This window comes from Sphaeramia orbicularis, chromosome 4 (assembly GCF_902148855.1).
Source record: "Sphaeramia orbicularis chromosome 4, fSphaOr1.1, whole genome shotgun sequence".
In the NCBI taxonomy this organism is placed as follows: Eukaryota; Metazoa; Chordata; class Actinopteri; order Kurtiformes; family Apogonidae; genus Sphaeramia; species Sphaeramia orbicularis.
In genome coordinates, this window is record NC_043960.1 from 53,990,958 (window position 1) to 54,063,046 (window position 72,089).

The 72,089-nt window shown below is 38.4% G+C and overlaps 1 long non-coding RNA gene across 1 annotated transcript; it reads left to right on the top strand.

Moving 5' to 3' along the window:
- The first annotated feature begins 28,368 nt into the window (after positions 1 to 28,368).
- Positions 28,369 to 35,394, top strand: LOC115418074 (uncharacterized). The gene is made up of 3 exons (XR_003935248.1): positions 28,369 to 28,380; positions 30,039 to 30,041; positions 35,283 to 35,394. It is a non-coding gene; the product is annotated as an uncharacterized LOC115418074 (long non-coding RNA).
- Positions 35,395 to 72,089: the final 36,695 nt, after the last annotated feature.

Genomic DNA, 72,089 nt, shown 5'->3' on the forward strand with positions numbered 1-72,089 from the left:
ACAGAAACACGATGAGAATCAGAAAAGTGCTATGTATTTAGGCTATACTTGAGCAGACTCATCTGTATGTGTATAGATATTCTGGTTCTGCATCTGTAACACTAAGTTTCCTTCTGCTGCCAAATCACAGCTGAGTTAAAAAATAGCGCCCGTGTGGATCATACAGAGTGGATAAATTGCTGCTACTTCTGGTTTACAAGAGAACATCAGTCATTGTTGCCCTGGATACATAACCTAGATGAAACCGTACATACACACTCAGACACATACAGAAAAAACAGAAACGCACCTGCAATTTGGTTTTTTGGAGGGGGGGCTGTACTAAAATAAGTTTGTTGTGACCACAAATGACATGAACCGAACACTGATTTGGTAAAAGCAAGAAAGATGAAGCCCAGTCTTTGATGTATCTCAAACCCTATGTCGTATTACAAATGGGGTTTTTCATTGTGTGTGTCAGGGTCTCATATGGTCAGGTGACACAGCAGTGGAATGTATGAGTCTTTAGGTAATCTATCATTATGCTCTGGCTTTCTATTGATTTCCTTTGGATTCATGTTTCCTTGAATACCTCTGCTACAAAGTCCATTCATATTATTGGACTACAGTCTGAGAAAAGGCCACTCTACAATTATCTATTAGACATGCGGTTGTCTGTGTAAGTTCTCATTTGTCCAGGTCATCGTTCATCCTTAGTACTTTTTCACAGTTCAACTGGACTGGTTTTGTTCTTGAAAACTTTTCGGCTGTCATCCACAGGCTTCATCAGTTCTATTTGCTGGTGGAGCAGAGCAGACTTATAAAGTCCTGTGGGGGGGGGGGGTCTGTGTAGGCGGTTTTTCCCATACATTAATGACCTTAAGTGTCAGGGTCAAAGAGAAGTGAGCCTGAGTTTCAGGGTCGTTAGTGGGTATTACATCTGAGTTTCCGGGGTGTTTAGAAGGGGTAGATCGTCGTCCAAGTCCCTGTGGTGGGGGGTGACTGAACTGGAATCTCAGGTGAGTCCAGGTGTGAAAGGTTGTTCATTTGCTCAGAACTTCTAAAATGATGTTGTAAGTTTTTACCAGTGGGTCTCAGACCACCACTTCTGTTCAGGGAAGGTTTTTCCACTTTTACGAAGATGGCATCTTTGTCTCCTCTTTCAAACCACTTGTCTTCTTTGGCCAATATTCTGACATTGCTGTCTTCAAAGGGCTGTCCTTTTTCCTCCAAGTGAAGACAGACAGCAGAGTGCTGGCCTGAGGTCCAAGTTCTCCTGTGTTGAGCCAGGCTTTTATGGAGTTGTTGCTTGGTTTCTCCAAAGTATAGGTCAGCACTAAACCATCTCCATCCAACCTCACCAATGACAAAAAAGGGCTTTGGGTTCTCTAAAGAAGGATCAGAATATTACCACCCAGACAGCAGACAGAGGGACATGCACTGTAGCTCTTAATACAATGGACTACAACGACCAGCTGACTCAGTGATACCACCAACTATGAGACAGTGACGCCAGACTCCACAAGCAGCTATAAGAAGAAACTCATAGAATGCCTGCAAAAGCTGGAGAACCAACAAGCAATTGATAGACCACAGAAAAGTCCATGAGACCTACCTGTCCACCATAGCCTTAGCCGTTTGGTGCCCCTGCACAACCTGAAGCACCACTGTTCCACTGAAGGAAAAAGCACCCAGATCATGGTGGCCACGCCCCCTCCACTGGGCCACTGCCTAGAAAACATCTCCAGTGGGACCTCCTTGTAATGCCAGTAACGGTGGAAGCATCAAGACCGTCAAGGTTCCTTTTGTTCTCATCAGAGAATCAAACTGTCTTCCGCCTTTCACTGTCCCATGTTTGATGTCTCTGTCCACGTCCAAACTGACAGTTCCGTGGTTTAGTTGAAGGAGACGAGGCCATTGCAGATGTTTTTGGTTCTTAAAGCCCATCTGATGGTTCTTGGGCTGCAGCCGGCACCAGTACCCGCCTTCATTTGGGTCCAGGATCGTCTTGTGTCTTGACTGACAGCCAATAGGATCATCTGGCTCAGCATCGGTGACATTTTTTTTTGGTCTACCACTTGACTTTTTTGTTCCATAACCCACAGGATCTTTTAAGGAATTCCAAATGACTGTGTTAGTGCGTCCACCTTCAGCAGCGATGGAGCGTTCCCAGAGGCCTTGTTTCTGCAGCTCAACAATCCGAACACATTCAAACAGACAAAGCTTTGGATCCTTTTCCATCAGGAGGTCATGACAGTGGGAATACCTGAAACTAAAGCACATTGAATCCATATTTCTGCACAGATTTGGTCTTTTAAAGGCTGTGCTCTTAAACTTTTGATGAGCTGATCGAAAGACTATTTCAGTTCAGTTGTTGTTTTCAATAAATTACTGACACTTTTTTTTTCTTTTTTCTTTGGTCTCACTCCCATTTCTTCTTTTTGCATTTTCAAACTCTACTTAGAACCTTCTTATGATCCAACAGTGAAAAATGTAAATTCATGCAATTTTTCAACGGGTTTTAAAATTTTGATCAGGTGTGTACTGTTCAGTACAGTGAGGAGTGCATGGACCTGAACATAGGAGAAACCCAGCAACCCCTCCATAAAAGCATGGCTCAACACAGGAAAGCCTGCACCTCAGGCCAACACTCTGAAGGCCGTCTCAACTAGGAGGAAAAAGGAAACTCCTTTGAAGGCAGCAGTGTCAGAAACCGTCTTTGTAATAGTGGAAAAACCTTCCCTAAACAGAGGTGGCAGTCTGGGACACCACTACCAGCAAACACAACTGATGAAGTCTCCTGGTTCAGAAACGAAATGTTTTCGAGAGGAAAACCAATCCAGCTGAACCTTCAAAAAACTACTGGGGATATTAGACATATATTCAAATAGGTTTTTGCAGAGAGTAAAGAATAAGTTAAAAAGTCAAAAGCGGTCACAGTGGCAGTTCATGTTTTGATGGATTTATCTGGTGGCTGTAGATGTGTGTGTGTGTGTGTGTGTGTGTGTGTGTGTGTGTGTGTGTGTGTGTGTGTGTGTGTGTGTGTGTGTGTGTGTGTGTGGTGGGGTGGGGGTGGGGGGTTGCAGTCCGTGATTGTCGGGGACTGGGGGATAGTGATCCATGATTCTTGGACTGGAGATGCTTTACTACTCCTGTAACTCTCCAGGCCCACTCCAGTGCTGTATGGGCCCCCCAGGAATGCTGGGTCCCATGAATCTGTCATGTTTACCCCCTTAACGGTGGCCCCTTAAACAGGCTGCAGGTGCCAATGTTAGGACTGTGGGAGTAAATGCAGTGTTCCTGTTTTTAAGTTCATTTCCCATCATGCATTGTGGCACTGCACTTCCATGATTGTAAGGCTGTTGTATTCCAAAATGACTAGTATCTCCGAAAATATTGGTCCGATCAAGTTACTGAGATATTTAAAGTGGAGACGGGACTATTCCTCAACTGTAGGAACCAAATTAGCCAGTTCAAAACATCTACATTTGTCCGAATCATGCCGATACACACACACACGCACACACACACACACACACACAGATGCTCTGAGTCCTTCCAGTTTTATGATATAAATAATAAAGATAATTATCTTCTTATCCATGAAAAATGATTGCTTCTGTTATCTATAGATCATAAGATGCCATATTTTCCTGAGTCAATTGGCTTGATATCTAAAACAAAAAAATATCCTGTTCTTCTCAAAATAACATTTCCTGAGCACACTGTCGCTCCATAGTCTTCGCTCTGCCACTTGGTCATGAGTCTTTGGTATCTGTGTTGATCTCCCACAGAAAACCCTGTGGAGTCGCTTTTCGTCGTGCAGGCTACCAGATAAGAATCAGTGAAAGGCCTTAAATTGATAATCAATGAGACTGTCCATGTGCTGTTAGGTTTGTGTCCTGTTTCATGTTGTTTATTTTTGCATTTTTCCTCTTCATCTTTCTTTTTCTAATCCTTCTTGCAACAGTTTTCTCCTAACCCTGACTCCAATCCTAACCACTTTCTTAAACTTGAGGTCTTTACACATCAGGGGCATTTTTTAGTCTAATTAATCCAAACTCAGAGTGCTAGAGAATAACTCAATAACTTGCATGTGTTTTACATAGGTCGACTGGTCCTGTAAATTATTGTATGTTGTAACTTTGTGTTGTGCTGCCTCTTGGCCAGGACTCCCTTGGAAAAGAGGTTCTTAATCTCAATGGGATTTTCTTCCTGGTTAACTAAAGGTTATTCATTCATTCATTCATTTTCTGAACCCGCTTTATCCTCACTAGGGTCACGGGGGTGACTTGGAGCCTATCCCAGCTGCATAGGTTAAATAAAAAAATTTTTTAAAAATTCATATGTCATAGTTAGGGATGGGGATCGATAAGTTAACAATACTGATTCCATTATCGATTTTGCTTATCAATCCGATTCCTTATCAGTTCTCTTATCGATTCTCATTGAATGAGGGAATAAAAGAGTACAAACGGGCGTGTTTGCATTAACTGTCTTTTATATTTCCATCTGCACAGAAAATATAATCTATACAGTATGGACAAATAATAAGAACAACAGATGACACCGGGCCCAGTTCAGGGGGGGTTAAACTGAAAGTTAAGATGCTTAAATAATTCTTCTACGTCTCCCGTTGTCGTGCACCTCATTTCCTTTTCCCTACCTTCGGAAACTTTTATTTGTTGCAGCAGAACCGGGCTCGGATGACAGCCTGGTGTTTGCTTTGCCGCTAGATTCTCAAGCGTCGCTAAGTATCGTATCAAATATCTGACATTCCTGCAAATGAATCACATGCTGTGGACAAACGTTTGAACATATTGGAGGGATTTCCCCCTTTGAACAAATGGAAGCTTTGACAGTGTTCCAGTGGACTTGGTGTCGTCTTTTTGGAGCATTTCTGCCTCGATGCCATGTTGGCTACATTCTGACCAAAACAATGCAGCCTGAGTGTGACGTCATCAGGCATGCGCAACGAAGGCGGAATCAATAAGCAGAATCGTTAAGCAGTCAGGCAAACGATTAAGGAATCGAGCTACTGGGAACTGGTTCTCAAAAAGAACCGGTTCTCGATTCCCATCCCTAGTCATAGTCATATGTTTTTTTGAATTGCTGTTTATGGTCAAGGTCATATTTATTTAATTGGCACATTTAAAACGACAGAAAGTGCCCAAATTGTTGTACAAATAGGTAGATACAAATGTAAAATATGCTAAAACTAGTAAAATGAGAATAAAGATTTACTAAAACTGATAGAAAACAAAAACACAGTAATTCACTGTAAACTTCTGTACATTTACAGAATTTCAACAGCATTAACCTGTTACATTTAAATACAGTAGTGAACTGTTCATATAAAACACAAACTGTTAATTTGCATTCCTTTTTCTGTTTTTTCTGTTTTTTTTTTTTTTTACATAACTGTGATGTTGTCCCTAAAATACAGCGCTTTCCTGTTAATTTACCACTATGCATGTATTTTGAAAGGGGCAACTTTACCTGAGCTGCACATGTGCAGTGGAATCCTTTCATTTCTTCATTCATTGATATCATAAAGATTATCTGGTGACTTAACCCTCCGGTATCTGCATGCACCTTTTAGGCACACTTTGCACTTCATTTTAAAAAACTTCATATTATTTTTCACAATTTAAATAAGGTTAGAATTCAAAAGTTGTTCATTTTTGCATGATCTTTAAAATTCTGGCCACCAACTAAAATTTGCACATTGTAAACAAAAGAAAATTGCAAGACTAGCATCTGTCTCCCAAGTGTGCCTAAAACGCACTATTTCTTCTATTTGATATGTATGATTAGGGCTGACCTTGATTTACAAAAATAAACTCAAATTAGAGCAGAAAAATAAATCAATACATAATATTTAATAGTTTGATTCATAGGTGTGTGTTTTACACATACTTAGTGACAGATGCTAGTATTTTTGAACATTTGACCTAGCGCCAAAAATAATAATGCAAATTAACCAGTGTTGGAGTTAATCATTGACATATGCCAGGATGAAAAAAATCTAATAATATGTGATCCACTTTTTATGTAGTATATTGAAAAAAATAATATTTTTTTTTCGTTTTTTGCCTCCAAAAATGATTTGTTTACCTTACAAACACAGCATTTAAAGGGATAAAAAATGCGACAATTACTAAGTATTTGGTATTTCTATTTACGGCTCAAGTTGATGAAATAGAAAAAGTGTAAAAGAATTAAAAACGAACTGTATGATTTTTTTTTTTTTTTTTACATTATTCCACAAGTGTGCAAAAAAGGCACACTTGGTGCTTAGTAAGGGCCTTGCTGGATGGGATACCGGAGGGTTAATTTATAGATTGGCAGAAATACTATGACTTATGTTACTTGCTTTACTGGATATGTGCTCATCATGACTGAAGAATACATCACCAAGCAAGATGTTTATAGATGATTACTTATTACCTCCGCCAAGGAGGTTATGTTTTTGCCAGGGTTTGTTTGTTTGTTTGTTTGTCTGTCTGTTTGTTTGTTTGTCTGTCCCTTAGTGTGCAACATAACTCAAAAAGTTATGGACAGATTTGGATGAAATTTTCAGGGTTTGTTGGAAATGGGATAAGGAAGAAATGATTAAATTTTGGTGGTGATCAGGGGTGGGGGGGCCCACAGGGGGGGCCACTGATCAGCCTTGGCGGAGGTCTGCGCTCTCCGAGTGCTTCTAGTTAACTGTACAACATAAGAACATTTGAAGGAAATTTGCTTTGTTGGAACCTGCGGTCTAAGCTCATTGCAGGTGTGGCTTTTTTTTCTCAAACTCAGTGTGTTTATTTTTCTCAAACTTGTGTAAAATGCATTACCTTTGAGTCTGCTTGATAGCATGTTGCCAACACAGGACCACAGAGAAGAGGATGTGGGTGAATCAGCTGAACTACTGAGTGTGTCATGCATATCTGCAATCTGTTTGTTCAGCTGTTTTGTCTGTTAACACTGACAGACAAACAGTATAACTAATCTGACTTTAAGTATAAACTAGTTAGGCTAATATGTTTTAATTAAGTGGTAATTAGCAATTCAAATTCCAGCAAGGTTAGTTTCAGGGTAATTATTGGATCAAAAATTAAGTTTAATTAAATTTAATTAAGAAATTTGCTTCTTTGTAACCTACTCCGTCTTTAAATATCTGTTACTGTTTTTCATGTCACTATTTGTGAAAGTAACTTTATCAGTAGAAATATTCATAATTAGCTGTGTTAATTAAAAATTTTCAAGACAACTGTTGGATCAGAAATGATGTCCTGCAGAAGATAGTCTTTGCTGAAACTTACTATGCTTCTCTGACATTACAGGCGCTGTTTGTTTTTTTTTTGTTTGTTTTTTTAATCTCCAGTACCTAGAGGGGCCAACATGCACACTCAAATTCATACAAGTTTTAGATACTTAAAGTAAAACATTTTTATGTCTTTTAGTCGGCATACTGTTGCACAGATATAAATACTGCCTGTTATTATGTTAATCAGAGAGAGTATCTTGAATTTATTTTTACAGTGTCTGATGAAACTATATAGTTTTTCTGGCGTTTCATTGGGATCAATCCAGAGCTCTATGAAGACAGTCACGACCCACTTTGATGTCGCCACTCCAGTGATCACGTGGTTCATGTCAGCCTGAATTGTTCCAAATGAACTGAGCACCGTCATGTTATTCTACAGGACAAACTGCAGTGAGCATGATAAATATCCAAATACACCACACATAACCGTTGTGTTATTACTGTATGTACTGTTGTGTGTGTTTATACTTTTGAGTAGTGGGGTTGACCACTGAAAGGACTGACTTTATTACTTTGAAAACTTAAATTTTGGGGGGAAAGGTTGGTGTTAGCTTGGATAGGCTACTTATGTTAATGGTGCGAACTTTACAAGTTCATTCATTCTGCAACTGTACTGTACTTGTAAGGAGGCAGACAATTTACCATTGTTAAGTTTCACTATTAAAGGACTGAGGTCCAATCAGAAAACAGTGGTTAGCTGTGAACACTGTGTGTCTGCTGAGCTCTGCTCTGATAACACACACAATAAGGCATTACCCAGTGGATAGCATAGCGGCTAACTTAGCATGCTTGATAATATGAAAGATGACGATATCTTATTAACTTAGCACTGGAATTGTTAGATCAGCTGCAGAAGAAATTAATGTGTTCCGACGCCATTACATTCAATGTAGGAACTACTGGCCCCTCCAAAGTAGGTCCATATTTCGTCCACCATTTTTTACAACAGGACTTTACGGAAGTGTTACTACTCTGATATATATTGAAGACCAGGGGTGTAAAATCGGGTTCACGCAGCTGCCTGGCAGTGGTAGTGCAACCATATGATATCATATGGTTGCAACAAACATGACGCGGAAACTGCTGGAGCTTCGCTTCCCACAATGCATGTCACAACAAAATTCCGAAGATGCCGAAGTTACCTACCAGCTGTATTTGTAAACAACTGGTTTGTATATGGTGGAGTACACTAAGAAACTGTTCACCGTGAGGCAAGAGACTCAGGTGAGTAATCACAGAGAGACTTACGGATTCGTGATACCTAGGTTATGACTGGGGTTTTACAGATTTGATAAAAATTGGTGACAAAAGTCTCCCGCAGCTTTAAGGCAGCAAAATTCCCACCCAGCAACATCACCAAGGAGGAGAGAAGAGCCCTACACACTTTAGCAAAACAGGACGATATCTTCCTCCTACCAGCTGATAAAGGACACACCACAGCAGGAATGGATAAGGACCGTTATAATGAAAAACTGAACGACAACAACACACGAAATATTAAAAAAGGACCCGACAGAAAACATGAAGAAAACACTCAGAGGATTACTGAAGCCACTGTTGGACGGAAACACGATAACTCAGCAGTCATACAGACACTTGGTACCAGAGCTGCACAATACATCATTTGAGCATCATCATTGCAGTGTACATGTGCACAATAGTCACATCGCTGGTCTTGCAATGTTGGAGGCAAATTAACTCAACGTGTTCTTGTCTAATTTCAAGGCGTGCAGCAATCCACCAATCACATTCATTCTTAATCAGTTTGCTGAAGCAGACCACGGCCCTGCACATGTAATGAGTGGCTGGTAAAAACGCAGCGTTTCCACTGGTAAGGTTTTGCGGTGGCGTAGCACCATGCCCTGCCCCCTCAAATGAAAGTTTGCGAAGCTTCAGGAGGTAGGAAAGTTATAAATGAGCATTAAGTCTCACTTTCACTTGCCACCGTGGGCAGCACCGCCCTGTACCCCCATAGTATTATAAGTGCCCCCCCACACACACACACACACCAACCAAACCCCCCCACCCCCAAGGCCAATTCCACACCACATCAACAGATCAATTCCACAGGAAACACTGCAACACTGAAATATTTGAAACAAACAAAAGAAAATCACCAGAAACAAAGACTTGGTGCCAAATAGAAGAGCAACATCAGTTATCTAGAATTACTTTGGCTACAAGAAGGATGATATTGAAACATGTGTTCTGTGTCGATAGTGCCTTGCACCTGTTGCCACAACAAGAGGAAACACAAGTAATTTGTTTGACCGTTTACGTTGACACCACACAGATATTATATCCTCCTGAGTATTTTTTTTTCCATATCGCAATATATATTGCAGGGTTTAAAAAACTGCAATGTCAGTTTTTTCCAGTATCATGCAGCCCTAGTTGGTACCGACAGCCATCATCCCACTTCGGATATATGGCACACCCAAAATACACAAAACAGATACACCGCTCCGCCCCATTGTAGACAATATAGGCTAAGTAACATACAACCTGTCAAAGTCACTGGTAGAAATCATCAAACCACTAATTGGACAAAACAAAACAACACAGCAAAAACTCCAAGCAACTACCACAGGAACTCAGACACATTAATGTGCAGCCAGACAAAATTCTCATATTATATGATGTAGTATCACTTCATAAAAACCCCAGTTAAAGTCACACACTAAACATAGTAGAAAACAGACTCAAAAAGGACAAATCACTACATGAAAGAACCAAACTTACAATAGATGACATCATGCAACTGTTGAGATTTGTGGCTACATCAGCATAGTTTTAATACTGAACAACAATCTACAAACAGAAAGGAAGCGTCGACATGGGAGACCCGCTATCGGCCATTATGAGTGGATCTGGAGCAGAGGGCAATAACCACAGCACCAAAGGACTGTCAAATCACACTCAGGAAAAGTATGTAGATGACATGCCAGAAAAAATAAAAACAGAACACACCAAACAGCTCTCAGACCACCTTATCACCATGGACAGTACTGGAAACATGCATGAGGAGGAGAAAGACGACACTATAGCATAACAGGACTTGGAAATATCCCATAAAGAAGACAGCAGCATATGCATTAAAATACACCACAAACTAACTCGCACAGATCAATATCTACTTTGGACATCTGAACATCCTACAGCACACAAACTGTCAGCAGCAAGGACGGTTTACAACAGGGTCAGCATGATCACAAACACTCAGGACAGAGAGGAAGAGGAGGAGCACACACAAAACACACTCACTAAATGTCAAAATCCACAGTGGGCAATAGAAAAGGGGAAAAAGAGGGCACAATGCACACAAAAAACAACAAAAAGAAAGAAAAAGTCACAGGACACAAATGTAACCCAGGTAAATTTCTACTCTGGTCCATATCTGTCCTCCTCTCGGTCCCTGCATTGTCTAAAATATCGTGAGACTTTACGTAGATCTCATGAAATTTTATGCTGGTATCGTGAGATTTGGTGCGCTATACTTAACAAATATGGCTGCTGCGGCAAAACCAAGCAGGTGTGGGACCCAGAAGTTAGAGCTGCTGCAGGTAGGCGTTTAGCCCTTTGTTTGTATCATTTGTTGCTTTAAACCAGGGGTGTCAAACTCATTTTAGTTCAGGGGCCACTTTCAGCCCAGTTTGATCTCCAGTGGGTCGGACTAGTAAAATAATAACAGGGAAAAACGTAAAAATTCTGTTATGATCAGGTTTACATCTACAAAGTTCCCGTAAAAATCTGAATAACATGAACAACTTGAATTGTCTTAAGAAAAAAAGTGCAATTTTAACAATATTCTGCCTCGGTTTATCAGTTTATCATTTACACATGTGCAGTACAATCGCACAAAACATTTCGTAACAGGCAGAATATTGGTAAAATTGTATTTACTTTTCTTAAGACATTTCTGTTTGTTCATATTTGTTCAGGTTATTCCCATTTTTTAAAAAAGTATAGTTTGGTAATGTAAACATTTTCATGTAATTTTACTTTTTTACACCTAAAAAACAAAGAGAGAATTTGGGGTTGTCATTATTTATAGGTTAATATGATAATATTTTCCTGGTTCTGACCCACTTCAAATCTAATTGGACTGTATGTGTCTGTATGTGGAACCTGAAGTAAAATGATTTTGACACCACTGATTGTTGATATCTTCAGTGTCATTTTTGCATTTCACAAATTTCATCCTGCAGGCCAGATTGGACCCTTTGGCGGGCCGGATTTGGCCCCCGGGCCGCATGTTTGACACCTGTGCTTTAAACGGTCCGGTGATAATTGTTATGCCTACCAACCTTTTTTTTTTTTTTTTTTGGAACTTACATTTTATTAATTTTAAAAGAACAACAACAAAATGAAAACACTACATGAATAAGTCTGGGTAGCACAGTCTTATCAGTTATTTTGCTTATACAGTATACAATAATGTCCATTTTTTCCACTTTTTGTTCATTTGTGGTTCTTGTAGTCTCAATCTGTGTTAGTTTTTCCATTAGAAATATGAAAGATTGTATTTAACCATTGATCCTTTGATGGCACGTTCATCTTCCCCCAATTCCTTGTTATACATTTTTTTTGCAGCTATCAACATCACCTTTAACAAATACTCATCGTATTCACGTATAGTGCCATCACCAAAGTTGTACAAATAAAGAATTTCAGGTTTCTTTGGAATTGTGTACCCTAATACTTGACATAGGACATTGTAGATCATTTCCCAGTATTCCAAAAGTTTTAAACATTTCCAAAAAACAGGAGAATGGTCCACATCCATCTCCCCACATTCTCTCCAACTTTCCTGATGCCTCTGGAACTGTTTACTTTTAAACTTGGGTGTAATAAAAAATCTTATAAGGTTTTTCCAGGCAAATTCCCTCCATGTCTAAGAGCTAGTAGTTGTATGATGGAATTTCCACGTTTAGCCAATCTATATCATCAATTTCTATGTCAAATTCTCTTTCCCATTTTACTTTTTCATAGTAAGTTGTTTGCTTATCGAGATTTATTAAGGCTTTATATAATGCTGAGATTATCCTAATATTACTATCTTTATATGCTTTAGTCATGATTTGAACCACATCGCTCTCTTCCATGGAGGGTCCCACCTGTATTTCCCCTTTATAATAGTCTCTCATTTGAAAATAACAGAAAAAATCCTGTTTTTCAAATTGATATTTTTGTGCCAAAGTTTGGAAACTCTCCAGCCTCCCATTATTTTCCAAAACACACCAAGCTGTAACTCCTTTAGTTGTCTAATATTTATAGTGTAGGTTTTCCAATAAAACCTTCCACTTGGAGCTTATGGCTGACTCGTGTTAAAAGACTGTGTCCTCCACAAAAGTTCGTCTTCTTCGTTTATTAAACAAAAATACAAGAAAACAAAAAGCACATGAACACAAAGTTCCACTATTTACGTTATACTGTCCAAAACACAGCAAAATACATACAAAACGTCCACAACCATCAGAACACGTTCCGAACACGGTCAGAATAACCGTGAGCTCTCCTCGGCCCTAATGCCGTATACCCTCCAGACCTGTCGCACACCCCAAGCTCCGCCCATTAGCATACACAACAACCAAAACACCTTTTTTAAATAAAATTAAATTATAAAATCACTAATCAGTAATTAATAACAGAACTGAAATTAGCAAATGGCACCTATATATAGTTTTGGTCAATTTTGGATGGCATAAATTTACTATCATATGCTATCCATTTTAGTTTTGTTGCATGCCTTTGGACTTTATAAGCAGTATTCCAAACTAAATATAGAGGGAATGCACATACGTCACTTCCCCCTGGGCCACGCCCCTCTCAGTCAGACTGAGTGGCAAAAACAAACCAGCTCAACATGATGGAGTATAGCAGTAACTACAGCGAGACCGGGAAAAATGTGGAATATAACATGAAATTAAAGACAACCGGACTGGACATGGATCCATACAACTACCAAACAAGTGGTCTACGAACACTGATATGTGGACGGAAATCACCTATCCTGACATTCATACAGGGTGGGGAAGCAAAATTTACAATATTTTGAGGCAGGGATTGAAAGACAGTGTATGACCAATTAGTTTATTGAAAGTCATGAGACTTTATTTGCCACAAGAAAATTGACATAATAGAAAATGTTTTTATTCTATGTGTCCTCCTTCTTTCTCAATAACTGCCTTCACATGCTTCCTGAAACTTGCGCAAGTGTTCCTCAAATATTGGGGTGACAACTTCTCCCATTCTTCTTTAATAGTATCTTCCAGACTTTCACGTAATAGTTTTGCTCATAGTCATTCTCTTCTTTCCATTATAAACAGTCTTTATGGACACTCCAACTATTTTTGAAATCTCCTTTGGTGTGACGAGTGCATTCAGCAAATCACACACACTTTGACGTTTGCTTTCCTGATTACTCATATGGGCAAAAGTTTCCCCACCCTGTATGTACCTGATTTCAACGCTGGAAAAATCCCCAATGCAAAGGCTGAAAGCATACAAAAGACAAAGAGTTGTTGACATCCTCGTCATCGTTAATTAGAGGATTCCAGCTGGTGAGTGCTTTCAATTCAACATACTATTGTTTTGGAGGTTTTGTCAGTGCAGATGTATTTTCTTGGCGGTGATTTCCAAGGTAAAGGCCCAGCAGTAGTGCTCACAGTTCACTACTGATTTACTGGAGTTGAACCCTTAGTATTGACCCGAGTGAGTGGATGATCTACTGGTACTGTGGAGATTTAAGGAGAGTTCACATCAAATACTGGATCCAACACAGATACACAGCTTTGTGCTAGAGTAACCCCTTATTTGGAAAACTAGGTTAGCCTCAGTTTAAGCTAGTTTATAAATTATGTAGAGCACAAGGTTCAGAATCACACAACTGAAGACAAAAACGTTTCAGTTCTGAAATATAGAACTAAATGACAGATGCTAATATTAAGAGCTTTACTAAGAAGTAACGTTAGTCAAAACGATAGGTAATTTAAGGTATGATTTCACACAAGAATACAGCATAAATTATACTCAGTGCCAATGAAAACGCAACACTTGAATGTGTTGTATTGTTCCTGAGCTGCATCAATATGTTTCAGTTTCACCTGTATGAGATAATCCCAGACAATTTCTTAACAACCTGAGACGGGCTGAGCTATTGTCACGCTTGAATGAACTTGTCTGCATTCATAAGACTTGTTTTTCTCATTGCTCAGTAACAAACTGCTCAACTTAAGGAACTGTGGTCAGTTAAGGAGTGGTCATGTTCTGTATATAAAGCCAAGCTGAAAAGCACCAAAATCATTTGCAATAACTCAGCGATGCCCAGACTGACACGTGACCACAGATGCCATGCTATGGGGCTCCTGGAGGCCGGAATCTCTGCTCGGCAGGTGATGCGCCGTTTTGGATGCAATGTGTCCACCATAGTCAGGATGCAACAGAGGCATGAAGAAACTGGCTCAACTGCAGACAGACCTCGCCCTGGACGAGCACGTGTGACCACGCCACAGCAGGACCGCTACACTGAGCTGCAGCACCTCCGGGACCGCTTTGTGACTTTTGGTTTTAGGGGTCCTTGAGTTTCTTTCTTTATCCTTATTTTTTGTCAACAAATTTGGATGTGATTTTTTATTTTTACTGTATAGAAATGGCCTATGATTAATTCCAAAGAGTTTATGGAATAAAAATCCTCATCGATTTAAAAAAATATAAGAATCTTCAAGTGTTGCGTTTTCATTGGCACTGAGTATAACATTACCTGACACAAATCCAGGTTTCGTTGTCTGGATTCCAGTTATTTCTACGAATTTGCAGCGTTCCATCTGCTTCTTCCGTCTTTGGCTTTAGGTCACCGCTAAAACGATAGCTCCCAGTGCTTTTTAAATCTATTTTTTCAATCAGTGGCACAACAGCTCTTCCCCATTTTTTAGATTGTTCTAAAGTTTTCGCTGTATTCAAGCCAAAGCCGCTACTCATCTCCCTCTTTCCGCCACTCAGTGGACGGAACCGCGGTGACTTTTGTTAGCGGTGACGTCACATGTATACTCTCTATTAAATGTATGCCTACCAACCTTTTTAGACGCCTGCACCGTCCGGAAACACCGTACGGTCTCTGTTAATGAACGACAAGAACTGGTAAGCTTTGCTACCGTTTGTTCGGAGCTAACATGCTAATGCTAGCGCTCCCATTTAACATTTTTTGTTCAGAGCTAATATGGTAATATTTCTGTTTATCACGTAAACCAGAACGCATTCAGAGGGCCATGAAAAAATACTACATTAATACACCTGTCAAACCACACACAAGTACTGGTCAAACCCAAAGAACAGAAATGACATGTCATATATGAAACTCCGTGCTTACGCAATAAAACCTGTGATCTAGATTTTCTGACATTGAAGAAATGTGTAACTTTTGTATTCTTATCCTGAAAACACTTTACACTTATTTTTTCATTGTGTGCATTCTTCTGACTTCTGGTCTAAAATTGAAAACTATTTTATATCTAAATGTAATGAAAATATAGCTATAACATCTGAAAATGTACTTACATATTTTCAACATGACATACTTGAATTTGTTGTTAATTTGATCATTTTATTTGGAAAATTTCACATACACAAAAGTAAATATGCCAAAACATGCCCAAATTTTAACCCTTTCATGCACAGTGGTCACTCCAATGGACAGTTCTTCTCCAGCTGTTCTCTTGTATATTCATGGATTTTGTTGTTTTAGTTGCATATCAGCCAACACAGTGGACGCCTGTGCATCATCCCATACACTGTAATTCATACCATTACTGTAACTTTGCTGTTCCAGATAAACCTGATCTGCAGTAACACGTCTGAGTGAAAAAAAATTGTTAACTGTTATTAGACTGTAATTAAGTTTTGTTTTGCTTGTTTGTTTTTAAAATAATGTTTTTTGGGGTTTTTTGCATATTATCTTCTTGCAGGTATGTTAAAATGTGAGAAAACATCAGTTTAGCAGCATTAAAAATGTTTTTATTTCATAGTTTTCTCAGTATATCAGTAAATGCATGTTTCTTTGCTTCTAAAATCAAATGCATGGTGTCCAGCTAAGAGGACATTTTTGTAACTCCATGAAAAATAGGTTCAGAAAAAAATCAATTGCATTGTTTTTCATGCTATAAGAGGAATAAAAACACTCAGAAAAAAACAAAAAACAAAACTTAATTAAAGTTCTTATAATTCATGCATGAAAGGGTTAAAGTCTTTATGACTGAATTTGAAAAATATATTAAATCACTGGAATTTATCTTTAGTAAGAAAAGCACAAGCACTCTGACAATTTATAAAGAATTCTTTAAAATGGACTGAATTTACTCTCTGATGTGTTGTTTTGTTTTTGTTTTTTTCTTAAAATATAAATATCTAAGTTATTATTATTATTTGTCTTTTCCTCTTTGTGTCTGTAAGCCTTTGCATAAAGTTAATTTATTTGTTTGGATGATTTTTCCTTTTGACATCTTGATGTTTGCTCAACATTCCTCAATGTTTTGTATTCACATATATTTTCAATAAAATTGAAATGTGGGAGAGACAGGGAGACCATTTGGAAAACGAAAAAAAGAAAACCAGATAGAATGTGAAAAGGAAACAGCACACAGACAAACAAGAACAGCAAAACAACAAGCACAACAAATAAACTGAAAATCAGCCGTACAAGCCACACCATGGACTGGAACGACACCAGGGTCATCCATGCGGAGAGGAACAAGTACCAACACTGTATAAAAGAGGTCACCGAGATACGGAAACATGCACCAAGGCCAAAGAACAGGGACGACGGCGCGTACACCTAAACACACACCTGGGATGTGGTCCTGGAGGAGGCGTCAGAGTCTGGCGAATCCTCCTGAGCAGCCTATAAGACACGTCACAGCACATCATGTCATGCTTCTGACAAAGGCTACAGGAAGTAGCTGATACTAGTAAAGCAAGTAAACACCCGCCCCTGTCTGAGAAATGAATGAGTCACACAGGTTGAAAACACTAGAATGAGGAAGGCCACATTGACTCATGGTGTTTAAAATGGCCGCTCCGTGAGCAGGTGTTCAAGCCGATTCCACCTTCGACCACATGAAGAGTTTAAACACACCTGTGGAGCCTGACTGCTCTGTGAAACTTAAAGGACGGAGCCTTGACATGTAAGCAGTGCTTCAAATCAGTGTGTGCACGTTACAGCAGAACACTGTCGCATGTGTCTGTTTACTTCTGGGGGTTCTGAGAATCCTAACGCTTCTTTTCGTCTAAAATTACCTTCCACGTTGCCCCAGAAAACTTCAGTGCTCCTCTGTTGCTCATCCACAGTCACTAACTAAGCACCTTGTGTCTTCTTCTTCTGTGGCATTTTTAACGGAGGCAAACCTCCTTAAAGGTGTTTAAAGACATAAATTTAATACCATCAACTGGACTGGAGTGTGACTCCAGAGGGGGTTCAATACCTGAACACACAGTTCCAAGTCCAGTTTCCTCACATGAACTAAATTTTATACATCTTTAGGAGAAAATGAGTAAATACTCAAAGTGCATGAGTCCAAACCTGTCAAACTTCAGTTCCTCTCTGTCTTTTTAGCTTACCAGCCGACAGGCCGTAAACTATTGTCGTCATGAGGCGTCCGTCGTCGCCGTCTGTTACAAACATGTCAATCGTCTTCTTCTCTGAAACTACAATTCCGATTGACTTCAAACTTGGTATACAGCTTCTTTATGATGATGTCAACAAAAGTTAGTGAAATTATTTGGATCTGGATCTGATTCTGGATTTGGTGCCACTTTGAAAAATTTCCCCATTATAAGAGATAGGAAGTGGATGGATGCAATAACTCAGTAAATATAAATGATATCCAGTGTAAATTTCTACAGTCCAGCCCTGATGGGGAGATGACCAAAACATAATGTCCACATGCTGATCAGGATCTTCTTCTGGATCCGGAAACTTACGGAAAATTTAACATGGGCTGTTATGGGGAAAAAGTCAATCGTCTTCTTCTCCGAAACTCCAGTTCTGATTGACTTCAAACTTGGTATACAGCTTCTGTATGATGATGTCAACACAAGGTATTGACATTATTTCGATCCAGATCTGATTCTGGATTTGGTGCGACTTTGAAAAATGTTCCCATTATAAGAGATAGGAAGTGGATTGATCCAATAAATCAGTATCAATGATATCAAGTTGGAATTTGAATTTTTTACAGATCTGATTGGAATATGACCAAAACATGGGCTATTTCTGTAATAGAATAAATACACAGAACTGGGTGATAATAAATGGCATCTGGATACATTTCCCAAAGCTTTTAATTTGGCCGGTAAGCTACAGGGCCATTGGTCCTATTTTTCTGTTATTCCACCTGTTTTGACCCTAAAACACACAGTAAAGCAAAACTGCTGAAGAAAAGGAACACAAGCACATACTCACAGCAGCTTTAATGAACCTGAAACAGACGACAATCGGTGTTTTTCACGCATGACCCGGAAACGGTTTGAAATGACTGATTTTGTGTATGGTTTCTTCCGGTTTACTTGTCAACAGTGGGTGAGGCCACATCGAAGTGTCACTGCTGTGTGTCCCAGTGTACATCCAATAAACAAAGGCAACTATATTTAAGTTTTCATGGTTTTTCTTCAGATTTAGTTGAAAAGAAGAAATGGGTGGTCAACAGTTTATCAAGATGAGGGGCTGAACTTCAGAATCCAATCAGGAAGTACGCTGGTGTGTAACAATGCTGTCTAACAGCACCGATTTCTTCAAATCCGACCCAGACCACTTTCATATGTGGTCCTAAATCTGATACATATCTGATACAGGGGTTGGACAAAATAATGGAAACACCTTCACCTCAAGATGATAATGCCCCAATCCATACAGCTAGAATTGTTAAAGAATGGCATGAGGAACATTCTAATGAAGTTGAGCATCTCGTATGGCCGGCACAGTCCCCAGACCTCAACATTATTGAGCATTTATGGTCAGTTTTAGAGATTCAAGTAAGACGTCGATTTCCACCGCCATCGTCTCTAAAAGAGTTGGAGGGTATTCTAACTGAAGAATGGCTTAAAATTCCTTTGGAAACAATTCACAAGTTGTATGAATCAATACCTCGGATAATTGAGGCTGTAATTGCCACAAAAGGCGGACCTACACCATATTAAATTATATTTTGTTGATGTTTTAAGGTGTTTCCATTATTTTGTCCAACCCCTGTATTTTGTAATGCGATTTCAGTCTGAACAGCCAGGTCGCATTTATCCGACCTTTACATCATTGAAATGCAACAAATGTCACAATTCTGTGTCCTAGGAATGTTACTTCCACAAACACAGTGTGTGTCTGTGTGGTCATGTATTCCATCAGGACCTCTTTAGTGCATGTGGGTCACTTCAGGGTCACTTCAGGGTCACATTCAGTTCATACTCAAAACTGATAAAAGTATTTAATGTGTAGTGTTTTAACGAGCACACAAAAAAAAACTGGATTTCCCCCAAAAATCTAAATGGTCCTTTAAGACCTGCTGTGTGAACGGAGCCTTAGACACTACAGCCAAGCAGCATTTTTAACTTCATGTTTCTTTATGAGTGACTCAAACTTGGTCAGGTTGCACTACTTTTACTCTGGAGACATTTTACTCTTAGACCAGAGTGAACAGTGCTTTCATTTATGGTCTGTTCACTCAGCAAAGCCTCAGTTTTCAAAGTGCATATGCAACTCTTTTAGAATAGAAAGTTACATTTACCATCAAATGTCACCTTCAAACCTTGAACACTTATTTTTAATACAGTTACAAGTGATTTCACCGTTATCTGTCTTTTATATTGTGATTCCTTTTCTGCAAATACTTTAATGCAGACTTTATTAGAATCTAAAATCTCAGCTTACACTCTGAATTCTTCCCTGTCACAGAAAGATAAGCTGTTCCTGGAACGCTTCGAACGTGTCTAAAGATGAATACATTTGCGAGGCTTTTTTTTTTTTTCTTCATCTTTTGCTCAAATAAAAAGTTAAAAGACAAGCAAGATGTCTTATGATAGAGACTGTTTGGTGTGTTCATTAATGTGATCTGTATGGATTTGTGGTGTTTATTGATATGAGTTTCATCAAACACCTAACCTTCTGAACCACCAAACTGCAGTAGAGATGTAAAACTTTGATGGCTGACTACTTTAAATTCATACATCGTCAAGGTCCAAACATGGCTTGGTGAAAGCTTCCCTTTCATGGCAATTACACAAAAGTGTAAGTTGATCTTAAAAACAGAGCAGTAGAGAAAACAGACTTACACTTCCATACACTCCCATTGTAGAAATAAATAAAAAATAGATGACATATGGACCTACTTCCAGGTTCTCAAAGCGGGGCCAATAGTTCCAAACATTGAATATGGTGGCATCAGAACCAAGGTTTTAATACTTTTGGATTTTTCATTATAGTTTAGTTTTATTTAGTTTTGAGGGTTTTTTTTTCTCTAATTCAGTTAGCTTTAATTAGTTTTTTGAGCAGGTTTGCTAGTTTTTATCAGTTTTCATTTTTTTCTAAATGCTTAGTTTTAGTTTAGTTCTAGTATTAGTTTTAGTTTTTTTAATAACTTTTCTCCTCCTTGCTGTCATATTCAAATAAATCCCAGACAGGACTCTGCTGCTTTCTCCCAACTTTAGTCTCCATGTTTCCAGGTAGAGTGGGGACCAGAAGACGACTCTAAACGACAAGTGACGAACCGTGAAGTGTCGTACGGTGCCACCAGCTAAAATTGCTCAAGTGAAATAAATGGATTTCATATCAATCTGACATTGACAAAGACGAAAATGAGGGGAATTTTATCCATAATTTTTATCTCTTTTAGTTAGTTTTGTAAGGACACAATACAGTTTCAGGTAGTTATTGTTTTTTCTTTTAATTATAGTTTTTATTTATTTCAGTTAATGAAGATGTTTTTTCAATTCTAGTTTTCGTCATTTCGTTTGTTTTCGTTAACGACCTTGGCCGGAACAGATTCATTTCTATTTCTGCTGATCTACCAACTCCTGCGCTAAGTTATTAAGATATCCTCATCTTTCAAGTTTCCTGTATTAGTGACAGTTCTGTTGTAAATTCTGTTTTCTTTGGTCTGTGTTAGCATTTGGATCCATTTCTATCTGATCCGACTGTTCTGTTGGATTTTCAGCTGTAGTCCGATAGTTAGCTAGTTTGACTTGTCCAGCTGGTGAGATTTAACCACTACAACTACAAATTAATTGAGTTTCTAAAGTAAGGTAATGTTAGTCCAAATTTGGTTATCAGCAGGTTTTATTACCCGTTTCATGAAGGGGAGACAAGGGTGTTGTTTTTGGTTTGGTTTGTTTGTTAACACTTAAACAGCAAAACTATCACTTGACTTCAAACCAAATTTGGTTTATAGATTGCCAGTGACCCAGAATAGATGTGATTACTGTGGGAAAAGTGGGTCAAAGTTAAACATTTTTATGATTTTTATTTATTTTTTTATTTTTATCCCCCCCCCCCCCCCCCCCCCATTTACTTATAATGGGTGAAATGTGTCTATGCTGACATCAGCACACACATAGACATGATGACATCAGCTGGATTGATGTCAAAATAAGCTACAATACATGTGAGGGGCGGGGTTTGTTGTGCCCGGAACCACTTGTTTTAGGTGTTTACCTGAACCTGGTGGTGTTGGGTTCAGTTTGTCAGCTGAGGTCATGTGATCATTAGTGTCATTTACTACAGGTACAAATATGGGTCCACTTTGACTCTTATTTTATTCTATTTGTCATTTATTAATGTTTCAGGATGGCATGTGATGTCTTTTAAGTAGTTTTATTACCCTTGGCCCTCGCCACAGGGTATTGTCATCAGTTTGTCGTCCATCTATCTGTCCGTATGTGCAAAACCTTGCCAGTGGGGCAGCAAATAGTCAATAATAAGGAAACCCTGGTGTGGACTAAAGGCCAAGGGTTTACGAGTGTGGGCTCGTTATGTTTTGTCCTGCGCTCGTTTTGTAAACCTACTACTACTGTTGACAGTTCTAAAGTCAGTCCTTTCAGTGGTCAGCCCCACGACTGAAAAACACAGCTGACACTAACATACATACAGTAGTGACACAACGGTTGGAAATAGACTAGTATGTGGTTTATTTGGATATTTACCTGCATTTACCTGTGGAGAAGGAAGAGGGACAACTGCAGCTCTGGTTTCATTCCTTTAACTCTATCCTTAGTTCTATCCATGGGTTCAATGCACAGGTTTCCCTCTCTTTTAGTCTGTGCTCATTCACTCTACCCTTTAGTTTTCTGTTTCTTTCTGCCAGTTCCAGTTCCAGTGTCCACCATTACAACTAAACAAATCCAAATAATCCCTTTGTTTAGTTCAAAGGACAGATCTGACTCCTCACTTGTTCATCTTACTTCTCACTGCTAACCTCTGTTGGTCGGTGTGGTGTTGTCATAGTGACATAAGTCTGCCATAAATCAGTCCAGTCTTGTCTGACCTGACCAGGGAAGCTGGAAGATGCATTTGGAAATAACCTATTTTTGTCACACAGCCTGATCACAATCAGGGTCTACAAGTATATTTGCATCCATTTTTAATCAGTATTGCAAAAAGATCCCACCAAAACCATTCCCAAAGTGTTTCTTTGGCCATCTTATTACTAGATCTTGCAATCCTCCAAATTTGAAGAAAATCGGATAAAAACTGATAGAATGGCGACCCAAAGAGTGTGAAAACATGTTATAAGAGAGCAAAATTATTGTACATAAGGTTTTGCAACACAATAAATAATTCCTACTCAACTCCTGTGTCTTTTTTATTACAAAATACACACATCCCATTGCTTTTTATTTATTGATCATTTTTGGTGAAGAGCTGTTTGATTATCAGTTCTTATTTTCAGTATTAAGACAACCAACCATTTTGTTGTGAAAACCCTTCTTTTACAGCCCTTTAATTGTAATAATAGAATGGGAACCTGTTATTTAAGGATTATTATGACTAAATATGCACAACTACACAGATTTTGGTCTGCTCCCTGGCTGCAGAAAATTTGGTAACAATGTGTCAAACGGATGTTTCCGTCGAACCGTATGTTTTCAATGGTGCATTGTTCACCAAAATTCCTGTAGTGTCCGGACACCAATATACTTCCATCCATAATACGATTCCATCAATAATATGGCCTATATGCCTTATAGATATATTGTTCTAACTTGTTCACAAATGTTTATTTCCTCCTGCACCAGGAAGACTTAGTTACAGATCTAACAGATGTGACCATGTGGTCAGACAGATTTCCATTCCAGTCTTGTAGAGTCCGTACACCAAGTAGTGTCCGTACACCATATCAAAATATGTGGGTCTAATTTTATTGTTTCGGTCAATATATGGAATTTTTCAGCACGCATGCTTTGGACATGACATCTATGCAATAAACAAAGCATGATTATCCTGAGTGCTGAAACATTTGTATATCTTTGTAGGCATTAAATATGGAGGCTATTGGGCTGGAGTGTCCGTACACCCAAGAATTTCTGATTTGACGGGGGTACAAGCCTGCGGAATTTTTAGTAGACACCATAATACAAAAATATTTTGGACTTTAAAAGAGAAATATCAGACAAATAACATGGCCTGTCTGATTTTTGGATAGAGCATTATTGTTTTTTATCTATATGTGCACCCTTTCTGGTACCCTGGACTATGATCAGGCTGACAGTTTGTTTCTGTGCCACGTCCTTCCTGAGCCTGTCACCTCATTACTGTCACTGTTTTCACCTGGACTCTCTGCTGCTGTCCTCTCCCTCACCGTGCCACACCTTTCAGCCAATCCCTTTCCACCCGTCTGCTCCCTCCCTCACTCGGCCACACCCCCTCATCAGCCCACCTCTGTTCACCTGTGAACACAGCTGCAGCTCATCAGGATGACAGGACACAGTCACTCCTCTGCTCTCAGTTCTGTTCCAGATTGTTCCTCAGTACCTGCCCATCACTCCTGCTCTGTTCTTCTGTGTTATGAAAGCCTCTCCAGTGTTTCAGTTCTGCCTGTTTGTCTGCTACCAACCCCAGCTGTCCTTGGTCTGTCCTGCCTGTTTTCTGGATTATCTGACGGCCTGTTAACTTGGACCCCGACTCCCTGCCTACCTCCCGGTAACCCTGCCTATCCTCAGTCCTGTTCCATGCCACATGGCCTGTCTCCCGTTATAGATGGGAATCAATAAGAATTTAGCAATTCCAATTCAATTATTGATTTTGGTTATCGATCCAATTCTCTTATCGATTCTCTTATCGATTCTCATTGGGTAAGGAATAAAAGAGTACAAACGGGTGTGTTTGCATTAACTGTCTTTTATATTTCCATCTCTGCACAGAAAATATAACATATACAGTATGTTGGGTAAAATTTGCTTAGAGGTCTTATTTATGTCTTTGTGCATAAGAAATCAATATAAGTGAATCCCCAAAGGAACTTTGTGTTGGTAAATGCAAGTTCTGCAAATTTACAGGATTTCAGTTCTGTTCAACATGTTGATGGTCATATGAACTATGTTTTCAGCTCAAAAATGTCCAATTTCATCACAATTAATACTATTAATTATTAGGGGGGGGGGGGGGGGGGGCGTACAGTGAAAGTGAAACTAGAGACTCTTTACTAACCCCTCTATCGCTGCATTTCCACTACATGGAACCAGTCTGACTCTGCCTGTCTCCTGTTGTTGTGCACCTCATTTCCTTTCCCCTACCTTCAGAAACTTGTATTTGAGGGGGTACGACATTTGTTGCCCACACCAGAACTGGAACTGGGCCCGGATGACGGTCTGGTGTTCACTCTGCCGCTAGATTCACAGTCGTTGCCAAGTAGCGAATCACATACATGACATTCCTGTAAACGAATCACATGCTGTGGACAAATGTTTGAACATATTGGAGGGATTCCACCCTTTTGAAGACATGGATGGTTTGACAGTGTTAAAACTGGACCTGGTGTCGTCTGTTTAGACCGTGTCTGCCTCAACGCCATGTTGGCTATGTTCTGACCAAAACAATGCAGCGTCTGTGTGACGTCATCGCGTATGCGCAATGAAGGCGGAATCGATAAGCAGAATCGTTAAGCAGACAGGCAAACGATTCCAAGGAATTGAGCTACTGTGATCCGGTTCTCGACTCCCATCCCTGTCTCCCGGTCAGTCTGCCTCTCACCTGGAATCCCTTCTCTTCTCCTGCTCCCCCCTGCTGAGGGTTTAAATAAATAACAACACTGAAGTGATTCCTGCTTCTGTGTGTTGCAGCTGGGCCCTAACCACCCCGGGACCATTTTGGTGCTGATAATCTCATTTTAAATTGCAGACTACGATCAGGCATATATCTAAAAATGAGACTTTTTCAAGATCACATAGAAAGTCTGTACAGCGCCTTTAAAAACTATTTTGTTGCATAACTCATCACAAAAATTGTTGTTGATATAGTTCTTGTTTGTGTTGTAAATGTAAAGTTCCAAGGTGATCAGACTGACCGTATCTGTGTCATGGTCCTGGTGGCATCAGCCGCCCTTTTCTGATTTATCTGCTTTTCTTTCTCGCTGTAGTTTCCATCCATTTAATCACAGTTGCAGGCTCATTGATTTTTACTGACAATCAGATTTCTCTTGTCCTTTAAATAGAGCCACCTCTTATTGTGCTTTAATCATAAAAGCAAATTAACTCAGCGCTTTTTTTTTCAGTAACCATATCACTGTAGCTAATGAAAATAAAATTGTTTACTTGTGCACTCCCACACAGCCGGCCCTTAATTTCCACTCATTAGTTTTTGCTTAATATCATAAAAAGCAGAACATGAATCTAGTGAAAGTTCAGGCCGAAAGTAGTGCATATTATTATGAGTGCTGCTTATATTTGTGTCATTTGCTGATGGAAAGAGGCATAATAGTACTACTACTAATACTACTACTACTAATAATAATAATAATAATAATACTAGTAACAGCACACTAATATTTTAACTAATAACTTACATTTTAGTGATGATATGCATTTGCTGTGGCACCATCATCTATGTTATAAAAGCCAAGTGGCATCTGTGTGTGTGTGTCCATGGACTCACACTAACGCCGTACAGAGCTGACTGCTGCAGTTTGTCATACTTATGTATTTTTGGTCAATGAACAGACTTGTGAAAGCGGCAAGTTGATAGGACCAATATTTTGGGACATATTAGTAATTTTGAATACAATATGCTGACAATCATGTTGCTATGGCCAGAACGCTTTGGTGGTGACTGCTGGACAAATGCGGTACAGCATGCATGAATACACAACAGCATAAAAACTACCACATCTTGATGATACAGGGGTTATTTTCTTTTTTCAGACATCATGGACTGGGACAGAGCAAGGATTGTTGGATCGGACAGCAACAAATACAAACGTTGGATCAAGGAGGCTATTGAGATGAGGAAGTGGGCCAGTGGTACCATCAACTGGGACGAGAGGGCGTACATGCTGTCACACACCTGCACTGTAAAAAAAATAAATAAATAAATAAATGGTAATATTCCGGCAGCTGGGGTGCCGAAAAAATACTGTAAAATAACAGAAAATAACCATCTCATAGAAATACGGTAATTTTCCATAATTAAATTACAGTTTTTTTGCCCTAACTTTACATGTGATTTTTCTCTTTTTTTTTTTTTGGACTAATGTTTAATAAAGAATATTTACATGTATTAAAACAAATTACCTACAGGGTGGGGAAGCAAAATTTACAATATTTTGAGGCAGGGATTGAAAGACAGTGTATGACCAATTAGTTTATTGAAAGTCATGAGAATTTATTTGCCACAAGAAAATTGACATAATAGAAAATGTTTTTATTCTATGTGTCCTCCTTCTTTCTCAATAACTGCCTTCACACGCTTCCTGAAACTTGCGCAAGTGTTCCTCAAATATTGGGGTGACAACTTCTCCCATTCTTCTTTAATAGTATCTTCCAGACTTTCTCGTAATAGTTTTGCTCATAGTCATTCTCTTCTTTCCATTATAAACAGTCTTTATGGACACTCCAACTATTTTTGAAATCTCCTTTGGTGTGACGAGTGCATTCAGCAAATCACACACTCTTTGACATTTGCTTTCCTGATTACTCATATGGGCAAAAGTTTCTGAAGAGGTATGGATAATAGTGTTAGGTATGATTATGACATCATATATGTTTGGTTTCAAAACAACTGACGTAGTGCCTGCTGAGAAAAAACAACTAAATGTTCATTGTAAATTTTGCTTCCCCACCCTGTATAAATATATATAAATAATTTTCAATGAGAGTGGTACAATCCACTGATTAAAAACTGTATTTGGACAGTTTATCAGTGCCTATACATGTTATACATTCACACAAATACATTCAACATTTTTGTTGTGAAACCTCCCGTAATTACACAAGATATTTGTCAATTAACAAACAAGTCTTGTTAAACTTACAGAACAAATACTTCTTTTACGGTTAATTGTCAGTAATTTTATCTTATTTTATTTTTTTACAGTATTAAACTTTAACAGTTTACTCTCATAAATAGAAAAGCAATATTTGTGAAATTACAATACATTTGCAAATGTATTTAAACTTTATTTCTCTGTGAAAAAAGAAAATTTCTTTAAAAAATTGTGAAATTTTTTTGGTTATTCTGTTACAGTTTTTTCATGTTATTTCATGTTATTTCATGTTTGACATGTAAAATCAGTCTGTTTTTGTCATTTCATTGATATTTTCCTGTATCTTGAAAATACAAGAAAAATCTGTCAAATAAACTGAAAATTCTGTTAAATTACAGATTTTTTTTTTTTTTTTTTTACAGTGTGGGACTCCCTTCTCCAGAGACTATCGCACGGTGGGTGAACTTGTCAAATCCACTGGGACAACCACACCTCGGGGAAAAAACAGCTGATAACACGTCAGCAACGCGTCAGGGTACGCCTCTGAAGAAGACTGCAGCGACAGCCAAAACATGTCAGGTATGAGAACATCACTCTACTACTGCTTTGTCTGAACAAATGGAAGTATCCCCTGTAACATTAAGATTAGAAGACAAAATGAAAATTCTTGGACTACCACATCTAGAACCTGTGGATCTCCACGGGTCAACACACTAGTGATATTTAATTCAGATTAGTTTTACTTTTTGTCCCAGATCTTGTACTGATGTTAGTCGAGTCAGACTGCTGTAAAGTCTTCTCCAGTGCATCCCAACTATTCTCAGTGGGGTTCAGGTCTGGACTGTGGGTGTCAGTCCATGATATCTCCCTCTACTGGAACCAGCCTTTCACAATCTGAGCCTGAAGACTTTTTTTTTTTTTTTTAGCCTGATGACTTCTGGCATTGTGACCTTGAATTATGCTTCTATACGCTGGCCCAGTGGTGCAACAGCCCAAAAATGTATCCACTATAAGAAAAAAAGAGAACAGCCCAAAAAATTATCCACTATAAGAAAAAGAAAACAGCCCAAAAATGTATCCACTATAAGAAAAAAAAGAGAACAGCCCAAAAAAATGATCCACTATAAGAAAAAAAGAAAACAGCCCCAAAATTTATCCACTATAAGAAAAAAGAAAACAGCCCAAAAAAATTATCCATCATAAGAAAAAAAGAGAACAGCCCAACAAATTATCCACTATAAGAAAAACAGAACAGCCCAAAACTGTATCCACTATAAGAAAAAACAGAACAGCCCAAAAAATTATCCATCATAAGAAAAAAAGAGAACAGCCCAAAAAATTATTCACTGTGAGAAAAAAGAGAACAGCCTAAAAATGTATCCACTACAAGAAAAAAAGAACAGCCCAAAAAATTATCCACTATAGGAAAAAAAGAACAGCCCAAAAAAATGTATCCATCATAAGAAAAAACGAGAACAGCCCAAAAAAGTATCCGCTATAAGAAAAAGAAAACGGCCCAAAAATGTATCCACTATAAGAAAAAGAAAATGGCCCAAAAATCTATCCACTATAAGAAAAAAAGAACAGCCCAAAAATGTATCCACTATAAGAAAAAAAAAAAAGAGAACAGCCCAAAAACATTATGCAGTAAAAGAAATAATAAAAACATTAAGGTTCCAGTGTCTGCTTAAGGTTAGGCCTAGGTGTTAAATGTTAATCATTAAAAAATTTCTGCCAAAGTTTTTACTTTTTGTGGTGGCCTTAATTTTAAAGCAAGACATCTTTTGGGTAAACAGCATCCTCTTATTTGGAAAGGTGGATGATTTTTTTTTTTTTTTTTTCTTATAGTGGATAATTTTTTTGGGCTGTTCTCTTTTTTTATAGTGGATGAATTTGGGCTGTTCTTTTTTTTCATTGTGGATAATATTTTTGGGCTGTTCTTTTTTGTTTCTTGTATGGATAATTTTTTGGGCTTTTTTTTTATAGTTGATAATTTTTTGGGCTGCTCTTTTTTTATAGTGGATAATTTTAGGGGCTGTTCTCTTTATTTTTTTCTGTATATGGATAATTTTTTTGGGCTGTGGCACCTCTGGGCCACTGCACTTCTACCATCAGGAAGAAAAAAATCCTCAGATGGAGAAAATAAAAACCCTGGTCATTCAGTATATTCAGACACTAAACTCAGGTTTTTGGCCAGGATGTCCGACGTTCATGATGTCTTCTTTTTTGGTCCTCATGTCCTATTACAGTCATTCAAGATTTTTTTTTCTGACCACATTTCTATATTGAAGATGGTGCACCACTATCCTTTTCATCCTATTCCTTTTTTGTTTTCCTTGTTCAATGTAGGCCAAATCTGGCCCTTCTTAAACTCATCTGTTCCACAACCATGTACGACACGTTAATCATTACAGTAATTATCCGATATCCAGTTAAATCCAAGTGGTGCCTTCAGTATCACTTCCATTGTCCGCTATGTAGCTTTAGAGAACACTTATGAAATATATGACATGTCTCTGTATATACATTGTGCAAATTTCATGTCAATTAGATGATGTTTGTGCAGAGAGGCTGACTTCCCTTTTCCAGTGGGTGACAGGACACGTCTCATTAAATACTGTTGCACACATTCAGAACTGGACTCTTATCAAATCTGTTACAGGTTTGATAACTTTGATACTGGGGCATAGTTTTTGAAATTTGTACAGGGCTTCATGGAGATCCATATTAGGAGACTTAACCCTTTCATGCATGAATTATGAGAACCTTAATCATGATTTTTTTCCTGAGTTTTTTTTATCCCTCTTTAGGCATAAAAATAACAATTCTATTGATTTTTTTTTTTTTAGCCTATTTTTTATGGAGTTACAAAAATGTCCACTCACCTGGACACCATGTGTTTAGTTTTAGAACCAAAGAAACATGTATTTACTGATATACTGTGTGAAAACTATGAAATAAAAACATTTTTAATGTAGCTAATCTGATGTTTTCTCACATTTTACCATACCCGCATGGAGATAATATGGAAAAAAAAAAAAAAACTGTTAATTACAGTCTAATAACAATAAGCAATTTTTTTTTTTACTCTCAGACATGTTAGTGCAGATCAGGTTTATCTAGAACAGCAAAGTTACAGTAATGGTCTGAATGTCAGTGTGTGGGATGATGCGTAAGTGTCCACTGTGTTGGCTGATATGGAACTAAAACAACAAAATCCATGAATATACAAGAGAACACTTTTGAACAGCTGTCCACTGTAGTGACCAGTGTGTGTGAAAGGGTTAAAGACCCAAACAGCCACTGGTGACCAAAACCATCGACTGATCTAAAATGTTTAATACTTGTTGATCCACTAATCCTATCAATACTTGTGAATAATTGGTGTAAAATGCAGTTTGTCGTCTTTTCATGGGCATCAGATATGACCCATTTGGACGTTCAGAGGCTCCATAGTTACCATGGAAACACCATTCTCTTCTACAGCATTGATTCACCAGTAAAACCCATGGATTTGGATCACTGACAGTGGATGGACACACCGGGTTTATGTTCAGTTAATGACAGATTTTGCTGAAAAAGTCACTTTTTCTTCAGTTTTCTCTGTTTTTCATATAATAACCTCAACTTTAATTTGAGCTCTTATGAACATCTACATGATCAGTAAATTTAAATATAGAAAAATACATTATTTTCACTGAAAAAAAAAAGAAGCAAAATACAGAGGATAATATTAGTATAAATGGTGATAAATCACTTCAGAAAGGTTAAATGTAGAGAAAAATTAATTTGGGAAGTGCCACAAAAGTAGTAGTGGGTCTGTATGGGTTAATATCCTTCTCCTGAGACATTTATGGAGTTGTAAAACCTTCCGAGGGTGGGCCTGAATGTGGACGTGTAAATGTGTTTAGGTCTGGCCTATAATTAGACATGAAAAACTTCATGCATATTCCCTGTTTCAAAGTGAAACCTTAAAATTAGCTGTGTTGCCATGGTATCGGCCCCAGTACTGACATGTAGAACTGTTCACGCCATGTCTCTAATCGAGCATGTAAAATTGAATAGAAGATATCCAAGTTCAAGCTTTTTCCTCTTTCATTGCAAAGCCTCAAAATTGCAGCTAAAACTGCTGCATCGTTATGGCAAAGGCATTCGAGTTTTTACATTATTTTATATTAATACATTTTAATGACCACCATGCGCATATGATACTGAAAATAACATGAATTAATCAAGATACGACACAAATTAAACTGCAAAACTTTGCACAGTAAAAATGACAGATTTCCTGTTGAGTTGAGGTAATTGAATTTTTTGGTAGGCTTTGTTGTGACAGATTTGTGGACCAAATTTCTTCTATTATTCTGGCAGAGAATATTCTTATCTTTATAATGGGGCCTTCAGCAACAATAGATGTGGCAGGGATCCTAATAAAAACTGACTAAATTTGTAATTAACTCTTTAGTGGGCAAGTGACTATTTTTGGTAATTTCCTAATACATTCCAAAACAGTGGCATCAACAGTTCCAATGAGGACAGTGAGTCCCCAGTCTGAGGTCCAATGTGGTCTCCAGGGTCTGTAAGGTCCAGCTCTGCATGAACAGTGAGTGCACCTGCCTGTACCTGTTCTCAGTTATTTGTTCTGTTATCTTGCTCAAAGGAGTTAATCCACTGTGTTCTGTAAGGTCCAACAGTGTCGATCCACTAATACACTCTGTCAGCACTCCAGCCACACCTGGATCAATCAACCTCTATCCATTGACGGGTAGCCCTCATTTGCAAAGATACTGAGTCTAATTAAAACAAGCAAAGAAGCATCGCAAAGGAAAGTAAGGATGCAAATTTATGAAGAATGAAAGATACAGTAGATGATAAAATAGAAAATCAGTCCAAATAAAACAATTACAGCTAGAAGAAGGGGCTATTTAGGGGCATTTTATTAAATGGCTAAAAGGTGCAATTTTCAGTAGGTGTATTTTGCAGGTTCACTAAAATCAAAGACAGATTTTCCAACTTCAAACTCAACACATGGAACATTCTGTGAACATTATGCCACCACTGTTGCCTTCACATCCCACAGTTTGTCTTGCTCCTCCTTCAGCTCCTGGTATTTCTTGAGACCTCCAGTCCACACTTGGTGCAGATGTTCCTGTTGACTATGACCTCCACCTGGTTGGTCTCCATGCAAGCCTTGGCCGCCTGCATCTTACACCCTGCTGTGATGTGCATCCGTTGCTCTGGTGTTCAGGGTCTGTTCTTGTCCATAAGTAGTGCCTCTGTGCTCTTTCAGTCCAGCCTTTTCCAGCCGCTGGTGCATTTTATCGATGTCAACCACTTCTTCAGTTTGCCGGCGGTACATGCCATGCAGGGGCTTGTCCTTCCATGTTACCCCCTCTGGCTCCTCCTCCTTACTGGGCTTCTATTCCTTGAGGCCTTCACTTAGCAGTCAGTCACTGGAGGCCATCTTCTCACTATATCCCTGGAGGTTTGTTGTTCCCTCCTGGACAGCAGCTCTGATGCTCACTAGTCCTCAGCCTCCAGCCTCTCACTTCGTTTACAGCCTCAGGATGCTGCCTTGTAAGGAGCTCCTCTGTCTTGATAGCTGTTGGCTGCCATCTCTTCCAGTGTCCAGGATATTATGCCAGGGGGGTATCTGATTACCGGCAGGGCCTAGGTGTTAATGGCCTGGATTTAGTTTTTTCTATTCAGCTGGCTTTTCAGGACCTGCCTTACCCTCTGTAGGTATTTGGCTGTGGCTGACCTCGGAGCTGCCTCCTCATGACTGCCTTTTTGCCCGTGGGGTCCCCAGGTATTTGTACCTGTTCTGCAGTGTTCCCTTCTGGTAGTTCAACCCCTTCAGCTGGGTGAGATGAATCAGGGAGTACAGCTTGATATTAACCATGTAGAGGTGTCTGATGGTTGTTCCACTTCAGAACCTGTACCCAAAGCTGTTTTATGTTGATCCGGTTGAGGGGGTTTAGGCCTGTGCAGACCAGCAGGGGGGACAGAGCATCTCCTTGGTATAGACTATGGTTATCTCCCGTCTTGACTACTGCAGTGCTCTTCTAACAGGCCTCCCAGCTTGTGTTGTCAAACCACTACAGATGGTCCAGAATGCAGCAGTGCGTCTGGTCTTCAATCAGCCTAAAAGGGCACATGTCACCCCGTTACTTATTGTGTTACACTGGCTACCCATAGCTGCCCGCATCAAATTCAAATCGTTAATCCTAGCCTACAAAATTCTCAGTGGGTCTGCTCCTACCTACTTAGGTGCACTGATAAAAGTTTATGTTGCCCCACAACCACTCCGCTCATCTGGGGAATGTTGTCTGGTGGTCCCCAAACCTTGTACAAGACAATCCAGGCTCTTTTCATGGGTCGTTCCACGTTGGTGGAACGTTTTACCGAGCACTACGAGAACAGAGGCGTCCCTGCCTATCTTCAAGAAGCTCCTGAAGACCCAGCTCTTCCGAGAACACCTCCTGTCCTAGCACTGTCAGACATTCCTTTTTAAATATTCTAATAAAGTTTTTCCCAGGATTATCACAGATTTTCCCAGGATTATCTCTGGACCTGCTGCGGTGGTCCTGCCTCTCTCCTGCCTTCATCATCATCACTCACTTATCCTCAACTGCCTCCATGTGTCTCCCCCTACTCCCCCCTTCTCCCCCTCTCCCCCAGTCTCTCTCTATCGCTCTCTCTTTTTCTCTTTCTTTACCCTCTTTCTTTAACCCCAACTGGTCGAGGCAGACGGCCATCCTCCTCAGTCTGGGTCTGCTCCAGGTTTCTGCTGTTAAAGGGAAGTTTTTCCTCGTCACTGTCACCAGTCACAAGTGTTTGCTCCTGGAGGATTCTGTTGGGTTTCTGTAAATTGGCTTAGAGTCTGGTTTTGACCAACTCTATATATAAGGAGTCATGAGATAACTTTTTTGTTGTGATCTGGCGCTATATAAATAAAATTTGATTGATTGATTGATTTGATGGGTTTTCCCCTGTAAGTCGCTTTGGAAAAAAGTGTCTGCCAAATGCGTAAACATAAACATATATACCACATGTGATGCTCACCTGCCAAACTGGCTTTGAGTTGGCCTCCAGAGTCATCTTCCATTGCCTCGTTGAGTTCTGGTTGAAGGTTCTTAGGGCATTTTCACACAGCGAACTCAAGTCTGTATCCGAGTACGCTGGACCCCAAAGTCCACTTATTTTTATCTATGTGAATGCAACTGGATCCATGGTTGAGTACCGTACCTGAGTCCAGCTGAGAAGGTAGTCCTGGGTTCGGAAGGCCCGGACTCCGGCACGGTACATTGCCGTGTGAATGCGATCCGTGCCCGAGACCGGACATGACCTTATCATGATTCCAACAACGGAATTGAGTTAGTCAACACAAGGCCATAGACGGAGCTCCTGTTTCCTGAAAAGCCTCGGATCGTGCAGCCTGGAGTTGCCTTATCAACCGAACCACTCGGTGATGTATCAGGGACAACGAAGGTCACTCTTCTTCACTTTGTCTCAAACAGGATAACAGACTGTAGAACAGAACAGTCACTCGGTCGATAACGTAAGGGTTTGTCTTCTTCTGACTTCTGCGTTTGTTGGACAGCGACAGAATTCCTTCCACACCACCACCTACTGTTTCAGCCCTGTAACACCCATTCATGCTCAGGCACAGGCCGCAATGCATGCATGTGCACGTAACATCTGCGGGAAAGGTGTGAACGTATGTAAGTACGGTACGGACTCGCGTACACTGTGTGAAAATGCCCTTAGTGTCCTGTTGATGTTCTACAGCTTTTGGCGCTCCAGTGTCCATGTGTGTGACGTCGTGTGAGTCATAGGCCTTCATGTACTCAGTTCAGGCAGTGCACAGGTTGAGGTTCATGGTCTCACATGAACACTAACCTGGTCGCCCTGTCAACCAGTAGCTGGTGCTTGGCTCTTCTGGTGTTACTACCAGGTCCTTTCTGTGCTCTGCTCATGTGTTGGTCTGCATTATGCGATGCCTCCTTCTCTCAGTCACCCTGCTGAGCCACATTATGTCATAAAAGTTCAAAATGTAATAAGAATGTCCTGTCATCTTGTAATAAAGCCGCATTTTGTAATAAACTACCTCAATGCATTATGTAGTAAATTTTTTCACATTATGTAGTAAGTTATTACAATTTGAGAAATGTATTACAAAATGCACTTGACACATTTTTATTTAAAAAAAAAAAAAAAGTAATAACATGGTTCATTATGTAATAACAACAATCCAAATTAATATAATTTCAGAGCAATTTAGAAGAAATTAGTCAAAGGAGCTACAGGTTATATAATCAGAACTTTAACCACACATTTTAAAGATTAATTTAGCACATTACATTTTCCTGAAAATAAAAATGTGTCAAGTGCATTTTGTAATAAATTTCTCAAATTGTAATAACTTACTACGTAATGCGAAAAAATTTACTACATAATCCATTGAGGTAGTTTATTACAAAATGCGTCAGTTTATTACATAATGCGGCTTGATTACAAGATGACGTGACATTCTTATTACATTTTGAACTTTTATTACATAATGGGAATTTATTACATAATGCGGCTCAACACACCCTCTCAGTTTTGTTCAGTCTCAGCCCTTGGTGGATCTGTTGTCACCTTGTTAAACTGCCATTGAGAATAGATCTTAGCTAGGTTGGTGGAGAACATCTTGTTAAATCTCCTTGCCTCTACTTCTCTTTATGTGAAGAGAGGCAGATGAAATTATTACCCATCATGAAGAGTGCCTACAGCGTCAGCCAGCTGGTCAAATCTAAGTTCAGCCATGTTATCTGTCCAAAAAAACAATGGAAATGAATGTGATTTTGCATAAACTTAAAACAATTGCCATTATGAATGTGCATCTTAATCAAAGCTGAAGGCGAAATCTAAAACCATTGAACTTATCAATAAAAGATACATGCAAGTAAGTGCAAGACAAACAGAAGTTTAACTCACTTTGGTCTGGAATGCAAAATAACACTTGCAGCTCCTCACTCAATACCTGACTTAGTATGTTAAGTATGATCCTACATCTAATAAGGAAACATGTAAACCACAATGATGATTGTAAATGAACCAGCTCTTAAAATCCATGACTGTAGTGGATGGACATGTTCACAAATTGCTGTTTTCTTTTGTAAATTTTCTGAAAATTCAGGTGAAATTTGCAATACATGTAGACGGAAACCCACCAATTTTCTCTCAACAACTTGAAACTAAAAACTCAAATCACATGTGGAGCAGTGCAGCCTGTTACAGAATGGTTCACATTTGGTGCCTGATGACAGGTAGGCTTGAAGAATCAGTCATTTTAACAGATCTGCCCATAGAAGACCAACAGTTGTAATCAGAGTGAGAGGCATCAGAGCTAGAACAGAGGCAGATCAGTCTGCTTCTTAGATTAGCAGAGAGTGGCTCCACAAATAGATTTCTAAATGTTTAGTCTCCAGAGCCGACCCTTTCTCTCCTTTAAAACTCATTCGAAGTTCTTTTCATACTCAGAGTCCTACTTACAATTGATGGACGTGAAATGTCATAACCTTAAAATTTGTCCTCATTAAAACTGAAAACAACAGACACTTCCATTAAACTATTTTTAAAGCCATCAGAACGGTTTGATTATGGTCCGGCTGGATTTTTTTCAAGCAGGTAGCTGGGTAATTTTGAACGTGTCTTTATGTGCCTGAAAGAGTTCAAAAATATCTATTAAATTGCGAATAATATTATATGACGAGGAAAAGGTGTCCAATTAAACACTGAACAGGTTCAATTAAAGATATAATTGCCTTAGGCAACAAAAAAGGCTGACAGTAAGGAGAGAAAGACTTGAAATAATGGTATCAAGTAGCAGTGTGAGCAGTCAGATAAGGAGGCTGCTCATTTCAACAGTGAATGTGTGGTCAGACTGCACACGTCAAACTGTCCGCATGAGGAGGAAAATGTAAGATTGAAAGATTGAAGAGTGAAAACAGCAAATTCATTGTGAAACCTTTAACACAGCATGCAAATGAAGAACCACTATGTTAATAAAACATTTAGAAAAGGGGCTATCTGCTATTATCAGTCAATTACTAACACAGGAATTAAAGGTTTAAATTATTGTCCAATTATTATACTGGAAGTTTTGCATTTCAGATTGAAAAAAGGTTTATTTCAGGTAATGGCTTAAATAATGCAAAAGCACGACTTTGTAAATGACCCCTTTAAAAGATATGAGTTAAACGACAAATGTGTGCCTCCACTGGGAGATGTGTGTGTGAATACTGATAACTTGTCTGATGAGTGTAATTACGTTATTAGCATGGTATTCACAAATTATCAAAATCACCACTTTAGGTAGGTCTTTGTTTCACTACTTGTTAGATGATGACCCAGACTTTGATCATTTGGTGGATGGTTTCATAGGAAAAGGGCACATTCAGCTTTTATGTTAGGAATACCTACTGTAACCTTTACACACTGTTTGCTCAGATTTTACTTGATTCAACATTCAATACCAGTAAATACATCACTAAAAGAAAATGTTTAGCATTTGGTGATTTCACTCAAGGGATGACCAAAAAGACCAAAACATAATTAGTCAAAAAAAAGACAAAAAAGTTTACTTTGTACAGATGCTATAAATGTTGTGGAGGTCATTTGTCCAGTTTTAGGGAATCTTGAATGGGAACAAGGCTCCCATTAAACATTTTAGTATGTGCACTTGAAAATGGATTCTAAGGTAGGATTAGAGCAGGGGTGTCAAACTCATTATGTTCAGGGGCCACATTCAGCTAAATTAGATCTGCAGTGGGCCAAACCAGTAAAATAATAACATAAAAATATAGAAATTATGTCAACTCTAAACTTTCCTCCATGTTTTAGAGCGAAAAAAGTAAATTTACATTATAAAGGTTTACGTCTACAAATTATCCTTTCAAAAGATGTGAATAACATGAGCAAACTGAAAAAATAAGTTTAATTTTAACAATATTCTGCCTCAGTTTATCATTTCCACATGTACTTTATAACTTACAGATCACAGTGGATCTACAAACACACAAAACATTTAATAACAGACAGAATATTGTTAAAATTGTACTTACTTCTCTTATGACATTTCAGATTGGTCATATTTGTTCAGGTTATTCACATTTTTTGTGAAATTATACTTTGTTTTAGTGTAAATACATGAAAATATTTACATTTATAAAGAGAGAAATTTGGAGTTGTCATTATTTATATTTTATTATGATAGTATTTTACGGCATGATAGTATTTCACTTGAGATTGAATTGGTCTGAATGTGGAACCTGAACTAAAATGATTATTATCTTAGTGTTATTTTTGCATTTAACAAATTCATCCCAAGGGCCAGACTGGACCCTTTGGCGGGCTGGATTTGGCCCCCAAGCCGCATGTTTGACGCCTGTGAATTAGAGCATCTTTGTTAAACCACAGTGCGGTAGCTTTACATTGTTGTATAAAATTTATGGCCGCAAGTGAGAGACATCTCTGGTGTCTTTGAAGTTCTTCCCCAGCCATTCTCTGGGAGTAGAAGTCCTGTCCCTGTACTCACATCTATGTAATGGAGCTTCGTTGAGTCACAGTCACACAGAGTCAAAGACAAACTCGGAGATCCTGCAGAATTCGAGTCGCATCAAGTGTTTATTCATACACAAAATAAACACTGAGTTGATATCTGCAGAAACACCTGACTTCTCGCTCTGGGAAACCGCTTTAATTTGACCAAAAGTAGGTTGGGTTTTAGGTCTAGACCACACCCCCATGTTCCCTTTTTATCATATTTTGAACCTTCATCTAGTCATATCAGAAGCCCTCTTTTTCTTGGCTTTGTCTCTGATCGGCTAAGTTTTTACTGGTGTCTGTCTGGATTGGGCAGCATGCAACTATTTCCCAGTGTTAGTTTATCATATATAAATATGAAACGTTTTCCTAGAATATGTAAATTATTTCTCAGAATGTCCAAAATTTCCACTCACATGCTTCTCTTTGTTCACCACGTTTTCAAAACTTTCCATGGGCGCACATCTTTCTTTTTTTTTTTTTTGGTAGCTGTTGGCCCAGGAAAAACAGTCAGTTACTCTGGTACAATCTTCGCATTACACTAGGATTAACTTCTGAAATGCAAATGAATACTAGTGGAGTACTTTTGAATATTTTTGATTAAAATACTGGTTTCCGACACCACAACATCTCTACATGCCAAACAGGCTTTTGATGGGAGATTATTTTCTTTCCCATTTCCACTGTTAGACCTATAAATTTGAAGCTCACATGATGAATATGTTGGATTAGCAAAGCATATGCAGTAATAGGATTGGAAGCAAGGTAAACAGAAGAAACAACGTGATGTCATGACTCGCATAAATATGCATGCCACTTTTAATTGGTGTGTTATCTGTATGCATTATGAGCTTTCTGCCTGTATGTTCACACCACTTCAAATACCACACACTGAGGGTTAGGGTTACAGTTATGTGAACTGGAGATCTTGGCAGAAATTGATATGGAATCAAATGTTGTTGACACGCGAAAATGTGTATGTATAGCACGCCAAATGCCATAAGAACTGGAGTGACATACGATGCAATTTCATGAGATCAGTCTTGAAGAAAACCATCTAGGAGGCTTGTCACGAGTAGTAAGAATGAAGAATAAAAGGTGAGCTTATCCTAAAGTAAACGTAAAGCCTTCGTTTCCAAGTATCATAGCCCACAGTCACAGTCACCATTCATTTGTAGGAAAATCACTTGCCACATAAGCCAAGAAAGTGTCATGCAGCCTATTGCACATGTACTTTAGTGATTTTCCAGACGGAGTACATGAATTCATGCTCTTGCACATAAAAATCTCCTTTTGTCTCTCTGAAGACTTTCATAGAATAACTTAATCAAAAAAAGAATCTGCGTTGGCGTATTTGCACTGTGAGATGTCTTGCAGGTTTTTATAAGGTAAATATTGTCTCCTTTATTGGTCTACGGGTTTGTTTTCAGCCATGCCTTTTTTCCCAGATATATCATTTCAAAGTGTCATTTCCAAGATGCGACATTTTTAAAGTGTAATACCTCTGACACTGTCTAAACTTGGAAAAGTCTGGCTCCCTCAGACTTCCAGTGAACTCATCTTTAAAAACAGATCCAGATCCACTGAAAAACCAATGTAAAGGTGACATAGAAATATGTGTATGGTTCACAAGGCAACTGCAAATTCACCATAAACCATGCTGCTAAGTAGATGATGATTTTATTTGTATTGCACTTAGGGATGTAACGATTACCGGCACAACAATAAACCGTGGTGAAATTGCCGACAGTTAGTATTACAGTTTAAATTCTAATTATCATGATAACTATGTTTGATTACCGCACTTTTAGGGGAAAAAACCCTATGTAAAGCCATGCTTTTATGTCAAATATTTGAGTATAGTTTTAATTTATTATAATTTTGATTTTCTATACCTAATATTTGAAACCAATATTCACTCTTAAAGTCTTTGAACAGGTTTGTTAAGTATCTTGGTGTTATTTATGCAATAAAGTATATAAATTTTTCAAATTGGATTTTATATCTTTTTTTGTGTTTTCTGGCCTTTTTTGTTGATATAGTAGGTTAAAGTGAAAAAAATAATAGACAGATGATATAGATGAAGTTGGGTATAGTAAACATTTGTGTATATAAAGGCAAAATCAAAAGTACTGAAAAACAGACAAAATAGAAACAGACCACTAAGGGTTAATACATATTTTATTGTATGTAAACATTTATTATTTTTCATTCATACAAAACTTTAAACATCATGAACATCTTGAACATGGCAGAGAAAAAATAAATAAATAAATGAATGAATGAAAATAAATATATATAAATAAAGCAAAATGAATACATAAAATGAAAATAAATAAAATAAATCTCAAAGATGTGACGAACATTAATCTGACAAGAATTACATAGAAACAGCTGATTAAATAACATAAGAAAATAAAACTTAGGTGTAGAGTTGAAATAATACATGTACATTCCCACATCAAACAAAATGTCCCAATTTGTCACTTACTCACTACCCCTTCATTATCATCACTCTTAATTAAATCTAAAAACATCTTCCAAATGTTATAGAATTCCGAAGTTCTCTTTTTAACCATACATGTCAGTTTCTCGAGCCAAACTTGAGGTTAAATTATTTAACCAGAAGTCAATTTCAAAGTCAAAGTCATTTTTCCAACACAAAGCGATACACTGCTTAGCTTGTTATAAACATAAATCAACCATTTTTCTGTCTTTAGCAGATAAAGAGCAGTTTACAGGATAAATGCCCAGTATACATAATTTAGGACACACAGGTATCGGACAAGATGTAATCTGGGAAACATATGTCAACACAGAATTTCAGAATTTTTGAATCTCATCACATTTCCACAAACAGTGACATAATGAACCCTGGTGATTATTACACTTGTAACAGAAGTCTGGTATATTAGGATTGAATTTATTTAATTGTACTGGGGAGACATAAGTTTGCACTACCCAGTTAAATTGTACCAACCTTAAACGGGTAATGATGGTTCTAGTGTGAGTCATTGAACAAATTGTACTTCATTCATTTAATGAGACATCTGTTCCTAAATCTTTTATCCACTCTTGTCTCTCACTATCAGAATTATCATTATGATTATCAATATGTTATAGAACTGTGATATTAATTTTTTGTCAAAACAGTTCTTTGTAATGTAAGTTTCTAATGTGGACAACGGAGGTTTCTGCACTGAGTTCTTAAGTTGTGCTAGAATAAAACTTCTGAGTTGTAAATATTTAAAAAAGTGTTTCTGTGGAATGTCAAAATTAGCCTGTAACTCGTTGAATGACATTAGAATGTTGTCCTTATATAAATCATGTAACTGTATTATACCCTTGTTCGACCATATTTTAAATCCCATGTCGTTTTTTGCTGGGGGTGAAAAGATCGTTTCCCCATATTGGGGAAAAGTGGGATAGCCCTGTGGAAATGCCCCAAAATTTTTGTGATGTATGCCAGATAACAATAGTATTTTTTACAAAAGGATTTGCAGTACTTTTCTTTAATTTTCTCAAGGGGGCAGAATATAAAAAACTGTCTAGTGTCAAATCCCTAGAGGACAATTTTTCAATTTCTAGCCTGGGTAAAAGAACATCCTTGGAAAACTAAGGGTTAATATTTGAATTTTTCTGCCAAGAGAAAGTGCATTGTACCTATTATTTTATTTGTTGTTTTTTTTTTCCAAAATACAATGTGGTTAAAATTATTTTAGTGTGTGTATAAGTACTTTTTGAACATTTTGAGCACATTTCAACAATACCACGATAATAATGATAACTGTGTTAATTTTAGTCACAATAACCGTGATATGAAATTTTCAAATCGTTACATCCCTAATTGTGCTCTTCGTGGTACTCAGACACTTTACATACAGCAGATAAACACATTGAAAACAGATAAAAAGCAGGTGCAAAAGGCAGGTATATGAATATGAAACAGTTAAGCATTAAAAGCAATCTTAAATACATGAGTTTTTAAAAGGGTTTTGAAGGCGTTGAGGTCGGAGCAGTGTCAAATGATAGGTGAGAGGGAGTTCCAGAGGGTTGGAGCAGCAATAGAAAAAGCTCTGTGCCCCCAGGTTCAGCACTTGGTTTTTGGTGGTGGGGCGAGGAGGTGAGCAGGGGAGGATCAGAGGGTGCGGGAGGGGGCATGGGGCTGAAGTAGGTCAATGAGGAAGGGGGGGGGGCTGGTGGGTGAGGAGGAGGATCTTGAATGTTATCCAGTGTTTGACAGGGAGCCAGTGGAGATGTTGGAGGACGGGGGTGATGTGATCATGTGATCGGGTGTGGGTGAGGAGACGAGCGGTGGAGTTCTGAATGAGCTGGAGTTTGTGGAGTTTAGAGGGGAAAACCATAGAGGAGGCGATAGCAATAGTGGAGTCTACAGGTGATAAAAGCGTGAGTAAGTTTTAGCTGCAGGGAGGGAGAGAGCTGGATGAAGACGAGCTGTGTTTTTAAGGTGAAAGAAGGCCGTTTTTGTGACCCGTTTGATGTGCCGTTCAAAAGTGAGGGTGGTGTCGACGATGATTCTGAGGTTGCGGATGTGAGAAGAGGGAGTCAGGGATGAGTTGTCAACAGTGAGACTTAAGTGGTGGACGGACTGGGTCAGGAGGTCAGATTTATTACAGCTGAGTTGAAGGTAGTTGGTGTTATTTACATGGAAGGATGTACATTAGAGAATGTTTTACAAAGCAGCCTTGTTGCAAAAAATATAGGATTCACAAAAGATCAACATACAGGGTGGGGAAGCAAAATTTACAATGAACATTTAGTTGTTTTTTCTCAGCAGGCACTACGTCAATTGTTTTGAAACCAGACATATATTGATGTCATAATCATACCTAACACTATTATCCATACCTTTTCAGAAACTTTGCCCATATGAGTAATCAGGAAAGCAAACGTCAAAGAGTGTGTGATTTGCTGAATGCACTTGTCACACCAAAGGAGATTTCAAAAATAGTTGGAGTGTCCATAAAGACTGTTTATAATGGAAAGAGGAGAATGACTATGAGCAAAACTATTATGAGAAAGTCTGGAAGATACTATTAAAGAAGAATGGGAGAAGTTGTCACCCCAATATTTGAGGAACACATGCGCAAGTTTCAGGAAGCGTGTGAAGGCAGTTATTGAGAAAGAAGGAGGACACATAGAATAAAAACATTTTCTATTATGTCAATTTTCTTGTGGCAAATAAATTCTCATGACTTTCAATAAACTAATTGGTCATACACTGTCTTTCAATCCCTGCCTCAAAATATTGTACATTTTGCTTCCCCACCCTGTACATTATTGCAGTGTTTTTCAACCTTTGGGTTGGGACCCCACGTGGGGTCGCCTGGAAGTCAAATGGGGTCGGCTGAAATTTCTAGTAATTGATAAAAATAAAAATTTGCCAATAAAAAATATATAGTGAGTTGAGAGAGATAATCACAATACATAAGACATGACAAACTGAAGCTGAAACTGTGGTTCTGTTTATCTGTCAAATGTTCATTGTGGTCGGTTTCAGATGCTGCAGCTCTTTCATAATTCATAGTTTGAGTTCATGTTTGTTCAGTATTAATTGTCAGCCTTATGTATGTATGTATGTATTTATGTATGTATTTATTTATTAGGATCCCCGTTAGCTGATGCAGTACATCAGCTACTCTTCCTGGGGTCCTCCCATTCCAAACAAACATACAGTGTCCATTTCCAAGCAGAAAAACAATGTGATTCACCCTTATACTTCCTTCTCAAGAACACTTAATAGTCAAACAAAACAACATAAACAATAATAACAATACTACAAGATCAAATTAAAACCAACACAAAAAAATAAACAAACAAATAAAAACTATGTAATTATATTAAGTAAATAAACCTAATTCTAATTGTGTGTGTGTGTGTGTGTGTGTGTGTGTGTACATGCATTTGCTAATATCATATGTTTATGTCTACATGTCTTCTGAATCGTTTACAGACGTTGGGTCATTTGATGTTGCTTCAGTTGTCTTTTAAATCTCGCTTTTGTTTGTTCTTTAGTGATCTGTTCTGGAAGACAGTTCCATTCCACCATGGCTCGATACAGAACTGTTCTTTGCATTGATTGTGTTCTTGCTATAGGAATTGTACAGCAGCCTCTGGTGGCATGCCTCATGTGGTATGTATGTATGTCAGCTTTGTAAATCCAAGCTGGACTGACTGTACAAATCCTGACCAAGGAAAATCCAATTCTCCCTTTTGTGCAGTAATCCACACCTGGCTTTACTGCCTCCGTCCACAATAATATACATTATATAGACTAAATGTTATCTAAAATTAACCTGTATTTGAAACATAGGATAGAAAACTATTACATGATAAAAAACAAATTAATTTTAGCAAAAAAAAAAGTCTCCATTTTGAACGTCTGGGGTTGCCAGAAATGTATAATGTTATATGGTATCATGAGCCTAAAAAGGTTGGAACCACTGCATTGTGTTAATTGCTTGTGCAGTTTCGTGGTAAAGTGGTCTGAATGTGTGCAGAAAGCTGGTGTTAACTACGCACAGTCCCATTTCCTTTTAGCTACTTAAAAATAGCACTGATGGAGATCTGAGTGCTCGCTTACTACGACTCCACTTTATAGATCTGGAATCTGAGCGTAACAGCTGCAGAAACCATACATTAATGACCGTTGGATCTGGACTGATCTGGAGTTAATGAAGTTACTGCTGCCGTGCCGGGTGTAAATCCTCATAGCCTCTTAGGAGATGCACTCATGGTGTCTGCTGCTTTGTGATGTTGCTGTCAGCTGTGAGCATGAAACAGAACATCATACTAATGTTTCTGTGAAATAACAGCCTTCCTTTAGTGGACCATCATCAACATGATAAAATTCAGACATACCACTGAGTGTCATGGTTTGGGTCGGTTTGGAATGGTACGGCCTGTCCAGGTGACTGTCAGTCGTACCCTGTGATGGAGTCTTAGCTTCTTTTGTCTCATCTCCTTCCCCAACTCCCCCCACTTTTGCCTTTCTATGGAACCTACTGAGGCGTCTACCCTCTCACAAGACATGTATGGAAATGCGCAGACATGGGAAAACAATAGGGCTAGGACAGACCCCTGCAGGTGTCACCTTAGAGCACAGGTGTCAAACATGCAGCCCGGGGGCCAAATCTGGCCCACCAAAAGGTTCGATCCGGCCCCTGGGATGAATTTGTGAAATGCAAAAATTACACTAAGATATTAACAATCAAGGATGTCGAACTCATTTTAGTTCAGGTTCCACATCCAGAACAATGTGATCTTAACTAAAATAATAGCATAATAACCTATAAATAATGACTCCAAATGTTCTTAGTTTAATGTGAAAAACATATTACATTACACCTATAAATAATGAACTCCAAATTTTTCTCCTAGTTTTAGTGTAAAAATTTACATAAAATTATGAAAATATTAACATTTACAAACTATCGTTTATAACTATAAAATGTGAAAAACCTGAACTTTTGAAAGTGAAATTGTGATGTGTAATATTGTTGAAATTACACTTATTTTTCTCAAGAAATTTCAGTTTTTCCAGGTTATTACATCCTTTTGTTTGGATAGTTTGTAAATGTACATATTTTCATAATTTAATTTTGATTGCAGCAAAACAAAAAGAAAAATTTGAAGTCATCATTATTTACAGGTTATTATGCCTCTGTTTTACTGATCCGGCCCACTTGAGATCAATTTGCGCTTAATGTGGCCCCTGAGTTAAAATGTGTTTGACACCCCTGCCTGAGAGGATGGTACCCACCCTATAAAGGTGGAAGTTGCCAGAGGCTCGGGGTCTTTTCTCCACAATCACTGATCGAGTGCAGACTGACCTTTCTTTTCAAATAAATAAAAACCCTGTCAGCTGGCAGAAGTCTCTATTTCATTATTCACCAGCAGCAGAGGAAAATTCCCACAACAACCCTCACTTGGGTGTGTGTGTGTGTGTGTGTGTGTGTGTGTGTGTGTGTGTGTGTGTGTGTGTGAGGGGGGGGGGGGGGGGGTTAGCCCAAATGCCTAGTGTGGTCATACCTGTGTGACAACAACAAACACAACACAACCGACAACAATGGAGGACATCCAACATTTTATTCCTGCTTGACTTGGGGTTTGCCATTGTATCAGGTGGTGATGCCCGTCTGTCACCCAATCAACGGACTGTTGAAGGGTCTAGCTCCGCCCTATCCAGACACTACCATTTTCCTATGGATGTCTAAGGGTGTATTCACACCTACCACGTTTGGTCCGTTTAAAACGGACCAGAGTTCGTTTCCCCAGAAAGTCTGGACTTTTTTTTAGGTGTGAATACAAACATGCGAACTCTCCCAAACAAGCGGACCGTCTGCTTCCAAACGGACTCTGGGCCGGTTCACTTCTGGTGTGAATATAACCGACCTCAAACCAAACCAAACCAAGGAATCTTGCGCCTTTTTGTGCTTGACGAGCCACCGTAGCCGCTGGAAGTAGCCGAGGTGTACGGGTGTTCAGAGCTAACAGCAGCAGCTATGAGCTGTGGACAGACGTGGAGCAACGAGGAAACTGAATGTGCCACTGACATTTGGTCTGATGCCCGTATTATGAAACTGGCTCCGACTGAGCTTTTCTTGAGTGTTAACATTATTTTCGTAAATTTGTGTCTGTAAAAATACAATTTATATTTCGAAAATGATAACTGAATGTAGGAGCACCACATCTATTTTCATCAACACCGGCCGTTTCTGGTTCACCCCGCCCCCGACTTTTCTGTCCAATGCTACTGCAGTTCATCACATGTGTGCTTCTGTTCACGCATTTTGGTCCACTAGCAAAAAGTGTAATGTGAATGCGATCCGACCCAAATGAAAAAAATAAAGTCTGCATTTGATCCGAATCAAATAAGCGGACCAAAGGACTTTTCAGGTGTGAATACACCCTAACAGAGGGTACCAAGAAATGGTACAGTACGGGTTAGGGCTGCACAATGTTGGAAAAAACTGATATTGCAATTTTTTTAACCCTGCAATATATATTGCGATATGAAAAAATACTCAGGAGGATATAACGGCTCTGTGGTGACGATGTAAATGATCAAACAAATTTTTTGTTTCTTTGTGTTGTGGCAACAGATGCAAGACACTGTCAACACAGAACATGTTTCAGTGTCATCCTTCTTGTAGCCAAAATAATTCCAGATAACTGACGTTGCTTTTCTTTTTGGCTCCAGGTCTTCATTTACGGTGATTTTCTCTGTTCGTTGCTCATTTTTCTATGTTGTTACCAGTGACTCACTACAAACTGATTAAGAACGATTGTGATTGGTGGATCGCTGTGTGCAGTGTGTGTCAGGTACCCTTGAAATGAGATGAGAACACAATGAATTCATTTGCGTCCTACATTGCAGGACCTGCGATGTGACTATTGCACACACTTCAATCGTAATGTCGATGCTCAGACGATATATTGTGCAGCTCCAGTACAGGTCAGTTGGGGCCCTTTTACAATAGAAACGCACAAAATAATGTACCTCACTGGACCTACCAGAACCATTCCACTTAGTGGAACTGGACGAGGGATGTAATGATATGAAAATTTCATATCACGGTTATTGCGACCAAAATTATCACAGTTACCATTATCATCGCGGTATTGTTGAAATTTTGCTCAAAATGTTCAAAACATACTAACACACACACTGAAATAATTTAACCAAGTTGTATTTTGAAAACAACAACAAAACAAATACAATAATTGGCACAATGTACCTTCTGTTGCAGAAACATTCAAATATTAACCCTTAGTGGTCTGAGCCTATTTTGTCTGTTTTTCAGTCCTTTTGATTTTGCCTTTATATACTATATAAACAAATGTTTACTATACCCATGTTTGGGATCTGTTTTTTCAGCACAACTTCATCTATATCATCTGTCTGTTATTTTTTCACTTTAACCTACTATAAAAACATAAAAGGCTAGAAAACACACACACACAAAAATATAAAATCCAATTTGAAAAATGTATTTACTTTATTGCATAAATAACACAAAGATGCCTGACGAACCTGTTCAGAGACTTTAAAAGGGAATATTGGTTCCAAATATTGGATATATAAAATCAAAATTGTAATAAATTAAAACTATACTCAAATATTTGACATAAAAGGAAATCTTTACATAGGTGTTTTTTTCCCCTAAGAGTGCTGTAATCAAACACAGTTATCATGATAACTAGAATTTAAACGGTAATACTAACAGTCTGCAATTTTACCACGGTAATCGTTACATCCCTAAACTGGACTAAGAGAATACATTTCATACTGAGTCACATTAACAGTTAGAAGGTGTTTGCATGGACGTTTGGGTAGACCGTTTTATGGACTTGAACCACTAGAGGTGTAAAAGAAGAACATTACACAGAAGTAGGTTTGTGACTGTAGAGAACTTAATGTGTGAACCTCTGCTAATTAAATACGATTTTTGCTCTGTGCTTTATTTTCAGTTTTCATCATGGTCCAGTCTGAGTGTTGAAATATGGAGATTAGACTGAAACACTAGAAAGTCCAAAACTGCACTCAGGTGCAAAACCTTATGGCTATGCTATTAATAAGCACCTTGCATTCTAACTGGGTTTGGATGTGAGTCGGTCTGTTTTCTTCAGGAGTCCTTTTTACCTTCCTCTTCACATTGGAACTGTCTAAGAAGTGGACTGGTTCTCAGACGGGTTTGATGTCTGCTGCTTTTCATTTGATTGACAACTCACTCACCTGCTGGGTCAGACTTCTGGTAATTTCTTAGTTTTTTTTTTTTTAAATGGATCTCAGTATCACGGTGGGTCTACACCATGGACATGGTCTAACTCTGGACCCTTTAAACCCCCCACTATCCCCAAAGTGACTGAAACATTTAAAAAAAACATGAGCACAGGAGTCACACAATGATACTGAGGCATATTTGCAGCATTGCACTGTGGGTACTTGACATTTGACTCATTGTGTTCTGTTTTAAGCGCAGGGGTTCAGGGGGGGTTCTGTTAATGATTGTTTAGGTTAATGTGTCTGTTTTACAATGTTTATTGGCCTTTTTATGTTTATGAATGTGACACCATTCGTTAAACCTGTAGGACGAACAGTGCCAAACCTTTGTTGCTGTTGAGCTACTTATGCCGTATTAATGAAACCTTTACTGTTGTAATGTAAAAGCACTTCCTACGCACTTTGAAACTCTCAATACCCTTCCTTCAAAGTCCACCTCAGGGATCACATCAAGAGGTTTCTGAAAATCAACTCACAATCCCCACTTTGGGAACCCTCAGTCTAGACTACTGTCAAAATCAGTGAAATAAGAAATCTTGTTGACAATGTACGTCATAGTCAATGGAAGGTGGATGTTTGTTTTCCTGACATTGAGCTCTATTGTAGTTGTGGTGAAGAAGTTGTACAAACAAGACTGACAATGATTTTGTTATGCAAATGATTCACAAAGCTACAGTTTGACACATTTGCATAACAAAATGACTTCATGTCAGCAAGATAACACAAGTAGAAGTTAGCTTTTTTTCCCCCGCTCTTTAAAATAGTAATTGTCCTGAAAGGAATGGGTAATGTGACAGTGTCTTTGACCAACTCTTTTACACAATATATATTCATATCTACCTCTGTTAATACTCACACACCTAATGAGCAATACAGGACCACTTCACGGGGTCAATTTTAGAAGCTTCTTTGAGTAAGTAATTAAAATATCTTGCAGCTCTGAACTAGGATGGAATTGGAAAAGCTTTGGCATATCTGATGAAAAGGAAACCTATTAAAGTTTGTTTCACCACAAGCAATGATTTTAATCATTTAACAACCTCATTAAATCTTACCGTTTTCTCTCTTGGAGCCTGACACTCATTTTCCTGTCAAAAGCTGTACGCTGCAAATATGTTCACACAGGATGCCTCCGTGACATTCTTCATGGATTAGAGTTCAGATACTATCAGTGATCAGGGATTAGCAATCTAATCTGGTCTTCAATCACTCTCAGAGACAGATGGAAAGATTAGTTAACACAGAGACTGCACTTGAACAGTTTTTTCCCTCCAGTCTTTTCCATGTGTACTGACATGATTTTGGTTCACAGTCAAACGGCCATTTTTTTTCCACACAGGTTTCCACATAAATCCGGGTATGCTCAAGTGTTATTTGTCCTTTAGTGGTAGGCCACATGAAACTGGGACCACTCTCAAGAGACAGAGAGCATTTCATTTCACACTAGCTGGGTTTCTATTAACAGTTTTCTGCAAAATAAAAGCAGTATTTCTACAATTTCGACAAAATCCAAGTGCTACTTGTAGGTGTTTCCATTGAAGACTGTTTGGCTTCTGATGCATGATTCTAGTAAAGACCTGTACCACAGCTATGGATGCAACGGTACTCGGGGAAAGCCGTGTACCATTTAGTCCGCTCTGCACGGGACAATCCACCCTTATGGACTGCAGGATTTTGGTTTTACAATTGATTTTGCGTTGGTACTTTATATACTGCTTTACTGGCCAATGAGTGTGTGAACATACAGCACCAGGAAGCCCCGCCCCTCAGTGAGAGACAGCAGCTTTAGACTCAGCTCACAGCAGAGTCCTGCACGGGTCCACCACTTTTCCAAACCCAAACCGACCTGACCCATGATTAAACACATTGTCTACACCAGGGGTCTGCAACCTTTATTATCAAAAGAGCCATTTTGCCCCCTCTTCCACCAAAAAAAATAGTCTGGAGCCACAAAAAATAACAGAGCTTATAAACTTTTCAAAGTTTTAATCTTTTTTACATTTTATCTGTTACAACCACTGAATACAACAAACAGAAGTGCAGTGTGGAATGGATTCTGGAGTATGATTACTCTAAAAGTACACAGTAAAAGTATTTCATAGTATTTGTGCTAATAGTATATGAAGTACTAATACCAAAAATACTAAATTCACGAGGTACTCATTGGAAAAAAAAAAAATTTATTCATCATTGAATTTAGTCTTAAATCCTATTTCAGATGAAAAAACAAACATTTTTGGAGCTTGGAAGGGATTTTTGAGTATGATTACTTCAAAAGTACACAGTAAAAGTAGTTCATCGTATTTTTGCTAATAGTATTTGAAGTACTAATACCAATTGTAAAAAATTCATGAGGTACTTATTGGAAATCATAATTTTATTCATCATTGAATTTAGTCTTAAAGCCTATTTCAGACAAAAACAAACACTTTTGTAGCTTGGAATGGAATCTGTTGTAGGATTACCCCAAAAGTACACAGTACTTATACTCATTCAGTTGCTCAATGAAAAGTATCGCTATTTATGAAAATTATTCTCTTCAAAACTCAACACTGCCTCCACAGTTCCCAGTTGTACTCCTCCATATTCTCCCAGAAAATGGACAGAATTACGTGAGTAATATACAAAGGATGGACAGAACCCTCCGTCCGTATCCGTCTGCGTCTTTAACGTAGAGCATAAATGAGCCCTTGCTTTTGTTGTCTGGAAGGCACATTCGCTCCATGCAGCTCATCTACCGTAATTGTCGAATAAGTAGCGCACAAGAAAAACGCTAGCGGCTGGCTTGACCGCAGTAAAGGGAGCCACTACAAGGAGGCTGAAGAGCTGCAGGTTGCCGACCCCTGGTCTACACAGTACTGACCCAGTGCAGGACTCTCACACACATACAATACAGTGACATGTTGTTACAAGGAAATGCGTACGGTACATATCTGTGGTGTTTTTATACCGCCATTTTCTTTTACATCCCGATGCAGAACAGGAATTTATTTATTTAAAAAAAAAGCCCCCTTTGGACCTGGTGTGTGCATGTGTCTGTTTTGTACAACTAGGGATGGGAATCAATAAGAATTTAACGATTCCAATTCCATTATCAGTTTTGCTTATCAATCCGATTCCCTATCGATTCTCATTGGGTGAGGGAATAAAAGAGTACAAACGGGTGTGTTTGCAGTAACTGTCGTTTATATTTCCATCTTTCCTCTATTGCCGCATGTCCACTATGTGGAACTGGTTCGACTCTGCCCATCTCCCATTGTTGTTCACCTCATTTCCTTTCCCCTACCTTCAGAAACTTGTATTTGAGGGGGTACAACGTTTGCTGGCTGCACCGGAACCGGGCCCGGGCCCGGGCCCGGATGACGGTCTGGTGTTCACTCTGTCGCTAGATTAACAAGCGCCACTAAGTAGCGAATCAAGTGAATCACATGCTGTGGACAAATGTTTGAACATATTGGAAGAATTCCACCCTTTTGAACAAATGGAAGCTTTGCCAGTGTTCCAGTGGACCTGGTGTCGTGTGTTTAGACCGTTTGTGCCTCAACGCCACGTTGGCTACGTTCTGACCAAAACAATGCAGCGTGCATGTGACGTCATCACGCATGCACAAGAAAGGCAGAATCAATAAGCAGAATCGTTAAGCAGGCAGGCAAATGATTCCAAGGAATCGAGCTACTGGGATCCGGTTCTCAAAAAGAACCGGTTCTCGATTCCCATCCCCATATACAACTGTATTGAAGTAGTCAAGGGATAAGAACGGGTTCTGTTGTTCAGTACAGAAAGTGCTATTTTATTCAGTACAGTCATAGAACTTGTTCCTACTGTGAAATTCAGTTTTTGCTGACAAGCAAAATGAAAATATAATTTTGGGAGAAAAAAAAAACCTGTTCTCTTTACGCACAAAACATGTTTCGAAACCGAACAAAAACCGTGGCCCAAAAACCAAGGCATTGACCGAACCGTGGGTTACCTGTGCCGTTGCACCCCTACTCGCAACATGTTGTAATTCTCGTAAAATACTGTATAGTTCTCTAGACGGTGGTTGAAGGCAGATGTTTGACTCAGTTGGGTCCAAACCTCCTCGGTGTGTCCACTGTAGTGTGGGTTCATCTCCTGCTGTTGCACCGACTGTCTTCAACTACAGAAGAAGGGAACGCAGAACCGGCCCAAGGAAAAGTCCACATTTATGGACACGCACCATGGATTTATGGGACACAACTGGACAGCAGGAATTCATCAGCCAGTTGTGGATCCCGAATTTCCCAGTGACTCAGGTACCGTTTCCTGAACTATGTGATGTTCTGGACCCTCTGGTGTCCCCAGACTTGTCCTGCCCTGGAGAAGCAGTTCCTCCACTAAAGCCAGTGTCTGCTGGACAGAACCACCTGTTCTGAGTACAGGGTCATAGGGGAGACCACTGGACTGAGCAGAACCACCGGAACCACATGAACAGGACAAAATGAACTAAATGGGTTTCCATTACACTTTAACTCTATACTTCTAATTCGAAACATCTCAAAAACCACCTCATGAGAGCAGAAAAAGTTTTTTGCGATCTTGGACAGTTTTTGTGACATTTCTGCATTTCCATTACCAGTTTTCTATTGCGCAATTTACATTTTGCGCATTTCTGAGGGTAATGGAAACCCGGCTACTGACAGGTTCACCCCATATCCCCACCATCTGAGGGTTGCTGAGTTTGTCAACCCTGGGGGAAATGAAAGAGGAGCTGGAGCTTTTCAGGGACTCAAAACGACGTGAAGTTTTGTGACCACAGAGCAAAGCTGATAACAAAATCGCTTGCATCTTCCCAGTGGGGAAAGTTTTCCATGATGATGTTTTTGATGTCATGTTCTCACTCACTTTTGTGACAAAAATAGCCTGAGGAATTATATCACCAACAAGGAAAGGAAGGTGTGAAAAGAAAGTCAGGCTTTGCTTGAGTAGAAGAATGAAATTGTAATGGCATGTTTCATTCCACTTTGTATTTAGATTCAACGGGTGAACCTTAATGTAGCTTTGTTTGTCTTTGGTCAAGTCAGGGTCAGCCTTGCAATAACGCGCACACAGGGGCTGGTGGCAGTCAAATAAATTGGATTTTATATGCTTGCCATGAATATACGGCTCATCCAATCTGGGAGACCGTGGCTGCACTTTTTAGTGCATTCACGATGCCCTCAGGCTTTTCATCTTCAGCAAAGCTTTGGCATATCACTTCTCATTATTTCTTGCTGAATCTTCCAATCTGGCCAATTCAAGGTAAAATACAACACATCCATTGCCTTCCCTTACACTGGACATGGGGTGGAAAAAATGAATGCATTAAGGTATTGTTTCCGGAGCTATTTATTCACATCATTTGTTTTGCCCTTATTCCCCTCAACATTCACTCTCCTGGTAAAAGGAGGAAACTGATAGTCCTTTGTCACTCTGGATGGTTGAAGGCGATGGCATTTTTACTCACATTTTGAATTTAAGTGTTTTTTTTATTATTATGACTACACAAAGAAATTTATCTCTAAGTGTGTAAACATGCGTAACAGCCTTAGATTGTTCTATAAATTTCAGGACAGTAAATGGCATCATTCCATTTTACAGAGAACACATCTCTTTCTACTCCTTAGATTGAATTGTACTTTAACTGAAGGCATGCTTTTATCATGTATAAAGAACATTTTAATCCATCTAGGCTACAGGTGTCAGACAGGCGGCCCCGGGGGTGAATTTGTGAAATGCAGAAATTACACTAAAGATACTCACAATTAAGGATGTTCAAGTCATTTCAGGTCAATTCAATGTAAAGTGGATTAGACCAGTAAAATACTATCATAACCTATAAATAATAAAAACCACACATTTTTCTTTTTGTTTTAGTGTAAAAAAAAAATTGAATAACCTGACCAAATATGAACAACCTGGAATATCTTAATAGCAGTAAGTGTAATTGTACCAATATTCTGTCTGTTATTAAATGTTTTGTGTATTTGTAGATCCACTGTGATCTGTACATTGTGATGCATATGTATAAATGATAAACTAAGGCGTAATATTGTTAAAATTACACTTATTTTTCTTCAATTTTGAGGTTCATGTTTGTTCATGTAATGTCCAAGTACAGTTCATAGATGTAAACATTTTTGTTACAGAATTTAACTTTTTTCACTCAAAAACATTAAGAAACTTTGGGGTTGACATTATTTTTAAGTTCTTATCCTATCATTTATATTATTTTCCTGGTCCGGCCCACTTTAGATCATAGTAGGCTGTATGTAGAACCTTGTATGATATGAGTTTGACATCTCTGATCTAGGCTTTGGATTTGGCTGCGTGTTTACTTTCTCACATAGCATTTTTGGACCAGTAAACCCATGTTAGTCTGGCCAGCCATCCAGTGTATTCAATACTGAGAAAACAGTCTGGAATTGGGCCAGTCGCTCTGAAATATGTACTATCTGTTCTATACCGACCAATCGTATGTCTGGGGGGTGGGTGTTTTGCAATGCATCATGGGTTCCAAGTCCACTAATCTCTTTCCAACTGTTGTCGGTCGTTTACTTGATTCGAACATAAGGATTGAATTCCGGATTACACCCTATATTCTTAAATTTCTCTGACAAAAGTATCACGTCCGTTTTAGGAGGGGAACACGCCTAAGGATTTTCTCAATCTGAAGAGATTTTTTAATCTGGTACAGACCCCGCATATGAAGACAAAAAATCGGGCATTGAACAGTTTTGATCGTACCGCGTGTGGTGTGCTACGATGATCACAGCACACCACACGCATAACAACTGTCCCACCACCGATCTAGAATCTAGTCCTGCAAGCCAGAAATCTCGCGTGATCTAACATGATCTAACAAAAATGAAGTAGAAGCATAGTATGACTCGTGAGCAGAGTCTTGAATTGGGTAACCCCCCCCCCAAAAAAGGGTCGGGTAACCTGCAAAAATATGCGGGGATGAGTAAAAAAAAGAGAAGTATTTTCGCGGGTACAGGCCCGGTTAAAATTAATCGAATGTATGTGGGTAACGGGCAAGGAAGTGAAAAAATAAACTTTCGTAGATGAAAATAATTTGCAGGACATTTAATGATGATGATGTTCATCTCATTTGACCGTGGTTGATCCACCGGTTTTATTTTTAAGTGAGCTTCACGTCTGTTTACATCCACCCACAGGTGTCTTTGAGCAGCACAGAGATTTAATGATGGCGTGTGTTTTAGGCAAAAAGGAAGCCCTTAAAAGTGAGTGATGTGTAGAAAATGGATTTAATCACAGGTCGGGTCAGGTTGTGGGTCCAGTGTACGTGGGTAAGGGCAGATGTGGGTTTGGAAAAGTGGACCTGTGCAGGAATCTGCTCAGGAGTCGTCTGCTTTCCCCACACACGAAGATTTTTTGTTGTAAATACTGAACAAGTTTAATATTTACGATTGTTGGCCCCGACCTGTTTCGGAGCCGATTATCGGAACAAATTCACTGTTAACACACCTCAGACCACAGCATAATCTGACAGGATAAATTTATAAGACATTAGATAATCTGGGGTTTGCCATCCTTGGTTGGGAAGGGGAAAAATTGGGACAAAGCCAGGCCGGTTGTCTTTAAGTGTGTACCCCACCTTATCTGTGATTGGTTTACTCTACGCCTGTTAGTCCGCCTTCATATTTGGATTCAAGCCCCATGATTCCAGACACATTTCTCATAGAGAAAGACTGATGGATGGACAGACTAAACCAGTGGTTCCAACCTTTTTTGTCTCCTGACCCCATTTTAAAATGACAAATTTCTGGTGCCCCTAGACATCCAAACGGACATGTTTTTGGCTAAAATTTATTTGGTTTTGATCATGTAATAGTTTGCTATACTATGTTGCAAATAAATGTTGATTTTCGAGGACATTTAGTCTATATAATGTATATAATGCACCTTTTTGGTGTCTGCTTCTCAGTTTCTCTTAGATTTCTTAGCTGGGCCAGGCAGGTGAAGAAATCTGTCCATTCTCTGTTTGGTCCAGTTTTCTGTCTGCGACTGTCCGGGCAGGTTGAAGCACAGTAATGCACGTCACATGATCGGGTCAGTCAACATATGCCCTCTCACATATTATATCCTGCATTTTATTTGAACTTGATTTTTATTAGGAAAAGTGTGTGGTGTTTTAATTATAATGAAACATATATTGAATCATTAAAAAACATTTTTTACTAGTTTTTAGCTTACCGGCCAACAGGCTGTAAGCTATGGTCGTCATGTGGCATCCGGCGTCATCTGTCGTCCGTTACAAAAATTTCAATTGTGTTCTCCGAAACTACAATTCCGATTGACTTTAAACTTGGTATACAGCTTCTTTATGATGATGTCAACAAAAGTTAGTGAAATTATTTGGATCTGGATCTGATTCTGGATTTGGTGCCACTTTGAAAAATTTCCCCATTATAAGAGATAGGAAGTGGATTGATCCAATAACTCAGTAAATATAATGATATCAAGTGTAAATTTCTACAGTCCAGCCCTGATGGGGAGATGACCAAAACATAATGTCCACATGCTGATCAGGATCTTCTTCTGGATCCAGGAACTTATGGAAAATTTAACATGGGCTCTTATGGGGAAAAAATTACAATCATCTTCTTCTCCAAAACTCCAGTTCTGATTGACTTCAAACTCGGTATACAGCTTCTGTATGATGATGTCAACACAAGGTATTGAAATTATTTCAATCTGGATCTGATTCTGGATTTGGTGCCACTTAGAAAAATTTTCCCATTATAAGAGATAGGAAGTGGATTGATCCAATAAATCAATCAGTATCAATGATATCAAGTTGGAATTTGAATTCTTTACAGATCTGATTGGAATATGACCAAAACATGGGCTATTTCTGTAATAGAATAAATACACAGAACTGGGTGATAATAAATGGCATCTGGATACATTTCCCAAAGCTTTGAATTTGGCCGGTAAGCTACAGGGCCATTGGTCCTATTTTATTTATTTATTTATTTATTTTGTAATCAATTACTAGAAATTTCAGGTGACCTCATTTGAATTCCAGGTGACCCTATGGTTGAAATACACTGGGCTAAACCTTTGTATGTGTAACAACAGAGCATTGTCTTTTAGTGTGAAGTAGCATTTGAAAGAAGAGAATGTCCTCATATGAGTGTATTTTACAGTGTGTGTGTATGTATGTATGTATGTATGTATATATATATATATATATATATATATATATACACAAGTATGTAACAAACAATACAAGTAGTTATTTCATTTATAGAACTTATGGCTGTGCATAAAAATGGATTTGCAGATACGGCAATGAACAATGAAGAAGAAAAAAGAAACTATTTATTCATCATTGTGTTATTCAGAATATCTGTCCTGGGGGGCAAGGACATTGCTCTGAAATGAAACCACTGCTGATGTTCTAACACTGCTGATGTCTGCTGGGATTGTCCTGGCTCCCATAGACTTGTGTTGGACTTCTCTTTAAAACTACGAAGTCGCCTTTTTTTTTTTTTTTTTTTTTTTTTTTTTCCAGGACTCAATCCGGTCTCTTACATTTTATTTGGAACTGCTGATAGGTGCTGTGGTCTGTCTAAATGTTTTCTCCATTATTTAGACCTCAGGACAAATGGAGGCTTTGATGCCTGCTGTCAGCCTTTGATTGACAGGTCTGTAAGACGGCTCACCTGCCTGTTGAGCTGGAGTTTCAGAGCTTTGGTTTATTTACTCAAATGCATTTATTTCTGACAGACAGCACCACTGTAGTTGTAGTTAACAGGTTCCACAACAGGACTGTCAAATGGCTGTTTGCAAGGCTTGCTGGACTTTACCATTTCATTCAGTCAGTTAACTAGTGCCAACCATGAGCTGACCTTTGACCCCCCTGGGCTCCTATACCACTGCCCTTTTCATCCAGTTATCATTTCTGGCAGTGGGTGATGTCACAGTTCTTATATCCTCCTTAGTGTTTTGAGATAGATATAGATCAGAGGCAATTTCTCACAGACTAAGATTACAAAAACTACATGGTTAAATATGTTCGGTTGTGTTGACATTTCATTGACTACAAATGTGTTAGAACACGTTCATCTCACAGACGAGTTTGTTCAGTATCAGCTTTATCACAATCAGCAGACTCGATGTTGTTCACTTCTCCTCCATTCCCGTGTCTCTGTTTTCTCATTCGATCTCTGCTCAGTGCATTTGTCCGTAGACGCTCAGCATCCATGCACTTCAATGACTGAGTGGAACAGTTTTTTTCATTGCCTCAAAACTGGACGGTAATTGGATAAATGCCACGATGTTGTCCCGCCCATGGACGCTCGGCGTCTCTGGGGGTGAATGGAGCTGTGGGCGGAGCTCAGCCGGGCTGGACGCCAGGCTTCCATGTGCTGATTGGAGGATCAGTCGAAAGGCTGAATCGTGTTTGATTGACAGCTGTCTTCAGATCTACTCCTTCACTGACAGAGTTCAGTTTAATACCGTCGCACATTCTGCTGTGAAATCAAGAGCGAAACCACTATGAAATTACGTGTTCATTTCTTGCACTGTAAACAAAACACACTCATTGTACTTCCTTGTTTCAGTTTAACATAATTTCAGCGTTTTCTTGTTCAGTTGGTACAATAAGGTCACTGACCATTTTCTTTAAAAGGAACGGAGGGACGAATTTGTTTAAATAACTTGACTTTTTTTTTATGTAAGCCGACAATGAGCTTCCCCTGTCTGAAAGAGGAACAGCCACCACTGATACAGATGTATGTATGTATGTTTAGAACTTTTTATATTTGTAGATTTGTAGTATTGAAAAGAAAGTATCAATACTACAAATCTATGCACAGGCCAGATCCAGTGGTGCCACGGGGACACGTGTCCTGTTCAGTAGTGTCTGTGTTTAAACTAAATAACTGATCTCCATGTTTAATAAATGTATGAATAGGTCTCAGTAAGTACTTTCACATGACACATAATACATTTTACAGAAATAAAATTTTGGAGCAAAAATATTTAAATTCCTGCTGTGTGACACGGGGACTGAAAATGAACATATTATTTTTACTTTACTCAAATGTCCGAAACAGGCTGTTCTCATCAGAAAGGATCCTAAATGAAACATAGGGCTTTAGCTCTGATGTTAAAGTACAATTGTGATCAATATTGGATCAAAATGTTGAAATGATCAGTTTTGATGAACTCAAATCTGTTGGGACACGGGGATAGCAGTTTGGACCTTTGTTCAGTATCACAATAAAAGACTGACTGGAACTAAAACATACCAATATGATCTTAAACTTTTGTTGAACAGACAGATTACAACTGAAGTGATATATACAGATAATAGCAGAGCATATTTGACTAATAATGGGATTGGACAGAAACTTTGAAAATTCATGTACTGTTGAATAATTAGTGCAACAGATTCACAGACTGAAAATATCACTGATACAAGAACAAATATTATTAAAGTTAGTCGTGCATTTACGTATTAGAGTTTAGGTTTCATTTTATATTGATTATATCTTTATATCTTTTTTTCTACAAGTGATACTGAAATTTTGTAAACAGTTTCATAAAATAGAGTTCTTAAGCTAAAGAATGAGCCTATTTGAGAAATGATTGGAGAAACTTTTTTGAAAATTTTTGACAGTGATGTTCACTTTGGCTGGATCTGACCCACACATACATACATATATTTGTAGAATTGATCATTTCTTTCCTGTTACTTTTATTATATTTGCAGAGAGCAATTACATACACAATAATTCCCCCTGGGATTAATAACGTATTCTGAGTCTGATTTTAGAGAGACAAAGGCCCACCTCTTTCACTGAGTCCAATGGGGCCTCCTTTTGAGAAAAAAAAAGATATGACCAATCATCAAAGGTGACAAAAAAAAATGTTTTGATCCTCTATGAATTGTGTCACCATGATGTTTGTGAATTTTATCTAATATTTATACAAGCCAAGAAATAAAGTAACAACTAGTTTTGTGTGATTTGGCTCAGACTGTGTATTTCACCTCATTCTTTGAGAAAGTGGAAAAAGTAGGCAAAAAACTGATGACAGTCTGGTGATGGAGGTTTGGTCATGTTGAAGCTGCAGAGACGTCTTCAGTGACTGTGGATGAAGACCGTTAGGGCCATTTCATAGTCAAGTCAAGGGCACGCAGACGCAAACACAATGTGACGCATCAAGGCGCGTTGGCCGCCATGATGGGTGCATATCGAGGCACCGACATGGATTTTGCAGCAGCCGCCCCAGGCGCTGCAACTGGGAAGGCTGCTGCAGAATCCATGCCAGTGCCTGGATATGCACCCGCTGTCTGTCCTCTACTATGTGTAAAAACTGAAAGAGGACTCATTTGACCCATGTAATGTCTCTGTTACATTTCGTATTGCCATGTCATGCTAATAGCGTCTCAGCATAATGCATTACTAATGTTAGCAATAACGAGCCACCATTTTTGTTTCTCAAACAATTTACCTGGTCAGTTGGGTGACCAACCTGCATACACTAACATACTATGAACCAACATGCATAAGGTTACTGGACTGTGGAGAATATTTGAAATGTCCATGCTTACAATAAGTAGAAAAAGTTAGACAAACTTAGCTGAATCTTACCTGTCCAGGTCAAAATTAGCAACTTTGGCGTCCGTATTCAAATTCTCCACTTTCAGCCATCTCCATATTTCAAAAACATCTCCTATACATATCCTTGTTTGTTTTCTCACTTTGTCGGGATGCAGTTGGGAACTGGGGCACCCCTGAAATATAATCATGTTGGGCCCTTGCTACAAGAAAGTCACTGGAAACAATCTGTCAGAGCACCCCACACACACACACACACACACACACACACACACACACACACACACACACACCCCAACGGTGCCCCAGTTTGGGAATCATAATGAGGCCTTTTAGGTTTAGTAACGTCACATTTATGATCACAAATGTTCCAGATGCAGCTCAGTGGAACTGCCAACCTGGATGACCAAACACTACTGACTTGGTGATTGGCAGGTAGGTGATGGGCGGAGCATCAGAGCAAAACACAACATGACAACATCAGCATGACTTGTGGGCTGATACTTGTATAGAATGTTCTGTCTGGACTCCTACTGTCAGTGATATCAGTGTTTGAAATTAACAGGATTCTTTAATGTCCGGTGACGTTCAGGGCCATTTTAGGAATACTGGGAACAGAATTCTTACAGCAGCACCTTTAAATATAGGAAAACACCTGATGTTTACTGAAAAAACGCAAAATACAGAGGATAATGTCATAATCAATGGTAATCAGTTACTCAAAGGTGTGGGAGACTTTCATGACCAATTTTCCATCAAATCTGTCAAACCTGACTCATGGCCTAAGTATTGTGAATCTGTAAGTCTCTGTGTTTACTCACCTGAATCTTTTGCATTACGGTGAACAGTTTTAGTGCCATCCACCATAAACAAGCCATGTGTTTACAAACCGAGGTGGGAGGTAACTTGGGCATCTTCAGAATTTTGTCACAACGTGCATTGTGGGAAAGGGAGGTTCATGCAGCTGCCTGCAACAGCAGCGGCTGTGCAACCATATGGTATTATATAGATGAAACAAACACGACGCAGAAATGGCTGAAACGTGAAAACAGAATACGCATAGAGGGAAGGGAGCTCCTGCCGTTTCCGCGTTGTCTATAGCAGCTGCCGCTGTCAGGTGGCTGCGCGAGCCTACGTTTCCCACAATGCACGTCGCAAAAAAATTCCGAAGATGCCCAAGTGAACTCCCAGCTCTGAATGTAAACACGTGGTTTGTTTATGGTGGATGGCACTTTGAAATTGTTCACCGTAATGCAAGAGATTCAGGTGAGGAATCACAGAAAGACTTACAGATTCGTGATACTGAGGATATGACTGAGGTTTGACAGATTTGATGGAAAATTGGTCAGGAAAGTCTCCTGCACCTTTAAGAAAAGTTAAATATAGAGGAAAGAAAATATTGTGGAAGGGCCATAAAAGTAGCTCTGGGTCTTTTTGGGTTAAGGTTGTATTAGTAAAAAGGCAGGACAGGACCGTTTACATCATTTTACTTTTTCTAAACGCATCTCTCTCTCTCTTCATCTACTGAAATGATTAGCAATTGTTCATTTACACGTCCGCTTGTCCAATAATCAAATAAGCTTGTTTTTTTTAAAGAACACAGATGGACCTCATTGTTTCTCATATTGATAACATACAAAATACCTCTAATGATGTACACAAAGCGACTAATGAGCAGCCTGTCTGATGTCCTCTTTGGTATGCAGAAGGCAGTGCAGGTAGTTAGAGCAGAGGCTCTGGAGGTGTGGAGGGTAATCTATTTCCCTGTGCCAGAAGGTCAGACAGATTAAACCCCGCTATGAAGATCCCAGTTTTCCATGACAGCTGTCTGCGAGGCAGCTGCACTGCTCGCAAAACTCAACTCTCAATGAGATGTAAAATTAACTTCCCATCTTCTGGTGTGAAGGTCACGCTTTTGTACCAAAAAGAGGAGTCGCTTGATGCTCTCGCTCAGTGTAACCAATGGATTTTTCAGGGTCCACATTCAAAGGGGGTTAGACTGAAGCCAAAAAGGCTGAGTGAATTGTAAAAGTCAACAGGCACTTCTTTTCACAAAGATTAAAAAAAAAAAAAGCTTCACATTTGCATTTCACAATCATTAAGGATGAGATCTGGTCTAAGCCAATGTGACATTCTGATAAGTTTTTCTCTTAAAAATATGGATTTCTGTACCATAAATTCTACACGACCACATTCACCCTGAGCTTGATTATATGCAAGAGCGAACATTTCCTGTCCGCTTGTGAATGTATAATTTTGTGATAAAATGTTCTCTCCTTAATTCCCCTCAGTGCTGCATTTCAACATTAAATATTAATGCATTCCAACAACATTATAACCACTATTAGTATTATTTTTTCTTCTGGTTTTGTAGAGTTTGACCTGGACATTGAAATAGCCCAAAGTATTTATAATAATGTTAAAGACAGTTTTGACCTTCACAGATCCACCCTGAAGGATTCTGCTTTAACCAGAGGCTCAACATTGGATGATTATCTTTAATGACCTTGGTTGATTAGCAATCCTGAAAAGGTCACGTCTGCGTAGCTGTTAACATTAATTCCGAACAAATTAAATGTGTAAACATGTTAAACGCAATGACATTTAAGACATGTTATGCACAATGGCCATTAACTGGAGACAGGATTCCACTGTTTAAAAATGAGATGAGAAGAAAAAAAAAAAAAAAAAATATATATATATATATATATATATATATATATATATATATAAAGATGTGTATATATAAAGATGTGTAATTATAATTATACTGATATTCTCTCTATTTAAATCAAGGGTGTCAAACATGCGGCCCGGGGGCCAAATGTGGCACACCAAATGTTCCGATCTGGCCCATGGAATGAATTTGTGAAATGCAAAAGTTACGCTTACGATATTCACAAAAATGTTAGTTCAGGTTTCACATACAGATCTGTAAGATATTATCCTACAACTCCAGTTTTTTCTCTTTGTAAATGTTTCATGTAATTTTCCACTAAAACATACTATCATTTCACAAAAAATGTAAATATTATGAACAAATACGAACAACCTGTCTTAAGAGAAGTCAGTGTAATTGTACCAATATTCTGTCTGTTATTAAATGTTTTGTCTTTGTAGATCCACTGTGATTTGTGCGTTATAATGAACATGTGTAAATGATAAACTACAGCAGAATATTGTTAAAATAGCACTTATTTTCTTAAGAAATGTTAGGTTGTTCATGTTATTCATATTGTTTTAAAGGACAGTTTGTAGATGTAAATATTTTCTTCATATGTAAGGAAAGTTTGGACTTGACATTATTTGTATATAATTATGTTATTATTTTACTGGTCTGGCCTATTTCAGACCAAATTTGGCTGAATTTGGCCCCTGAAATAAAATGAGTTTGACACCCATGATATAAATTCACATTAACAAAATCACGGGGTGGTCCTTGCTTTGGGAGAGTCCAAAATAAATAATTCTCACTTATTATTTCAGAGATGAGCATTTCAGTCGTTTTATGGCTCACTCCAACATGAACTCTTAACACGAACAAAATCATCAATTGATCTAAACTGTTGATCCATTAATTCTATCCATACATGTCAATAATTGGTGTAAAATACAGGTCTTCATCTTTTCATGGTCATCAGATATGACCCATTTGGATGTTCAGAGGCTCAGTAGTTACTGTGGAAACACTGTCATCTTCTACAACACTGATTCACCAGTAAAACCCATGGAGTTGGATCAATGACAGGTTCATATATTTTAAATAGTGAATAAAATTATCAGAAATTAAAAAAAAAAAAAAAAAAACTATTAACAGAATAATAAAATTAAAAAATGTGCAAAAAAAATTACAAAAAAGTAAATTAACAAAATTAGCAAAATGTATCAAAGTAAAAATGTAAAGTAAAATGAATAAAAATGAACAAGATTAATTTTTAACAATTAACAAACTACTAACATGCAAAAAATTGCCTAAAATTAAGTACAAAAATAATAATAAAATGGGCAACAAAGTGAACAAAACATTGAAAGTCATAAAAAAAAAAAAGTGAACATAATTAATTTAAAAATAAGAAAAATAATTGGCAACAAGAGCAAAATTAGCCACAAACTGAATGTAATTGATGAAAACAATAATGAACCCATGAAGTTGGATCAATGACAGTGGATGGACACACTGGGTTTATGTTCACATAGTGAGAGATTTGCTGAAAAAAGTCACTTTTTCTTCAGTCTTCTCTGTTTGTGATATAATAACCATCAACTTTAATCTGAGCTTTTATGAACATCTACATGATCAATAAATTAAACAGAAGAAAAAACACAAAATACAGAGGATAATATTAGAGTAAATGATGATGAATTACTTAAGGAAGGTTCAATAGAGTGAAAAAAAATCATTTGGGAACTGTCATAAACATGGGTCTTTATGGGTTAACAGAGCAAAATAAATAAATAAATAAATAAATAAATAAAAAGAAGGAAGCAGAGCTATCCAGACAGTAATAATAGGAGGAAAACGGTTTTGAGAACTTTGAGAACTTTTTGATAAAAGAATCAAGCGCTGTTAGGATACAGCTGCTGCGTGCAATATTAACGTTGCCTGGAGGCTCAACAGGCCCAGGTAAAAGAAACCTGTGCCAGAGGAAAAGCATCTATGAATGGGATGTTATTGTTATGAGAAACGATGCTTAGACACCAGGGAGGAAATACAGGGGAAACTGTAATCCAGTAGTAATGAGGCCAAAAAAGAAGACGTCTGTTTAAATGAGGTCTATACCAGTTCACTGCTTTTTAATAAAAGGTAACATACATATAATTGCTCCATGAATCATTAACAGACACAGTCAAGTCAGTCAGATATTGACAGTGGATGTTTTGGAATTAGTTGAAATTGTAATTAGTTTTCATTTAAAAGTACTTGTGTTCATCATGTGGGAGATCAGCCACATGTTGGACCCAAAATATGTCTGTGTGGGACTAATGCTGCGTTCCAGGAAGGTTTTTGAACCCGTGAGTCACAACTTCAAACCATGACTCACGACTTTGTAACGTTCCAGGAAAGTCACGCCAAACTGCCTGAGCGCAAGGAATTGTGGTAGTTAGATGTAAACAAACCAGCGTAGAGGACCATACAGAGGTTATGGTCATCTGCAATAATTTCTATTAGCGTTGAAAAATCCCCACATCTCCTCATGTAGATCCACTGTGGTCAAATGGAAGCTGCTTTCAGATGTCCATGGACTGGACTTTTGATGATACAAGCAGTAAATCAGGAACAGTGTGAGCTAGGCTAGCTAAACATTGTATGCCTAATTTCGCTATGTTGAGAAATTGTACATTACATTATTTTTTATGAGCATGCTCGTTTGCATGGTCAAGTTGAGGTTTACCCAATAATAATAATAACACTGGTCAACCACAAATTTATATTTTAAGTTTTTTGAGCTGATTTAGGATCATTTTGGTGTGCTGAATCCAAAAATCACATTAATTTTGCTCAATCAGGTCAACTTTCTGAACTATGCTACATATTGGCTTTTTAACATTTTTGCTTACATTTATGGGCATTTTCACATCATATGATACAAAATTCTTTCATATTTCTTGCAATAAACGAGTTCTGAAGATTTTACTTTTGCCAATTTATGATTGTTTTTTTTTAATATTACAGGTGAATGAAATGGCTTCGACTAGAAGATCTTGCAAAAATAAGCCTGACGTATTCTGCTACATCTGCGGTGAATACACCATTGTACCTAACAGGAATCCTGTTAGAAAATTATTTTTTTTCTCTTAAAACCTATTTTGGGTGAGAACTATATAAAAAAAATCAACTGATAAAGTCACAAAAATGTAATCAATTTTGTGAGAAGATCAAATTTTTCAAAATCAAATTGGCAAAAAAAACCTGACCTGATTGAGAAAAACAGATGTCATTTTTGGATTTAGCGGTGCAAAATGGTCCTAATTCAGTTGAAAAAACCTAGACTACTTGCAAAAAACATTTTTTTGTAACCCAGTGTAATAGAGTAATTATTATTTTGATTGCAACATTACATCATCCTCAAGTGTATTTCTCACCGTGTGCCACCACATCCGTGGGGGCCGCGATTGTTGTTTCACGGGCTACGTGACGTCAGAGCTCGGAACTGGGAGTACATCGATCTAGTACGAGTTCAGGGGTGGGAAGTCATGGTTTGACTGACATTCCAGTGGATTTTCACTGGTAGAACGTCAGAAAAACACGAGTTACAGGTTGCCTGGAACACAGCATAAAGCTCCTTTTCCACCAACATTTCCAGGAACTTTTTTCCCAGGAATTTATTTACTTGTGAAAAAGAATTCTTGGTAATGTGTGTGATTTGTGGAAAATGTTTTTAACTCAGGCTCAGTTGTTTTGAGACTCAAAGTCCTGCTGAATTTCTTCCTCAGTTAGTACAAAAGAGCCTGGACCTCGTTGTCCGTCCATTTCTTGTCTTCTTCTTGGGCTTCATTTTCCTAATGATCAAAACATTAATCAGGTGATGCTTTTAGAAATGAAAGTTACTTCTTTTTGTTTAATTATTTATGCCTGAAGAGTGTTATACCTTCTAATATTATTCCTTCTATATGTTTATTTATTCTCAGATTGGGATGCATTACCTGGGAATTTCTAGGATAGGGGGAGGGATGGGGTGGGTATTGTACAGGGTGACACAAAAAAACGGGAACTTTTTAACAATCTAATAAAACCAAGAGTGATGGAAGAAAAATATTTTATTCACAGTAATTGAAACCTTAAAACATGCCATTTAAGAAACAATGATGGAATTTTCATTTTTTTTAAAAATTACTTCCTGTAGATGGCGTCCTCCTGTACGAATGCATTCTTGAAATCTGCTGTTGAGATTCCTCATTGACCGCTGCAACATCTCAGCTGGGATACTGTGAATTTCATCCTGAATTCTCTGTTTTAACTCATCCAGAGTTCTTGGTCGAGTTGTGTGCACTTTACTCTTGAGATAGTCCCACAAGAAAAAATCACCAACGTACAAATCTGGCGAGCTAGGGGGCCAGGAGTACGAGCACTTCTTGGTCGTCCTGTTGGTTTCTTCTTTAGGGCAGATCCAGTCTCTTCAAAGTTATTAATCCAACATTTTATCGCATGTTTTGATAGAACAGCACCATGACGTCCTAAGTTGTAAAAACGTCCTTCTGCACAGCTGTCAAACTATCACCATTTTTATAAAACATTTTTATGGCTAACGCACGCTGTTGCCCGTTCCACTGATCCATGGTTACTAAAATGGGGGGGTGTTTACTTGCTCAATGTCACTGTCTCGCAGTGCTGCCATTTGCTCATGTCTGCCAATACGCACTTCAAAAATTTCCGTTTTTTTGGGTCACCCTGTATTTATGTTATATAGAAAATCCAAAAGCATTATTTTTTTTCTTGTATGAATGTTACTTTTTTTTTTTTTTTTTTTTTTACCTTGATCTAAATAAAAAAAATATTGGGGAAAAAAAAGAAAAAAAGAAATGAAATGAGAGAAACAAGTTTGCAGTTGCACCCTGCCTTAAACATGAACCTAAATGAACCTAAGTGTAAAATCTTGAAAGGGTGTTCTACAGTCAGCGTTCTTCAGCACAACCACACAACCTTTCTGCTCTTGGTTTCTTTCAATACCATGAACTCAACTTAGAGGACAGTCGTTGCACATACCAGTCTGGTGCACCAGTACAGTTGAACTGGGCTCTGCTCAAGTGGTTAATAGAGCATCACGCTCCTTCTCAAACAAACACAAATGTATTGTCATTAGTTATGCAGACATTTCAGAACCATAGGTAGAGTTTGCTTTACAAAATAGTTGACTTGTAACTGAACCCAAAAAGACCCAGAGCTACTTTTATGGCTGTTCCAAAAATATTTTTTTCCTCTATTTTTAACTTTTCTTAAGTGATTTATCACCATTTATTAAGACACTATCCTCTGTATTTTGCATTTTTTCAGTGAAAATCAGGTATTTTCCCATACTTAATTCACTGATCATGTAGATGTTCAGAAAAGCTCAGATTAAAGTTGAGGGTTATTATAGCAAAAACAGAGAAAACTGAAGAAAATGTGACTTTTTCAGCAAAATCTCTCATGAACTGAACATAAACCCAGTGTGTCCATCCACTGTCATTGATCCAACTCCATGGGTTTTACTGGTGAATCAATGTTGTAGAAGATGACAGTGCTTCTACGGTAACTACGAAGCCTCTGAATGTCCAAGTGGATCATATCTGATGACCATGAAAAGATGAAGAACTGTATTTTACACCAATTATGTACATGGATTGATAGGATTAGTGGCTCAACAGGTATTAAACAGTTTAGATCAGTAGATGGTTTAGGTCGTCAGTGGCTGTTTGGGTCTTTATGGATTACATTTATCATTATCTGCCCGGTTGCTTGTCAGGATTTTTGAAGTGTTGAATCGTGTTTAATGTTGGTGAAAGAGATGAGTGGGAATCTTATGGTAGTGAGTTCAGTTTTATAGTTGGAGGTTAAGATGTAGAAGAAAATGTTGGGCAGATATCCAGGCCTTGTCCTCAGTCATATTCATACCCAGGGTCATGTCTTAGGACAGATTTATATTGACAGATTTAATTGAAATATTTGTTCCCTCTTTTGTGAGGTCATTTTTGGATTTTTCTCTTTAAAGAAAGCGGCAGCAGCAAGTGAATAAGTGAGTTTAACTAAAGAAAGAAACGGGTAATCAAAAAACAAATGATATAAAAATCCTCTTTTCCTGATTTATGTACAGCATAACATCAGTAAACAGTGGGAGCTTTGGATCCTTTAGGGGTGTTTTAAAACGGTCCCCAAAGTCCTTAAATACAGATCTAAGGTTTCTCCTAGAATTTTGGCTTTTGCTGTCCAATTATTTAGAACCAAATCAACCAAATGACCAAGAGAAAACAAAATAATCAACAAAGGGAACAAAATAAGCAATTTCAGTTACCATGTACCAAGCTTAGTCTGGTTTAGGGGGAAGTGTTCTCTCCTAAAGTTACGGTGCTTAAGGCTGATATTTAATCATATTAAAAACAAAAACTATATGTGTGGACAGTGTATACCCAGGCTGTATTCACTCTATTTTCACATTGGTCCATGCCACATGTCAGGAAATAAGATTTTAAATCTGTTTTACAATGCTTGCTTTACTTACAGTGAGCCAGAAATGTGATAAATCATACTTTTAAGAGCTGGGTCTGTCCATGAAACTGGGTTTATTTTGGTTCCTGGCACTTTTCCATCTTTTTACACCCAATAATAAAAGGTAAATGTAGACGTGTTTCCCCCAGGATGGACCTAATGA